This window comes from Periplaneta americana, chromosome 16, assembly GCF_040183065.1.
Source record: "Periplaneta americana isolate PAMFEO1 chromosome 16, P.americana_PAMFEO1_priV1, whole genome shotgun sequence".
Taxonomy (NCBI): domain Eukaryota; kingdom Metazoa; phylum Arthropoda; class Insecta; order Blattodea; family Blattidae; genus Periplaneta; species Periplaneta americana.
Window position 1 is genome coordinate 183,381,424 of NC_091132.1, and position 72,089 is coordinate 183,453,512.

Consider the following 72,089-nt stretch of genomic DNA (forward strand, 5'->3'; position numbering starts at 1 on the left):
ACCACGTTAAAGACATAATCAAGCTTAGTTACCGTTAGTTTGATATGAAACGAAAGAAAACTGTAGCAATTTGATACCGTAACTAAAGATGTTATACAGGGACATCATTTTATTTTTACTAACATTTTTAATAGTAACCTGGCCATACCTTTGGATCAATGATTGAGACCCGGAAACACCTTTTGCTACCTCCTTCCACGACTGGAATTCGATGATACTGGCGTAAAATACAAATAAATCACTTTACTAGGTACAGGAGGGAAGAAAAGTAGTTCATCCATTTACGTAAAGTAGGAAATATCGCGATTTTGAGTTTGATAATTTTCATTAGGTTTTGTTTAATCAAAATACAGTACAGTATTAACAATAAGTGTTTTTACTCACGAACTGAGTTATCCATGCGAACGTATACATTATGGAGTGTATATTATACTACCTACAGCACATTAGCGTAAGATATAGAGAATGAAGTTAAAATGAAAAATAATCATAATATGGATATTTAAACACATTTTTGAAAATGGTGGCCGTTCATTTCGATACAGGCTTCAGTTCTTTTGTGCCTATTATCGCACTATAGACTATTCCATCTAATTCCAATTACCAGTTTCGTCCTTCATACTTAGTAACTCATGTTGAAATAATTCTGTACCTACTCTATAAAAGAGTACCTTACGTACTGTAAATTCAATCTTCACTTCTGCCCGACCCGCACAGATAAAATTATTCAGGCATGCTATCTACTGTCCGTCCAAGTGGTTATGTCGCAGGGTCGTAGAAAGGGGGGGGGGAATCACGTGATAGTTAATTACTTAACGAGGCCCTTTTATTTAAGTTATTTTAAACAGTTGCATAACATTACGTAGACGTCCAATTAATTCCTAACAGAAATTAATGTTTTCAGAAAAGAGCTAAGAAAGCCCAGCCACTAGTCTTTACAGTGGAGCGAGCAGAAGCAGGTGGGGGAAATCGGGATGCGACGTAGGCAAACGGACGACAGTACCTGTGCGAAAATGTGATTCGATATTGGTAGTTTTCGTCACTGGAGAACGCGAACATATTTCTGAAACGTACTATAATCACAAACTCAGTACTGCGGCCTTGTTTCTGCGTGGAGAAGGGGGGGGAGTAGAAGGGGTGGGAGTGAAGTACATTAAAAAACTCAGGTACAATAAAAGTTGAAGTAAAAATAAAATGATGTCCCTGTATAGTTATTTGACAACATGTAGAGCGAACAGAAATACAAATGCATATTGTAGTAATAGTTCAGATGAAAAGAAAATTATTAGTATTAACTATTATAAACAAAACACTGCCTGCTGTGTAAGACGTTACATTAGGCCTACATTGTAAACACGTTTGCTTTGACATGAACGAGAAATGAACAATTATTAATTATTCGCTTCCATATCACATAATATGGGCCTAAACCTGTAAAATAGAAACACGTATAATGTTTCAGTTAGAAATATAAGTAGGCCTACCGTGCAATAGCTTATTATCACAGCTGTAGAATGAAATAAACGTCACATGCATGAATTACCTAGTCAATTAGTCATATAATAGAACTCAGGCATAGTGTACAGAACATCTTGGCTATTGATTCATTATTATTATTATTATTATTATTATTATTATTATTATTATTATTATTATTATTATTGACTCCGTTAAATATTGTCTTACAACATTTTTATGTAAAGTCGTGTTGTACTGGTAATCTGAATCTGTGTGCTAACATCTGCTCTTTATGTAGTACTTTTTTATTTGGTTATTTAATGACGCTGTATCAACTACTAGACTATTTAGCATCGATGGTATTGATGATAGCGAGATGATATTTGGCGAGACGAGGCCAAGGATCCGCCATAAATTACCTGACATTCACCTTACGGTTGAGGATATAAGAAAAAACTCAACCAGGAAATCAGCGGGAATCGAACCCGCGACCGAGCGCGACTCGGGACTGACAGTCCTTAGCCCACTGAGCTACGTCAGTAGATCTTTATGTACTTTTATGGTCAGTTTAACAAGTTTAAAATATGATTCTCGGGAGGAATCTGGGATCCATTTTCTAAAATATTTTCCTATAAGTGTAGAAAGATTGTACAAGTGTTCTACTTCTAGAGCACATTGTTTTCACACGATGTAAGAGCGGGTGGTAATATGCCATTGAACTGTCAACATCTGTATAATCGCTCTTTCACTTAAGCGGCATATTTCTATAATCTCAAGACTCCCATTATTCTTTCGTTAAAAAAAATAAAAGAGATTCTGTTTACTGATGGTAGGCTACGTAAATTGAGTCTTTAGATTTATTACACCATATTTTTATTAACGATTTAACAACTAAGCCAGCAATGAATACAATCACATTTTGGCAATATTGTGTCATTGAGAATGATGTAAGAATGAGGGAATTGCAATCAATGTCTGCAGTAGAAGAGTCATATCGCCTCTGATTCTCAAAACACTGAGGATTATTATTACAGTGTGTTAGGTGTTTGGAAAATACCATTGGGTATGTAGACATTTTTAGCGGACATCCCTCTCTTTGTAATATAATTTAAATAAATTATTTACGTATTTTCTAACGTATATAAAAAACACAAGTAAAAATATTCCATGTATTCGGTCATAGGAAATAGAAATACGCTAATGTCTATTTATGAGCAATATAAGGCGTTTATATTTAACACAATGCTTAGTTACAATATTTAGATTTACTTCTGTTATTTTATATTATACGTTAGAAAATACGTAAATAAGTGTAGTTATATTACAGTGAAGGAGAAATCCACTAAGAAAACGTCTATATACCCAATGGTATTTTCTAAACTCCGAATACTTATAGAAACAATCATTCGTGCTCCCCAAACATGGCTTCGCGCGAACCTGCGCGAGAGGTTTCAAATTTGTACACGACACCAGCGCCAATTGTGTGTCTATACTGTTTTCGCTGTAAGAAAAATCCTAATGTAAACATAAGCACGATACTATCATATCCCTGATTGGCTCCCAATCGAAACACTCACATTACGCAGGAGAATATAGTTCGTATTTGGAAACCATAATCTTATATTATGTGAAAATAAAACATTGAATTCTAGTTGTTAAATACGATGAAACATATAACCTCGCTCATATGTAAAACGCTATGTAAAAGAAACGCTACTTTTATATTTTGTTATGTGCTATGAACGCGGATGAATACCAACAGTAATACCGAGGTAGTCTGTTCCTGTAACAAGCTGGCATCACTTGAGCTCGTAGTTGTTCATGTAAGCACGTGGTACTGAAGTATGGCTTCTGCATCCTCGGTGTGTGTGGTTATTAATCATAAGTGTGGAAACCCTCTCAAAAGCAGACAAAAACAAAATAGTTTTAAGTGTATATATTAAGTTAAGTGAGTTTTAATTACAGTAATTATAAAAGTAAATGTTTCCTAAGCAAATGAATGCATAGTAGTGAGGTTAGGTCTACTTGACGGGTAACGGGAAATGTTTAACATGGAACAGAATGTACAACAGTAGGCGGGAACATGTACTGAGAATCTATGGCACCAAACAGTGGCCAATGAAGCCTCACTTCAGTCACGTGCTATTGTTTATATTAGGATTTTTCTTACAGCGAAAAGATTATAGATATATAACTACAATGTCTTTGGTTTATAGACACGTACCTACCTATAATATTTAGTTTAAATTAATAAATTCATATAGACATCAAGAAAACTTAGGGTCTATATATTATAAATGTATATAATTTTAATAGGTTTATTTTACGCCACTTTATAAACCGCTATGGTTATTTTTGAAGGTGATAATGCCAGCGAAATAGGCCCAGGGTGCAGCACCCAAAGTTACCCTGCATTTGGTATGAATGAGTTGAGGGATAATCCCAAAAAAAACAGTAACCAGATCCAGGTAACTTATCCCAACCAGGATTTGTACCCGGGACCGCTCGTTTCATAGTCAGACATGGTAACTGTTTCTCTATAATATTAGTACTAAAGATTTTGAAATGCTGGAGAAAGACTGTCGCTAAAAATTTGGTTACAACAAATAATTTAACTATGGATATAGGGTCCCAATGCTAGTAGTGAACATCAATTTAGTAGTGGACCTCTTCGAAACATATTTTATTATAACACCCACAAACAATGGTATTTCTCTTTACAGTTGCATTCGAGCTTTTAAACAGGTCATTTTTTGTAAGGTGGATTGCTATTGGCTTTTAGTTTGTGCCAATCACTGAGCCAGAGATAGCAAATACAACTGTATTTCGGAAATAGTTTCAGTTCCTTCTTCTTGGTAATAGTGGGTGCATGCTTTTGAATCGGTAAGCGTCTGCTAATTTATGTGATTTTATTAAGTTTAATACATATAATTTATGATGTTTTGTAGTAAGCTTTCATTTAGAACAATAATAAAAGTTATCTAAATACCGTATTGGTCCGAATATAAGCCGCACGTTTTATTCAAATTTCAAACTCGAAAAGTTGGGGTGCGGCTTATTTGCGCGGCCGATAAATTTAAACTTGAAATGTGGCTCATGTTGCTACCGGTAATTTTATCATTTTGAAATGGAGCAACAATGCCACGCGCTCGTGTTTTAAATTGTCAGCAGTCGTATGGTATATGACGCAACAATGTACCAGTCTTCATATTACAGTGATCGTACTCTTTTGTATGATAGAACAGATTAAAACAGTTTGTACGTAGCTACGGGTTCAGCCATGAGCGGAAACGTAGAAAGAAAAGCTTCAACAAGCTTGGGAATTTGGCGCAGTTATGACGCTAGTTTCAAACTTGCAGTTATTCGTCATGCTAGGAGTACGTCTAATAGAGAAGCCGGCAAAAAGTTTAGTGTGGATGAGTCTAATGTGCGGCGCTGGATCGCCTCGGAGGATAAACTGAAAAATGCCAATACAACCAGAAAATCTTTCAGAGGACCCAAGGCTGGGAAATACCCTGAACTAGAACGTAGGGTCCTTTCCTTTGTACAAGACAAAAGGAAAGAAGGGATGCCTATCTCTCGGCAAGTAATCCAGGTAAAATCGTTGGAAATAGCGAAGACCCTAAACATTCCACAGACAGAATTCCATGGGAGTATAGGTTGGTGCCGCAGGTTTATGCGTAGAAGTGGCCTTGTTCTCCGACGAAGCACTTCATTAGCACAGAGACTGCCAGAGGATTTTACTGAGAAACTCATCAACTTCCAGAGGCACGTCATTGAATTGCGTCAGCGCCACTCTTACCCATTACACCAGATCGGCAATGCCGACGAGACGCCCGTATTTTGGGACATGCCGAGCAATATGACAGTTGACAATAAAGAGGCGAAAAGCATATCATTGAGAACAACTGGAAATGAAAAACAAAGAATCACTGTGATGCTGGCGGTTATGGCAGATGGAGGAAAACTGCCTCCGTACGTTATTCTGAAGCGTAAAACTATGCCCAAGGAGAATTTACCTAAGGGATTAGTGATTCGTTGCCAAGAGAAAGGATGGATGACAACCGAACTAATGGTGGACTGGCCAGCTACGGTTTGGAATCGCAGACCAGGTGCGCTGCTCTGTAAGAGGGCTATGTTAGTATTGGATGCCTTTAAAGGTCACCTCACACCCGAAGTAAAGAAGAAAATTACTGCATTGAAGACAGACCTAGTCGTCATACCTGGAGGTATGACATCAAAATTGCAGGTGCTTGATGTCGTCGTGAACAAGCCTTTTAAAGACCATCTCCGAAAACAGTATTCGGATTGGCTTCTAGAAGGGGGTCATGCATTCACTCCGTCTGGGAAGATCAAGAAGCCATCTGTCAGCCTTATGTGTGAGTGGATTCTCTCTTCATGACACACGATATCACCAGATTCAATCATCAAAGGCTTCAAGAAATGCTGCGTGTCTAATACTCTGGATGGCAGTGAGGACGACGTACTTTGGGCGGAGAGTGATGAACAAAGTGACAGTGATGAAACAAATACCGGTACCGGTAGTAGTGAAGTCAGCAGTGACATTGGAGAAGACGGTGATTAGTTGTACCGGTATTTTTGGTGATTTACCCACGTAATACCGTAATTGAAGAAAAAGTGTTTAAATAGTGTAAACAGTTTTGTAACTGGATAATGTGACAGGTAAATTTCACTGCACTCAATTTTCCTTTTTTTCTCATTCTGCACTCAATTTTTCTCTTTTTTTCTCCTTTCCCCCTAAAATTAAGGGTGCGGCTTATACTCGGGTTCGGCTTACACTCGGGCCAATACGGTATATTTAGTGTGTATAGTAAGGGTGTCCAGTACTGAAGCATGCTTTTGTTAAATATTTTAGTACTGGGCACATGGGGGGGGTCCACTATTAAAATAACCTTTTTAATGGTGGACACACAGTATTTAATGATGGACATCTTAATATTTTCCAATGCAATTAGTTGATTTAACTCACTTCTTGGGTATTTTCATTTTCTGTTAGAGATGCTTCTTACTGTGTAGGCCTAAATAAGTTTCTGTATATTCTCATAGATTTGGTTTTTCAAATACAAGACTGTGACCTACATTAGTTTCAATGCCGAAGATCAAGGTGCTTAAACGTCCTATCCTCCAGTATCCTGAGGAGAAGATGACTGAAGCTGTAGCAGCAGTACGAAATAGTATGTCAAAGAAGGAAGCTGCGCGCACTTTCGCTGTGCCAAGATCAACACTAATCAGGAAGCTTAGTGGCACTATTCCTGAAGAAAGAAGAATGGGGCCAGCACGTACGTTGACAGCAGCTGAAGAAAACCTCCTTGCACAATGGGTTTTATCATTGGCTAGGAAGGGTTTTCCAATTACCAGGCACTTGTTATGCAATGCGGTGAAGAGGGTGCTTGATGTAGATAAACGACCCAAATCCTTCACCAATAACTTACGGGAATGACGTGGTTTCATGCATTTATGAAACGCAATCCTGTTATTTCCGAGAAACATGCAGAGAGTTTAACTCGATCACGTGCATCAGTGTCAAAGAAGAGCATCGAGAAGTGGTTTCAAGAAGTGGAATTAACTTTAACTGCAGATGGCTTCAGGGATGTTCTAAACCATCTAAGGCGGGTATTTAAAGCAGATGAGTCTGGCTTCTTGTTGTGCCCAAAAAGTGGTAAAGTCCTTGGACCACGGGGTAGAGGGGACTTTTATCACCAGGTACCCAACAACGAGAAGGAACAGTTAACAGTAATGGGTTGCTTCTCGGCAATTGGAGAAACTGTGCCACCTATGGTCAGTTTTCCGTACAAGAGATTGCCACGAGATGTTGCAGATTCTGTGCCAGATTCATGGACAATTGGTCTATCGGAGAGTGGTTGGATGAACAGCGAAGTGTTCTTCGAATACATTTCGAATCATTTCATGCAATTCTTGAAAAATGAAAACATTCCACGACCTGTGGTAATGTTTGTTGATGGCCACCGCTCCCATTTGACGCCCCACGTGAGCGACTTCTGCAGTTCAAATGACATCGTGCTGGTTGCGCTACATCCTAATAGCACACATCTCTTACAGCCAGCTGATGTTAGTGTTTTCAAGCCCCTAGAGGATGGCTGGAAAGATGTACGACAGTGGAAATTTGATAACTACCCAAAGGATGTAACGAGGAAAACATTTTATCCTCTCTTGCAATCTGTCTTTGCAACCAAAGCTACTGAAGAGGTAATAAAGAATGGGTTTCTGTGCACTGGGCTTTACCCATTCAACTGTCAAAATGTCAATTTTGACAAATGTATCCAGAGTAGAGAGCTGATTAATCCTCTGGAAGAGGAGCAGAAAGAAGAAGCTTCCGTATCCCAGACCAAGACCTTCATTGAAATGCTGGAGGAGAAAATTAATCCTGTCACTTTGGCAGCATTCAAGGAGGTTCGAGATGGGGAGCAGTGGTCAGGTAAGGAATCTGCTAAGGATTTGTTTCATCTTTGGCGTGACTGCAGAATTGGGGAAGTGGTGAACTCAATTGGGAACGAATCTCTAGAACAACAAACACCTGCATCCGAAACATCACCCACTAGGCCTACACCTGCAAGCAGCACTGCGCTGTTACCAGGTCCATCTCAAGTCACACCCAACTCCCCCCAACCTGGTTCATCTTGTTCATCTCCATCCTATCCCTCAAAGAAAGGGGGTACTGTTAGCAGCCCCTTTAAAAGATGTCTCTTTTATCCAAAGACCCCAGAAAAATAAAGTGGCCCAACATAGACAGGTATTCCCTGGGGTTGTCTTCTCCAAAAACTGGAAGCAGCATTTCATTTTGTCAGAAGAGAGAAAAAAAAAAGAAAAATATGCCAAAGAACAAAAGAAAATTAATCGAAAATCCCAACGACTGGCTTTGCAAGAAATGTGGTAAGAGTTTAAACCACTAGAAACTGAAGCGGACTTGGGTTGAATGTGACAAATGCAAAGATACATACCACTTTAAATGCAACCCAAAGTCACATGTAAATTCATTTGGCTTGGATGAAGAGGATATGGAGGAAGACTGCGTCACCTTTCACTGTCACAACTGTGCTACACTCAGTGAAGACGAAGATAGTTTTTCTGATTAAGTAGGCCTACCGGGGAGTCGTTTTCATACTGTGTAGAAGTTTTTTTTTAAATTAATACAAGTGAAAATAAGGCCTAGGCCTAGTGTGATTTTTTCTTGTTTGAATGTAATTTTTGTAAAATTTCAAGTTGTGTTTTCTAGATTTAAGGCTAGTGGTTAAGCAGTGTTAATTACCTACCGCATTATTTCCTTCATATATAACACACAAGGCTGTCTATTTACTGTTTACTGGTAGAGTACATTTTTTCAGCTCATTTGTTTATTTTGACTGGGTATCCACTACAGAATTTTTTTTATGTCCACTACTAAAATTTGAGTGTCCACTACTAAGATTTTATCTTCAATATACAAAAAGTGATATAAAATTTTGCCAGAAAAATTCAGCCAAAATCAAACATGTCTAACTGAATGTAGATGTGTTTAAATATATGATTCATATTTTGAAAAATAAATCACTTAAAACATCAACCATTCAGAATTTATTTAATTTAAAAAATGCTTAATTGTGTCCACTACTGGTATTGGGACCCTATAATAAAAATAGTAATATAATGTCTAATAGTAATAATGAAAAAGATTTTTGTCTTACCTTCTTTACTTTGGCGACAAGCTCTACGAGGACCGGAGCCGTGGAAGGTGTTCCCCTACTTCCGTCCGCCCCCTTGTCCAGGCAACACCCCCAGTTTTCTAGCTTGCCTCATGTACCTATTGTAATTTGTCCAGGTCTTGTCGGATTCCCAAATTTTGTACAGATCAAACAGTCGCTGTTGCTCCGGCGTCAGGCCTAAGTCAGAGTCGTCTCTGTCCGTACTGGACCGTCCAGCAGGCTGCGAGGCGCCCTCCGAGGGAGACCTCCCCGCACCCGCACCCTGCTGGCTGTCGAGTCTGTCCGTCCTGGACTTACGCTTCCGACTCGACTGGGGAGGACTATCGTCTGTACTCTGTGGGGGGCAGTGTCTGTGCCTTGGCCGCCCGCTGTAGAAGGTGACGCCTTCGCTTCCCCCTGAGGGTCCTCAGGAGGAAGGTCAAACGTCACCCTCGGGCGCGGACGGTCGGCCCCCTGTTCTTTCTGTGTACCCTTTTTGAGAATACCACGGGGGGGAGGCGGGGGTGGTGGCGGTATGGATGAAGATGGCGGTGGCTGTGAGGGGGGTGACTGTCGTATCACTGGTTGTGGGCGTATTGCTGTGGAGGGGGGAGCGTAAAAGTATTTAAATCTTGTGCAATACTGGGAGTGAGATGTGGATGACTGAGTAGGCAATGAAGGCGGAGCGACAGGTTCAGAGGGCGTGGAGGCATCATTTCTCTCCGCTGGACTACTGCTACTCCACAGGTAGTAGCCCCCCAACCCCACTGCCCCAACGATCCCCACAATTTGTACCAAATCTGGCCTCCCCAACGAAAACCGCGGTGCGCCTTCCCCAACCGCAGGTCCTCCCTTCGGAGGTCCTGCATGAAAGGCTCGTCCTCCGTTCCGAGCCTGTGCTGGTAGCCCTCCAGCACCCTTCCACGCTCCTGCCGCAAAGGCGGAGCCCCTAACCAACACTTTCATCGCAGTTTGAAACATCTTACATTCAGCCATAAGAGAACAAACCATAGTGTTTCCGAGGCAACGATCCCTCTTGTCGTGTCTGTCGGCCATTGTTGATGACGTCGACACAACAATACCCAAGCGCCAGAAATACCGATACAATAAAAGATGCGAACGTTTTCACATCTTCTGTCTTCGAGATATTATTATTCCCTTGATTTATATTTAGAAAAGGATATTAGACCTGCTATTTTATAGCTGGACTAGTATTAAATGCTGACACACAAACACATAGAAATTGAATAATTTATTAGAATTCAGTCTGCTTATTTTTTATTTTTATTTTATTGAGCTTCCTCAAATAGGGATATCCTGAACTAGCACCAACAGATAGCGCACGTGTACTATGAGGGATGCGCTTTGCACGTGCATTTGTTTTTCGGTATATAAACATTGAGGATATACGTAGTGTATTAGTATATTAAATACTCTTAAAAACAACTAAAAATGACAAATTTTTGTTATGTTCCTACATGTAAAACCAGGGAAAAATTTTTGTCTTCAATCAGGTCCCGAAATATTCTGAATATATGCTTTAAATGTTAAAAAATATAAGTAATAAAACTGGGCCTCGAAAGTGCTAGCTATTAAATAAAAGTAACTACTTCAAGTAAGGAATTGTTGACTATAGTTTCATTTTGGAAGAGGAAAAAGAAAAATTAATAAAAACATATGGAACCTCGACAGCGAGCTATGTTACTGCGATTCACCCCTTGAGGTTACTGAAGAAAAGGAATAGCGTGCATTGCTGCAATATTTCGTCTCCAGATCCTTCTGGGGTTTGGGATTATACCTGAAACTTAGCAACATTCATCCTACCGTGTTGCAAAGTGTCACTCTTCCCTTGTCTCTTTCAAGTCAGTCGTACTCTGTCGTTGACCGAGTAAGCTACTGAGCTATCTGCTTCAAAAACATTGCCCGCTGATATTATTGTGTGTGTAGTAGTGAGAGTGTAGCCTATATACATATATTATAGCGTTAAGAAAAACCATTGGAAGTGAATCGTTGTGGTTTAGTGAAATAGTGTAAGTGTACACATATATATAATATATTATAGCCTTAACACATAGACCTAATAATCTAGTGCAGTGTTTCAAAACATTCAATAGGTATATATTATTATAATGTACCGAAGTACATATGATATTTCCATGCAGATATTCTGCGTCATGAGACGATGAAAGAGTAATGGAACGGAGAAAAATTCTCTCCGGCGCCGGGATTTGAACCCGGGTTTTCAGCTCTACGTGCTGATGCTTTATCCACTAAGCCACACCGGATACAACTCCGACGCCGGTTAGAATCGTCTCAGATTAAGCTCCAACTCTTGGGTTCCCTCTAGTGGCCGCCCTCTGCACTACGTCATAGATGTCTATGAACGCAGGACCGAAGTCCACACATGTGCTGAGGTGCACTCGATATGAGTGACTATTTGGCCGGGATCCGACGGAATAAGCGCCGTCTTAAATCACGAAGTGATTTACGCATATCATATATATTATTATAATGTACCGAAGTACATATGATATTTCCATGCAGATATTCTGCGTCATCATAGACATCTATGACGTAGTGCAGAGGGCGGCCACTAGAGGGAACCCAAGAGTTGGAGCTTAATCTGAGACGATTCTAACCGGCGTCGGAGTTGTATCCGGTGTGGCTTAGTGGATAAAGCATCAGCACGTAGAGCTGAAAACCCGGGTTCAAATCCCGGCGCCGGAGAGAATTTTTCTCCGTTCCATTACTCTTTCATCGTCTGATGACGCAGAATATCTGCATGGAAATATCATATGTACTTCGGTACATTATAATAATATATATGATATGCGTAAATCACTTCGTGATTTAAGACGGCGCTTATTCCGTCGGATCCCGGCCAAATAGTCACTCATATCGAGTGCACCTCAGCACATGTGTGGACTTCGGTCCTGCGTTCATAGACATCTATGACGTAGTGCAGAGGACGGCCACTAGAGGGAACCCAAGAGTTGGAGCTTAATCTGAGACGATTCTAACCGGCGTCGGAGTTGTATCCGGTGTGGCTTAGTGGATAAAGCATCAGCACGTAGAGCTGAAAACCCGGGTTCAAATCCCGGCGCCGGAGAGAATTTTTCTCCGTTCCATTACTCTTTCATCATTCAATAGGTAGTTAACAACTTGTAAATATGGAGAAATCGCCTGAATGTTACAATAAGCTAAGTGTGAAATTAAGAGTACTGAATTCCAAAGAGAGAGGAATAGTGCTGAATGTATATAAGTACTTTAGGAACAGTGGCGCTTGTTCTGTGGCTCAGACTGCAGATGCTACCGGATTTTCGTACAAGCTAGTACTTGCGATAAAAAAAGAATTCCTTACAGCTGGAAAACTATCAACTCCAGTGAAGAAGACAAGCCCTGAAAATCAGAAGACTAGGCTGCAGTTACATGATTCATTGACTCAATCTGGTATTAGAAGGCAAGTTCATAGTTTCTATAGACAGAATAAGTTACCCACTTTAAAAAAGTTAAAATCTGTTCTCGACGCTGATCCTGATCTTCAAAACATATCATTATCTACACTGAGACGGCTTTTAATTGACATGGGTTTTGAATTTGTGAAAAGAGAGACTCATTATTGATAGACAGAGACGATATTATTGCTTGGCATCACCGCTATCTGCGATCTATCAAACGTCATAGAGCTGCGAACAGAAGTATTGTGTATACTGATGAAACCTGGATAAACGCAGGCTCCACTACTTCTAAATCTTGGATTGGTTTGGTTTATTATATATAATAGATCACAGACACATTACATACAACAATTTTACACAAAGATATATAATTATTTAAATACAATTTGTACGTTTTACCTATTAACATATTTGTTTTGTCTTGCACTAGCTTTCAGTTATTGTGCAAGACTCAACTCATTCTAGAATATTGGTACCATCAGTATTGGTTTACCTTCCTAAGATGTACTTCCCTCTTCACTCTGCAATGTGCAGCTAGCGTATCTAAATCATCTCTAATTCTAGTTTCTTCCATACCACTTTCCTTACAAAAGTATTTATACAGTTCATACAAGCTCTCTCTCGTAGGTAAGCCTTCATTCCTTAATTTTATTTCATAATATTCTTTTGACGTACCTTCAAAACTATTAAATTTAGAAATAAAAAAGATAGCCAAATAATTTCTAACTAAGTCAAATATGTTATTATCTGTGAGTCTAGACAAAGCGTACCTTCCAAACTTGAATTTATTAGTCAGCTCAGTAACTGTACTTTCCCTTAATGCTTCCTTCCTTCTATTTTTTAATTTTGCAATCTTCTCCGGTATTTTATTTTCCGTGTATTTGTTTATTATTAAGGGATGTTGACTTTCCTCGTATTTCTCCATACATCTACACTTGTTACTTTCTTCCATGCATAATTTTACATCTATAACAAGAAAAAGAAAGAACCATATATACACATACACATACACTACAATTGTTTCACTATTTATTTATATATTTCTTAATTACTTTCGTTCACATCTATTTCCTTTATTCTATCCATTCTAATTTTTTTAACCAAAAAAAGATATAAACCTAATTGCTTTTGCAATTTTAAAATCTTGGATTGACAAGACAATAACCTCAGCATTAGATGCAAGAAGGAAATTGCTTACAACAGGGAACAAGCTGCCATCAGGGAAAGGTGGACACATTATATTAGTTCACGCCGGTACCGAGAACGGCTTCATTCCAGGAGCCCAATTGGTGTACCACGGAAAAAAGGATGGAGATTACCATGATGAGATGGATGGTCCCATGTATGAGAAATATTTCAAAGAGATGCTTCTTCCGCACATTCCACCAAACAGTGTCATTGTATTGGACAACGCGACTATCCATTCTAGGAAAACTGAAAGACTTCCAACTAAAAACAATACTAAATTAGCAATTCAGTCTTGGCTGACAAGCAAGGGCGTACAATGGGATACTTCCATGCTTAAGACTGAATTGTTGAAACTAGTGGAATCTGTCCGTCCTCTCTATGAGCCCAAATTCATAATCGACGAAATGGCGAAGGAATATGGACATGAAATGCTGCGTTTACCCCCGTATCATTGCGAACTTAACCCAATAGAACAGACCTGGAGCCAGATTAAAAGAAAAGTTGCGGTAGAAAATAACACATTTAATTTAAATAGGGTGCAGGAGCTTGTGGAAGCCAGTGTAAACGATGTGACGCCCGAACAGTGGAGGAACTATGTCTCTCATATTAAAAGTATCGAGCAACACATGTGGGACACTGACTGTTTGCTGGACGTTATTCATGACAGCGTCATCATAAATTTAGAAGATTCTTCTGACGACGATAGCGACAACGATGACGTCGATTCTGACTCTGACTTGGGAGTTGCGGCGCTACCAGACTAATAATGCAGCTGGCAGGTGAGTTAAATATCTTGACAATACTCTGTTCTGAATGTTTTGTAAATACTGTACTGTACGTGATTAGACTTACAGTCGAAAAAAAGAGTCTAATGTGTTTCACGTACAGTGCATGAGGATTAAGTTGGCGTGATTTCTACTGTCCTTGTCTGAGGTCCTTGTCTACCGACTGCCACCAGATGTGACGGGCAAGAGGTTTCCTTTTGTACAATTCTTGGAATACCCTTTCTCCTCCCTTCTCCCTTCACACTTTTGCAAACCCAATTAGTGGATCTCTCAGTGGCGTCTCGGGGTTGTTCGAGTTCATTAGTTAGTAGTATTTTGTGAATAGTGAAGTGAGTTTGTATCTTTTTTTTTATTAGGTTATTTTACGACGCTGTATCAACATCTCAGGTTATTTAGCGTCTGAATGAAATGAAAGTGATAATGCTGGTGAAATGAGTCCGGGGTCCACCACCGAAAGTTACCAGCATTTGCTCGTATTGAGGGAAAACCTCGAAAAAAACCTCAACCAGGTAACTTACCCCAACCGGGATTCGAACCCGGGCCACCTGGTTTCGCAGCCAGACGCGCTGACCGTTACTCCACAGGTGTGGACGAGTTTGTATCTTGTTGTACCAATTTAATATAATATAATTCACAAATTAAAATGTTTTCGGAGATACATGGTTTCACTGTTACCTTAAATATTGTAATGAGTGTTGTGCTCTTGTATTTAATAATAATGGTAGGCAATATGGGAAAACGCGGGAAAGCCTTGAAGTCGGACGGTATGAACATGGTTATTAATGCACATAAATTCTTTACTGGAGAATATGCGGAAAACAAACAATATCTGTGCCGAGTTTTATCGAAAGTACTGCTGCAGCGACACATATATCATCTCGTGGTGTTAACAGGATTAAAAAAAAAAAAAAAAAAACCAAAAGGAAGCGCTAGAAAGCGGAGTAGAAGTGTGCTGCGAACTCCAGGAAAGAAACGCCCGAACAGAACTCTTAAAAAACGTGTGTAACAGGTAAAAATGAGCGCACTTGCAAAAGTGACGAAAGAAAATTGGAGGAAGGCCTGTGAACGCATAGAAAAAGTTGAAAAATTTTATTGGGCGAAGGATGGACTTGTAGATGGAAATTTATTATTCGTTCGTACTCAATTTGGACGACACGGACACGGACGAACTTTCTGGCGGAGTGGAGTCAGAATTTGAAGAGGAAGAGAATACCGCCACCGGTAACTCGTGGTCGTTTGAAGGAGTGTCGACCATCATAAATGAGGGTAGAGAGAGATGGTGAGCATTCTCTCTCTTTCTAAAAGGGACTAGACAAGTAAATCCTCATGGACTGTAAGTAGTAGTGCAGTCGCAGGCCGAGGTAACAAACCCTCCGCCCCTACATTCTGACCATCGTGGTCGTTGTCGCGGCAACGTCTTTAAAAGCGAAAGTGAGGGAAAGTGTGGGAACATCGTCTTCCCCATAAAGACCACAGTAACCTCAAGGGGTGAATCGCAGTAGCTTAGATTATATGCAGTAGTTGTAGGAGTCTCCGAAGTTTACGCCTGCAGTAAACTCTCGATAAACTGGGATGTTTATTATCCAGGACGATCCCTAGTGAAATCCCTTTCGTGAATAATGTTTTTAATGTACTGTACCCTAATTATTAAAACCATGTTTTAAGTTCAAATTTTCAGAATCATCCCACACAGTATTCAAAAATGTATGTTCTTAACCTACAAAATCGTTATACTATTGCGATCATATTATATCATCCTATTAAAAATTGCATTTGATCTTTCTGCAACTACAGAAAAAATACAAGGAATTCAATCTCGATAGTCTCTTCCCTATAAAAAAACACATTGGTGGCTGCATATCCTGTTTTTAGCGTACAGTTCTTAAATACTAATGATTAGAGAGAGCAATATTCACTTTCGACATATTTCCTATTTTTTTATTCGTGCATATTGTTCTCGAAGTTCTCGTTTAGGTTCATGAACATTCAATTTACTCGTATTTATATTCTGCATACTGCAGATTTCCCCACCCATCTCGGGGAATCGCTCAATATTATACAGGTATACGTTATTATTTATTGTAAATTAAATAAAATTATGTGGTAAGAAAATATTGAATTATACTAGGTTATACAAAATAATTGTAAATATAATTTTGACACGCACAGGAAACCAACAAGCGGGAAAACGTAATCAACTGTAGCATATGACATAACATAGCCCTACAACATGTTGCGCCGCATGGAACGCTCCTGTCATCTGACACCTTCTTTCCGTGTACCCTTTTTGAGAATACCACGGGGGGAGGGGGAGGCGGGAGTGGTGGCGGTATGGGTGAAGATGGCGGTGGCTGTGAGGGGGTGACTTTAAGAAATCGTGTGATAAACGATAATGTACATGTACACTTCCATCTCAGTCGTAATATGATTAAATGGCAATAATTGTTGGTATTTGGCGTGATCATCTAGGTAAATAATACTGTAGAAGGTGACGCCTTTGCTTCCCCCTGAGTGTCACTGGTTGTGGGCGTATTTCTGTGGAGGGGGGAGCGTAAAAGTATTTAACCCTTTCTAACCCAAATTAAATTTACAAGCAATCCATGTTGAAACAATTAGGACCAATTCAGTGACCAAGTTACGGGAGTGGCAACATTTGAAACAAAACTATATTGATGAAAATGTATTGAAATAGAAGTTATCCAGCAAACTTTACCTTCATATGTAACACACAAGTATATAAATGCTATAAAGTTAATTATTGCCATATGGTATCTATAGGTAAGAAAGGGTTAAATCTTGTGCAATACTGGGAGTGAGATGTGGATGACTGAGTAGGCGATGAAGGCGGAGCGACAGGTTCAGGGGGCGTGGAGGCATCATTTCTCTCCGCTGGACTACTGCTACTCCACAGGTAGTAGCCCCCCAACCCCACTGCCCCAACGATCCCCACAATTTGTACCAAATCTGGCCTCCCCAACGAAAACCGTGATGCACCTTCCTCAACCGCAGGTCCTCCCTTCCTGGGTCCTGCAGGATACGCTGGGCCTCGGCCCCCAGCACCTGCCAGGAATCCGCGTCCTAGCCGAGGTCCTGCGGGGTTGCAGCCCCTGGCCCCTGCCAGAAGGGCAGAGCCTCGGAGCATTAAATAATTATTCGCAGTTTGAAACATTCCATACATCTTGTAAAGAAACTTACAAACCATAGTGTTTCCAAGGCAACGATCCCTCTTGTCGTGTCTGTCGGCCATTGTTGATGACGTCGACACGACAATACCCAAGCGCGCTCATACGTTGAAATACCGATACAATAAAAGATGCGAACGTTTTCACATCTTCTGTCTTCGAGATATTATTCCGTACATTTAGATTTAGAAAAGGAGATTAGACCTGCTATTTTATAGCTAGACCAGTATTAAATGCTGACACACAAACACATAGAAATTGAATAATTTATTAGAATTCGGCCTGCTTATTTTTTTATTTTTATTTCATTGAGCTTCCTCAAATTAGAGGCTGCCTGCCATTAGACAAAGCATACAAAACAATACAAGAACAAATACTGGTGTTCATTTCAAAGTGTGTCATGACGGCGCTGTTGTTGGGTCACCGATTTGAAGCGAGTTTCAGCTTATATGTTAGTTGCCTATTATTTAAGGCGTTCTTCAATCTGAACTTGAGAACGTGTACGGTATAACTTGAACGTCGTAGCAACAGATGGCGGTCTGTACGGTCTGTGTGCTACCATAGCCTCTTTCGAACTGTGTTTTGCGCCGGCAAGTCGTACGCAGGGTATTTGTTATCATCGGTTGCGTACGGTAACATTCCACAACACAAATCAAATGCTCCGTGTCCATGTTGACCGTCGAAGTTAATGTCAACAAATACGTAAGTAATCGTCTTAACCCTCTCCCCATATCCCGACAGTACGTATTTCCAAACAGTTTACATTCCTGCCACTACCGGCGTTACCGTACGTATCGGTACATACTCTTCAGAATGAACGCCGTACTTGCTAGGCAACTTCTCTGCCTCATAGGTTATACACCTCTGTGGAAGTGTAGGAAGATTGAATTCTCTAGGCTCATCGCCTAGCCACATGACGGCCTACAGCGAGCCATGACACACTTTGAACTGAACACCCAGTATATGATGAAAGATAACAGAGTAAGGAAAAAAGAAAACAAATGCACAAACAAACAAACAATGGCAATTTACAGAATTAAAAAAAGTTACAAATAAAGAAGCAATGAAAGCTAATAAGAGAAAGAAAAAAGATAATGTTGCGTTAGTGATTTTATTAGTTATTTATAGTTATTTTCATTTGCAGAAGTTTTCAGTAGTAATATGGCAGTGAGCTCTGTATACTTGGCTCGGAAACATGACGGCCTCTCGGAATTGGTAATCCCTCATAAACCCCCATCCTCTACTCAACCCCTAGCCGCGTGGCAGAAATACAATAGATCCCAGCATTGCCAAATGTAGTAGTCATTGCCTCTACCTGTTGGCTTTCACCCATTCTCAGTGTCTTTTTCGACGTGTTTTTTTATACCGTTGTGCGCTTCAATATGTCTAATTTATTCCGGCCATAATTAATGAGTGTAGGAGCAGATGATCCGCAGCCAGGCCTCCTGATACACCTGAAGATCCAGGACCATCACGACAAGAACAACAAATAACACCGTCGAGAAAACAGAATATCTTATTTGCAGAGGAGCGTAGCTAAGAAAACAAAGTGTTAAAATTGTGTCTAACGTTAGAAATTCTATCTATCGAAAGTTCAGGCAGTTTAATAAGTATAAATCTTAATCACTTAACATCGGACGCAACCGGCGGAGTTGGATATATGGGCATAGACATTAAGAATTACGGTTCACCAACTAAAGAGAAAATAAACAAATTAAAACATAATTCGGTAAGATAGACGATTTTATACGTGATTTACTTCGCCGAACAGTATGTGAACAGTACGCGAAAGAGATATCGCCAACAGCAACACCGTCCTTAGCAACCTAAATAATGACATTATTCACAGCAGTGCTTAAAAGTTTTCTAACTTACAGCAGTGAATTAAATGTTTTTAAATCACTCTACATGACAACCAACATATTAGCAATAGTAAAATGAATATATATGAACTTCTTCGCCAACAACACAGTACAAAGAAAAGCCCTGCAATTTAAAATTAAATTTACATACCAGTAATGAATAAAATATTGTATAGCACACTAGAGTAAACAGACTTTATGCGTTCGTGGAAATTATCACCCAAGGCGAAGCTGATAAGTCTAACTTTACTCTTTTGTACTATAAATTATATAACTATTCAATGATCACAGTTTCAGAAAATTTTACCAGCGCAACATTCTTAATTAAGTATAAAATTCTGGAACTTCAATAACATGAGAATTTAACACTTATTATATAGAAGTCTGCATTTTTTGTTTATTTAGGCAAAACAAGTTAGTGAAAATATAAATATAAAGTGTTTTTAAAATATGTTTGTTCATTTTTATACCAATTTTGTTTTAGTAATTATAAATTAAGGTATATTTACAAAGATAATATAGTCTTTCTGAAAATCGCGGTTTCACGGAACACAGTTTGAAAAACGTTCGCAAATCACAATGACTTCAAGAATTGGCAACTCGGCTAAGGGTTTATACTTGGCTCGGAAACATAACGGCCTCTTTTCTTGGAACTGTTAAACTCTCATAAGCCCCCATCCACTCCTCAACCCCTAGCCGCGTGGCAGAAATACAATAGATCCCAGCATTGCCAAATCTAGCTGTCTTTGCCTCTAATACCTGGTGGCTTTTACCCACTTACAGTCAGTCCGTCGTTTCAGCTATTAGTCGAGGTCTTGTTTCATACTGTTGTGCGTTTCGATATGTCTGATTTTTTTTTCGGCCGTGGTTAACGAGTGGTGGAGTAGGTGATCCGCAGCCAGGGCCTTCTAATTCACCTGAAGATGCTGGACCATCTCAAGAACAAAGGACACCGTCCAAGAAAACAAAATATGTTATTGGCAGAGGAACGAAGCTAAGGAAACAAACTGTTAAAATTGTGAGTAATGTTAGGAATTTTATCCATAGGGTAATCGAAAGTGGAGGCAGTTTAATGAGCAGAAATCTTACTTACTTAACATCGGATGCAACTGGCGTTGGCATTACTACAGTAAAAAAAATATCGGGCATAGATATTCAAACTTACGGTACACCAACTAAAAAGAAAATAAGCAGAACTAAAACAGAATTCGATAAGGCAGACGATTTCACTCGTGATTTACTTCGTCGAACAGTATATGAACTTTACGCGAAAGGAATATCGCCAACAGCAAAGAATCTTACGGAAATAATGTGTGAGAAAACAGCAGGAAGTGATATTGAATTTCCTTATGGAGTTACAACAGTGAGAAAATTATTATGCAGCATGGGATTTTCGTATAAAACAGTTCCACGAAAAGTTCTTAAATCTGAAACCAACGAAATAGTTGTATGGAGATACAGATATTTACAAGATATTAAAAAGTATAGACAACAAGGATACAACGATGTGTATTTGGACGAAACATGGTTTGATTCTAATACATGTAAAATGAAGAGCTGGTTGGATGACACGGAGAACTGCATGGTGTCTGTTCCGAATCAGAAAGGCGACAGAATTGTAATTGTGCACTGTGGAGGACGTTCTGGATTCGTGGACGGAGCTCTCTTTGCGACTCGTCAGAAGATGGAAAATGCTCCTGCCGATTATCATGGCTCAATGAACTCTGAAATTTTTGAGGACTGGTTTGAAAACTGTGTGCTGAAAAGATTAGAAGAACCGTCGGTAATTGTGTGCGATAATGCAAGTTATCATAGTCGTGTGCTAAATCCAAAACCAAACACTTCTTGGAAAAAAGATTCAATCATAGAATTTATGAAATGTCATAATATTGCAGTGCCTGAGCCAGTACCCATAAAACCAGTTCTTCTCGAAATAATAGATAAACAATTACCGTTAAATGAAAAAAAGAAGAAATATGCAATTGATGAGATGGCCACTTTCTATGGACATGTGGTGCTAAGACTGCCACCATATCATTGCATACTTAATCCAATTGAAATGGTTTGGTCTCAGATCAAGAGGAAAGTGGCATCTCAAAATATTAAATCCAGAACACTAAATGAAATACACAATCTATTGAATAGTGCATGTGCTAGTGTAAGCGTTAATAACTGGAGAAACTATATAAATCATGTAGAGAAAATTGAAGAGAGCTACCGCAGTGTACAGTTTGTTTTCGACAATGGTCCATTTGTGATTGACGTGGATGCATCAACAGATGATGATTCGGACGAGGATTAGATTTGAGGTATGATCTGTTTTAGGCATTATTATTATTATTATTATTATTATTATTATTATTATTATTATTATTTATTTTTTAATTTTTATTAAATTTTATGTATGGTTAAGTATTCTTAGATACTTTAAAGGGGCATATACATTTTGAACACTAAAAATAATAATTTGCAATTCTTTTTTGTACACGTGACTTATATAGTGCTGCAAATTAATACTTTAACAACCTATTTTTACTATACTATGGCCATTTTCCATTTTCTAACATGAGTTTAGATTAATTGTGTAATGTTTCAAAATGGCTGCTATTTTCTATGTCACAAATTGATTATTTCCTTGTAACTCAAACAAATTTTAACTTTTTCGTGAGGCACCGACATAGCTCAGTCGGCTGAGGCGCTCGTTTACCGGTTCGGAGTTGCGCTCGGGCGTTGGTTCGATTCCCGATTGGGCTGATTACCTGGTTTGGTTTTTTGCGAGGTTTTCCCCAACCGTAAGGCGATTGTCAGGCAATACATGGAGAATCCTCGGCCTCATCTTGCCAAATACCATCTCGCTATCACGAATCCCATCGACGCTAAATGACCTAGTAGTTCATAGAACGTCGTTAAATATTTGTTTTTTGTGTGTTTGGAAGCTTAAAGATAGCTCCGCACATCTTCATGTTTCTAACGAAATTAATTATATTTTTAATTTATTTGTAATAAACTTTCAAGGTATTTTATAGGTTATTTTTTTAGACAAAATGTTATAAATGTAAATTTGATAGGTGCATGATTCTGGCCTGAATTGTACGTTGTGTTAAGAATGCAGAAAAATTTCATTCGGTTCCATCCAGTAGTTTCGGAATTATCAGAGAAACGGATTTCAGAAATATAGTTGTGATAAAAAAACTCATACCGTTTTCCACTTACATCTCTATAACCAATGCCGCACCTCACATTAAAAATCATAACTTCAGGTCTAATACAGCTTCTTTTACGAGAAGTTGGTGTAGAAATTTAAATGTTTTATTGTATTTTATATAACAGACTTTTAAGGTGTAAAAACTGTACATATTCTCTTAATTAATAAATAATTAATTCACATTTCGCATCTTATAACATTTCTTAGGCTTACAGAAAATTTGCATCGACATCAGGCAACTAAACTAGCAGAGAAATAAGTGTGTTATTTTGTGGTTTAGTATGATTTTTGTGTTATGAAAAAAAGGATGCACAAGGAATTTATTCACAACTGGTATCTAAACTGGTCTTTATTTCACCGTCCTTAGCAACCTAGCAATGACTTTATTCATAGCAATGACTTAAAAGTTAACTCATAGCATTGAATTAAATTTTTAAGTCACTCTCTCCATGGCAACCAATACACTAGCAACAACAGAATTTATATTCTTTAATTTATAGCTTCTTCACAAACGACACATCACAAAAAAATGACCTACAGTTTGAAATTAAATTTAGACATCAGTAATGGATAAAATATTGTATAGCACACGAGAGTAAACAGAACTATAAATTACTATTTTATGATCAAATTCTCCGAAAATTTTACCCGCGCAAAACCTTTAGTTAAATATGAAACTTGAGTAACATAAGCCTTTTACACATTATATAATTTTGAATATCTTTGTTTATTATTTGGGAAAAACATTAGTGGAAATATAAGTATACAGTGTTTTTGAAGTAAGTTTGTTAATTTTTATACCGATTTTGCTTTAGTAATTATAAATTAACGTATATTACAAAGATCATGGTATCGCTGAAAATCTGGGTTTCACGGAACACAGTTTGTAAAACTTTTGCATATGACAATGACTTCAAGAATTGGCAACTCAGCTAAGGGTTTATCCCTTGCGCGTGCCTGCAGTTAAAAGGTGAAGGGGATGAGGGAAGGTCGTCATGTTTTCGAGCCAAGTATACTCTCCACCCTCAGTTAAACTCAGACATTTTATGAAGACATTATCGACAGATTTGCGGCTTTAAAAGATAGAGGATAGATTTGGTATGCAATAAATTGGGTGAGTCCTGAAATAAATTAATTTTCTTGTTTGCATGTGTTCTAGAAGTATTAAAATTGTATGTAGTTTACGAATATTAGGCCTACTCATTATATTGGTAAAATTGTTCATGCATTTTCGTATGTGAACAGCACTTCACCTATATTTTTTACGACGAGCCGCTACTGACTGGAGGAGGTTTCGTCTTTAGTAAATAACCATGTGTAAGCTTGGTATGTCCAATACGTAGTCGGTTGATGAAAACTTGATTCCTGCGTGATAGATGTTTAGTTGGATAGGATAAATTGGAAGCAGTTCTAATTTCCCTGAGTTTGCTAGTAGATGTTTGAAGCCAATTGGAGTACCATAGATCATTTGACTTTGTTTTAAGGTGAGTGACTATATCACTATTCCAAGTGTCAATCTCCATATCCTGTATAGGAAGTCGGGTTGCTTCTTTTGCTGCCTTATCGGCCTGCCCATTTCCATGCAGACCTTGATGGGAAGGAATCCAGATTACGATAATTTGCTTTGATTGATTGTAGATCTCAGTGTAATAATGTTAAATTCCGTTGGTCAGTGGAGATTTAGAGGATGAGTTATGTAGGGCTTTTATGGCAGATTGAGAATCCGTGAAGAGCAGATACCGATCGCTATCAGGATGCTTTAGTACATTCTCAAAGGCCTTTTTAATTGCATATAGTTCAAAAGAGTAAACTGTATAAAATGTTGGTAAAGTATGCAGCATGATGTGGGTAGGATAAACTATTGCACATGCAGTGCCGTCTTCATTTTTGGAATCACCCATTTAAATATGAAGATAATTTGGATATTTTCCACAGATTTCGTTGAACAGTAGTTGATAAATGTTTTTATTCGATTGTTCTTTTAGATATTTGCATAATTCTGTATTTACATAAGGTACTTTGATCCTCCAAGGTGGTATATTTGTTTTTATTTCTCTAGAAGATATCCGAGGGTTGTTGTTGTTGTTATTATTATTATTATTATTATTATTATTATTATTTTACAAAGTGCAGCAGAGGACTCGGACGATTTTCAAATGCAAACAACTCAGTAGCTATGTCTACCAGAACAGATCTATTACTGCCAAAAAAAAAAAACTGGCTATGTATGCCACTTTGTTGACATTCATTTAGATTGTCTTGAAAATTATGTTCTTCAAATGATGTCCGTCTCTCTCTATGCACTCTTTAAGTCTCTCCCTGAAGTTGCGTGTCGCCCTTTCCAACATTTCGCCAACAATGTTGACGATTTCCTGGGCAGTGGCAATCTTCAGGTCGTCAGTTGTTTGGGGCCTGTTTACATAGGCCTACACTTTGGACTGCAGGTAACCCTACAGAAAGTAGTCTCAGACGGTAAAGTCAGGTGAGCGGGGAGACCAGGGAATGTCGCCACGTCGAGGAATGATGTGCCCTGGAAACATGCGGCACAGAACTGTCATTGAATTTTCTGACGTATGAGCCATGGCACCATCTTGCTGAAACCATACAATTTGTCTATCAATCCCACGTAGACGCCTACGCAGTTCTGGTTGAAGAAATGTCCTCAGCATTTCGATGTAGCGTTCACTATTCACTGTCACAGTGTTCGCGTTCTCCTCAAAAAAACAAAGTAGGGGCCTGTGACACAGTGCACGAAACTGTAACCTTCGCACAGTGTAGTTCGTTAGGATTTTCGGGGGCCCAGTATCTAAAGTTCTGCTTATTAACATAACCATTTAAATGGAAAGTGCATCGTCACTCATGAACATAACTTCGTCAACCACAATTTTCACCATTCTCTCGGCGAATGTCCTGCGTTGGACATAGTCTCCCTCATTCAATGCTGAACAATCATAAGTTTATATGGATGAAACGTAAGATCTGAATGCAATATTCGGCGCACAGAACGTTCTGAAAGTCGCAGTGCTATAGCCTGCCGTCCAGCTGATCGATGTGGTCTCCTCGTAACAGGCACTCTTAGGCCCAATTGTATAAAACTCCCTGACTAAAGATCAACTTTGATCGAAGATCGAAAAGTGAACCGAGTTCAGACACTTCTTCTATTGTATAAAACTTTTCTGCGATCAAATTACCTTGGTTCAAATGCAATCTAAGTTCACGTGAAAAGGATTTGGCAACATCGCATAAACATGTGAAATACGTGATGCGCGGACCATGTTATACAGGTTTGTTCAGTGTTGCCAATCTAGCGATTTTAACTCTTTTTCAACAACAATTTCTTTTAACTTTTATATTGCTTAAATAGGGATTTAGTGACCTTTTTAGCACCCCAATAGTGACAAAATTTGATCTTTCTTTGTTGATAATGAGAAATCTAGCGACTTTACAACTACCTTTTGGCGACTTTCCGTACACTCTGTTGGAGACACTGGTTTTTTTTTTTTGCAATGTAAATAATGGCGGACAATAAGAAGAAGGTTGACTGTTCTCCAAGTTGTTATCATGTTATGGTGTTTGATATTGCTAAACATAATAAAGCTTTATAAAACGACAATTTTCGTTTAGTAATACAGTTAATTGAACATTTATGAATGTACCTATCATATCCATTAATAATTAATGGTTGTTATAAACATAATATAATTATAGGTTATGTTATTTGATACTGCTGAACACGATAGAGCCTTATAAAATATAAGAATGTTTGTGTATTAAGGCAAGAAATTGAAAGAAATATATATAAATATACCTAACATATCTATTAATATTAATAATAATGGATATTTTATTTGCACAAACTGTCACTCGTATATTTCAAACAGAAAAGAAATAACTGAACTTGGATCATCTAACTTAATCGGAGAAATTTCTTCAGTCAAAGTTGACTTTAGTTTGAGACAAATTAATCTCGGATTAGACTTTATACAACACAAAATTCCAAGTTCAGCTGAAACAAGGATCAATTTAACCTCTGATCTAAGATTAAATGGTTTATACAATCGGGCCTTACTCGCTCAATGTTATTGTTGGTGACTGGTAAATCCGGCCCTATAACGAATTTCACCCACTCCACTTCTAACAGTCCGCACGCTGTCAACAAACACGTGACAAATAGAGGTAGATGGTAGAGGAGGGACTGCCCTGCTACTGCTACTATTGATAAAGAAAACATTTTACTCACCGGTGAATCATAATGGTGCATTAGCCTTAATTATATTAGCCTCAGAAACCGTTTTAGCTGTATTTGATAACAGCCATCCCATTAACTGAACACATTAACCTGTTCAAATATTTTATTTACTATTACATATTACTTGGTTATTTTCTGTTACAAAAAAAAGGGCGCTGTTTAAAAATACAGCCCTATACGAACGGTTGGATACACTTAGATAAATCACACGAGAAATGCCGAATTTCAAACATTAACCGAAATGACATAGGCTATTGCAAGCAAGAACGGACGAATTCACATTGCATATTTCTGACAACAAAATCAGAAGGGAAATAAGTTTGAAAAGATTTGTAAGACTCTTGGTAAATTACTACGTACATTAGTTCGCCGAAAATAACTATTTCATCAAACATTTGTGACGGATGGTAATTAAAACATTATTGGAAACTTTGACTGCAGTGTCCTAAATGTAATATATCAAATAGCAAATACATATTAAAGCGATCTGAGGGTATTCTGAAAATGACTATAACTACAGCTAAATAGTAAATACTAGTTCGCTATGATGTAGTTTAATTATCAACGGGAAAACGTTATGCCAATCCAATCGCAATCCTTTCAACAGCTGTAAATGAATTAACATACTTCTATAATAAATTGCGAGTTAATCACACTCATCAGTAATTTCAAAATTGTTTCGATAAGCTAACTGCAAATTAAGAGGAAGTGCCAGCCAGCACTTTGCTGTAAAAATAGAATAAAATAATACTTTTAAGAAGTCGCGTTGTGAAAGTAGCTAGCAATAAATGTTCACAAGAAAGAAGTGTAGGATCCGCAGTTACGACAGCGAGTGCTTCCCAGCTAGGCAGTCCGTAGTTCCATTCCTGACGTGGGGTGAAATTTATCTCTATGCCACAGGACTCTGTAGGTCTTGCACTTGTCCTGTAACGTCTCCACGATGGTCCTGTATTGTGAGAGATATGTCAGCCCCTACATCTCGTTGGTGAATTAGGGTTCTTTGCCGCGGATATTTAATAATAATAATAATAATAATAATAATAATAATAATAATAATAATAATACATCTCGTTGGCTTGTTGAGTCGGTTAAGGCGGAGATAAAACAAGACAAAGAAAGAAGTTGTGTACGAAGGATAGCGAGCGAGACTCCCTCGAATCATTAAGAAATGGACAAAGGCCTAAAGTAGCGAAGAAGTTCATTACGCGTCATCATCGGTAATTATCAAATCAGGCTTGGCATTGAAATCAGGTTCCCGCTTTCAAACTAGGCAGGGGGAGTCGGATGTTAGCCCGAATTTATTATAACTAAAAACTTGAAACAATTATAAAGAAGAACACACTAACTAAACTAAATTGTTATAACAAAAACTAAACTAAAGAGCTAGTAATATATTACAGAACGCGAAAGCGAAAGATCACCAGACCAAATGTTTTCAACACGTACAACACACAGGCAGGCAAGAAGGCAAGACTGAGGACCTGACCACCTGACAACCATAAACTGACTGACAGTGACAAACTCTCGCTACTGAAGCGTGTGGTGGGGGGGAGCAATTTTCACCCCTAACTTCTCCAAGTCCTATGCCCACGTGCATCAACGTCGGTTAGTGTAACCATCGGTTAAAATTGTGACCTAATCCCCGATTAAGCATTTTTACGGTGGATCGACCTCGGTTACGACTTAAATAGGAAGTAAACCACAGTAATCTCTAACCGGCCAAATATGAGCGGTTAAAGGAGATAACCAGCGATTAGTAGAGCAAGTAAAGCAAAATGGCGGCCATAACCACAGGTGATTATTTCTAAGACGATTATTATTGTGCAGTACTTGAATTACTTGGATAGAGCGTGAGCGTGAAGGTTCTTTAGTGGAAAGAGAGAATTCTTGCGAGCAATTAGGTGACAGAAAATTTCAGGAGGGATTTCGTTTATCAAAATCTACAAATGGATCAATTGAAATAACACAAGAACAATCATATTTCTCCAACGGATCGGCTGCTTATATTACGATTCTATGTAACTATTATTTTCTGTATTTTAAGAGGGAATACTCGAATACCAGTATCTCTTTCTCTATGTCACTGGCTGAACAAAGAGAGGTTATGGATGGATCTTAGGATAATGCACAATTCCCTGGTGTAGTCCAAGATCGTACACACATTCCTACCAATTTTCTGCATCCTTTTCCTTTATGGATATTCCATCTTTTTTATATAATAGGCCTACATTTAAATCTAATAATTAAGTCTATCGATACTTCAACCTAACATTGGGATATAATCATTTTTGGATTCAATTTTCCATTTTGTACGATTTTAACCTAAAAGTACTGAAAAACAAAGAAATGGAACCAACGAGCTAGATACTATAGAGAGGACAAAGATCTCAGAAAGTTGAAGACAATTGAACATTGGTCCACCATGTTTCGGTTAGTCAAAACAAAGGGGCGTGGCTCGGATGTTGTAGGAAATGACTGTGATGAAGTTAGTATTATTGTGAATTGAGTTACATATTAAGACTATGTTAATAAGTAAAAAGTAAAATACACACAAAACTTTACGTTTTATAACAGCTGTAGGCCTATGTTTTATTAGTTTCACTAAATATAGCCCAGATATTAAATGACAAGCTATACTCGATGCAACCAAAGCAAAGCACCTGAAGACGGATGAATTTAATCGGCAGAAGAAAAATAAATAATTTTTTGACTTCGTCACAAATTTAATTACCTTACAGCTAGTCTAACCTAATATGAAATCATGTAATTCAGTGCTCACCAGGTGATTTCAAGAGAGACGACGTATGTAACTAATAGGAGTAAAATATAGGAAAGGTAGTGGCGAAAATTTAAAAAAAATTATCCAGTAATTAAGTTATTGAGAAAAATTCATTTGAAATTGGAATTAACACAGAGAACTTTTGAAAACTGAAATTATTAAAACTACAAATAATCTCTTAGCATGCAACATAATAATTAAAGAATGACACTAATAGAAAGTGACTCATGATCATATCTCACCACATTTATTGAAACGATAAGATACTTACGATTAACATTGTTATCAGAAACAACAGGAGCCACAGCTAGGTACACTTCTTTTCGCGTGATGGAGACATCATGTAGTCTAATATAGTTTGAAACAAATATTGTCGCGTGATGGAGACATCGTGTAGTCTAATATAATTTGAAACAAATATTGTCGCGTGATGGAGACATCGTGTAGTCTAATATAATTTGAAACAAATATTGTCGCGTGATGGAGACATCGTGTAGTCTAATATAATTTGAAACAAATATTGTCGCGTGATGGACACATCGTGTAGTCTAATATAGTTTGAAACAAATATTGTCGCGTGATGGAGACATCGTGTAGTCTAATATAATTTGAAACAAATATTGTCGCGTGATGGACACATCGTGTAGTCTAATATAGTTTGAAACAAATATTGTCGCGTGATGGAGACATCGTGTAGTCTAATATAATTTGAAACAAATATTGTCGCGTGATGGACACATCGTGTAGTCTAATATAATTTGAAACAAATATTGTCGCGTGATGGAGACATCGTGTAGTCTAATATAATTTGAAACAAATATTGTCGCGTGATGGAGACATCGTGTAGTCTAATATAATTTGAAACAAATATTGTCGCGTGATGGAGACATCGTGTAGTCTAATATAATTTGAAACAAATATTGTCGCGTGATGGAGACATCGTGTAGTCTAATATAGTTTGAAACAAATATTGTCGCGTGATGGAGACATCGTGTAGTCTAATATAATTTGAAACAAATATTGTCGCGTGATGGAGACATCGTGTAGTCTAATATAATTTGAAACAAATATTGTCGCGTGATGGAGACATCGTGTAGTCTAATATAATTTGAAACAAATATTGTCGCGTGATGGAGACATCGTGTAGTCTAATATAGTTTGAAACAAATATTGTCGCGTGATGGAGACATCATGTAGTCTAATATAATTTGAAACAAATATTGTCGCGTGATGGAGACATCGTGTAGTCTAATATAATTTGAAACAAATATTGTCGCGTGATGGAGACATCATGTAGTCTAATATAATTTGAAACAAATATTGTCGCGTGATGGAGACATCGTGTAGTCTAATATAATTTGAAACAAGCATTGATCTCACACGTGTCTCGCAACTAAGCAGAGGCTTTTGCAGAATAAAACTGTTCTTACATTATTTTGAACAATAATGACAAATTGTGTGTGATGCAAGTGCTAACTTTCCTCTTTGGTAACAAAAAGAGCCCTACGCATTAATAAAAAGAAAATTGGAGTAGGCCCTATAAACACAATAAATACTAAACTCTTCATGGTACAAACTTATTAATACAGATATTTCGCTTATGCTCAGTCTGTCTTATCTTATAATTCTCTGCGGCAATGGTACCTGTATTGAGAGGGTTTAATTATCCAGCAACGAATATTATGATTTACGGTACATTTCATTTAAATCCGAGGGAATGAGACATTTTTGGAAATTTTAAAGTCTTAATTATTACTTTTTCATTTATAAATCAGCTTTTTACAAAACCTATAGCGAAATGTTTAAATTAAATATTGATGTATCTAAAAAATATAATACATGTACCAACTCGTTACAGTGTGCCTTTGATAAGCACTCCTTGCGGAGGCTGGCGGTACTATAGACGCCATGTTTTTTAGGGAACGATCCATAGTACTGTTGGCCTCCGCAGGGAGCGCTTATCAGAGGTCTTTAGCCTCTCTATAGTATCTAACTCGTTGAATGGAACTCACAAATATAACAGCGCCCAAAGGCAAACAAATGCAACGCGAAAATGTAGGATTCGTTCATTTCGATGTAGAACATAGTGAGCGCAGTCGTTTTTAGACGTTGACTATTATCTTTGCAGCGGTATGGATGCTTTCCTTTAGTCATTTTGTAGAAACAATGTACCATCATAGACTTTACTCTGGTTAAATGAGGTGTCAGCTAGCCAAGTTTTAGTAATCGGTGATTATGAATGGTGCACATAAATTACATTTTAACCACGGCTACTGTTTAACCATCGTTTCGTAATCTATGATTACTGCGTTTTTAATCAATGTTGATGCACTTCGCCACTAGAGTCGGATTTACCAGTCACTAACAGTATTTTTATACTTGGCGTTCGTAAACTTCGAACGTGTCCTGGTGATTTCTTCTTGCAAGCTGATGCTGATAATCGAAAGTTTTGTACCCATCTCAATATGGTATTGCTAGCAGAAACGGCTCCGTGGCAGCCAGCTTTAAATTGGAGAAGAAATCCAAGTTGAGTTTTCACAACTGAATCACCATTTTTGAAAAATGTCTCGATAACGAAAGCACGGTGCTCCGAGCTCCATACTTCCATGATTACACAAAATGGCATCAAAAATGCTAACAAACGACGGTCGATCGATATCCATAACCCCTCACGTTTCTCAGTAAACGGCCTTCTATAACCGTCCGATTCCTTTGCCGTATCTTGTACATATAATTTATTATTCTATAGGTTTTTATTTAAGTTGACTGTTTACGTATCTGGGTCATTTGCAAAAATTGTAAACAAATGGACGATTGAGAACGTCAAAATTAAAGTACTATTTAGAGCATATTCTGTTTGTATTAATATAGTGCAATATCTCTGCCATAGTAATCAATCACTGTACACTCACCTTGCTTTACAGCACTGTTTTGAGTGATGTAACAGACATGACGGAGTAACAGATCTGACAGGTAACAGACATGACAAAGCAAACAAGAATGTGCGAACCTAAAATGTTTTTGCTTAAAAACCTTCAAAATAGCAACTTAACTAGTGGACACGTGTACTATTATGTCCTCTTGATCTTCACTTTATATGTTGTTATTTGTGGAAAACGCAACACAAACACTTCTGACAGAGTAAAAATGCACGCTTAGACTAAAACACAAAACAAGATTTTGACACACAAACTCGCCAAATCAAAATGGGTGAACATAGCAGTGCAATCAAAATGAGTCTTTGTGCGTCATCTTGGCGTCTTGGGATTTCTTTTTCAGCTGTGTATCCATAGGAACAGAATGGTGTAACAGACCTGACTGACTTACTGGACTAGAGTAATTATGTAATCATATTTAAGGAAATATAAACTCAGACATAAATGAAGAAGTTTTCATAATACCAAATGTTTCTTTAATTTTTTTTCTCAATTACATTATTAAACAAACCTTCATCTGAACATAATCATGCTCAATTTTAAAAACTTAACTAGTATGGACACTGCATTTTAGCTGTCAGTATGAGAATTTTATTTTATTTTCGTGAAATATTTCACATGAAGGAACTAATTCTTGTGACGTTTACTATGTTAGTATTGAAACTACTCGCTGTTAGGAATTTGTAACTCTAACGTTATAAATGCAATAATGGGAAGGGTAAGAATTGATGAACATCATTTGTTATACAAATTCTGCAAATGACCCATCTATTTTGCACCATCATATTTTCTGCTGTATTTACAGCTATTGTTGTTAGGCCTTAAAAGTCAGAATTCCCACACAGAAACTTGTTGCTAGGGAAACTATTCTTCATAACATAAAACTATACTGTAATAGACCCATTACAGTGCACTTTCTGTTACATAGTTATCATTACAGTGCAGTTCTGCGAAGGCTTTGGAATACATACATACATACATACATACATACATACATACATACATACATACATGTTCTGCCCATGGAAAGTCTTTCACTGCAAATCCAACATTCTCCAATCTTTCCTATTTTCTGCCTTTCTCTTAGTCTCCGCATATGATACATATATATATCTTAATGTCGTTTATCATCTGATATCTTCTTCTGCCCCGAACTCTTGTCCTGTTCACCATTCCTTCCAGTGCATCCTTCAGTAGGCACTTTCTTCTCAGCCAGTGACCCAGCCAATTCCTTTTTCTCTTTCTGATCAGTTTCAGCATAATTCTTTCTTCGCCCACTATTTCCAACGCAGCTTCATTTTTTATTCTGTCTGTCCACTTCACACGCTCCATTCTTCTCTATATCCACATTTCAAATGCTTCTATTCCTTTCTCTTCATTTCGTCGTAATGTCCATGTTTCTGCCCCATACAATGCCAAACTCCACACAAAGCACTTCACTAGTGTCTTCCTTAGTTCTTCTTCCACAGATCCGCAGAAGATGCTCCTTTTTTCTATTTAAAAGCTTCCTTTGCCATTGCTGTCCTCTTTTTGACTGCCTGGCTGCATGTAATGTTACTGCATATAATACACCCCAAGTATTTGTAGCTGTCCACTTGCTATACTGCCTCATTTAGAATTCACAAGTTTACCTTCTTTATTTTTCTTCCTATGACCATGGTCTTGTCTTGTTTGCATTTATATTCATCCCATACCAGTAGTATATCCCTTAGTATCGTCTCTTCTGCTAACAACGCCATATCATCAGCAAATCTATGCACTTTATATATTGCTATAAATTTTCAATGCAAAATATAATGTATTTGAAATTTTAAAAATATGATCGTGCTAAAAATATTGTACAATACCCATTTCTGAAGTGCATTACAAAATCTCGGAAATTGAAAAACTCGCTCCGTTTGTTTTTCACACTTTTCCTCGATTCTGTAAAAAGCACTTCCCGATCTTGTATCATAATATACTGCTTCAGTGTTGTCAGATCTTGAAAAAATATTTCCGGAGGTCGTAATGAAAAAAATCCGGAGATTTGTCCACAATTTCCGGAGGCACTTTTGAAAATCACATAAAATATTATTATAACCTTCTAACTATTACAATACATGAACCTATAATAAAAAGATTTCTACTTTAATTTTTCTACTCACCAATTTGATTTAGTAGTCACCACCTTCCTCTCATAGATGTTTCTCCAGACCAAATATGTTCGTTTTTATGCGTGACATATTTTATATTTAGGGAAGCATTAGTAGTCAAGTTATAAAATATTAACAAAACTTTAACTATATAATGTTCATCTACCAGTTTTAATGTATGACAGAGATTGGTTTTTCTAAAAAAATAAATAATTTCCTACATTAAAAAATCCGGAGATTACAACTTTATTTCCTATTTTTCCGGGAAGTTAAAAAATTCCGAAGATTTCCGGAAATTTCCGGAGATCTGGCAACACTGTACTGCTTCAACATTTCCGTATTACAGGTTTAAGTTTTACTTTAATTCATAATTTCTACGCTAGATAGCCGAATTGCTATTGTCTCTCAGACTTGCTATTGCTCCTTGGTATGTGCTGCCCTCTTACAGAAATGTGGCAACTTCATTAGCCGATCTCTCTGACTCGATGAGAGTAACTGTCGATCAGTGTCATCCAAAAGTTTGTTTTTATTTATTAAGTACGAACTCTTGAACTCGTGAACTCTTGAATGAATTTTGTTATTGAGTATGTAGAGTTCAGCGGGAAAGAACCATATATGAAGTATTGAATTCTGTATTAATGCATAATTTTAGTAAAGAATTAATGCGTCATTATTTGTCATTAACGTCTCTGATCGGGTCAAAAACCCTGATATAACTGATATTTAACTCTTGCGGTGAATTTCGGTGAAGTCCGGAGGGCCTAATTAGTCAAATCCACTCTCCTCACCTCCACGCTGGGGCCCCCTGCGAAAGAGAGTGTGGTGTGCGGAAAGCAACGGGAAGCTACCGCTTTTATCTTTCCCAAGAAAAACAAAACTGATCAGGAAGAGGAATAGGAAATGGTTGGGTCACTGGCTGAGAAGAAACTGCCTACTGAAGGATGCACTGGAAGGAATGGTGAATAGTTCGGGGTATTCAATTCAATTCAATTTATTAAGCCATTAAACATACAGTGATAGGATTCGTCACAATATAGACGGGAGGAAAAAAAACATACATTTGAAAATATACATATAATTGAAAAAAGTAAACTTTAATCAGAATGAACACACAAAACATTTTGAAACTCTAAAATTAATGAAAACGCTTCACTCTTAATATAATATTTGTAACTAAATGTAAATAACTTTATTTATTAAAAAACAATTTCGTATGAATTTATGTTAAACTCATCTACAGAATAGAAAGGATTAATTAAAAGCCAATTATAAAATCTAGCTTTGAAACTATTGGTTGGTAACTTATAATATTGACTGGGAAGCTTATTATATAATTTCATCCCCATGACAGAAAAATTTGTACTAGTTTTATGTAATGTACAGTATGGGATATTAATTTGTTCACTATTTCTAATTTCATAATCATGTATATTGGCTCTTAATGAGTAATTGTCTATATTTTGTCGAGTGTAAAGGACTAGGTCGTGTATATATAAATTTATGACAGTTAATATTTGTGATTGTTTGAAAAGAGGTCGACAATGTTCAAGATAGTTTGATTGACATAGAATTCTAATGGCTTTCTTTTGCAAAATCAAGACACTCTCAATTTTGCTACCATTTCCCCAAAAAATTAAGGGATACTTAATTATCGACTGAAAGAACGAAAAGTAGGCACATCTTAAAGTCACTAATTTCTTTAATAAATATATAATTCTTGATAATTTTGTGCATATGTATTCGATATGTTTTTCCCATGGTAAACTGGTAGAGGAAGATATCAGATGATAGACGACATTAAGAAAATACAAGTATATGAATCATATGAGGAGACAAAGAGGAAGGCAGAAAATAGGAAAGACTGGAGAAAGCTGGCTTTGCAGTGAAAGACCTGCCCTTGGGCAAAACACTAAATGAAATTAACGTCACGCAGTGGCGATTTACTTCAAATCAATACCGACTATTTATTCCCTTATTCCTCCCCTTTTTAAGGGTAAAAAGTGAATAGTTCCCACACCTTTGTTATGCATATACAGCTCGATTCAGCGTTATTGGCCCTTGTCCTTGGTTGTTTGGCTAGTGAGTGAGCTGTGTGTTGCGTCATAAGAAAGAAATTTAATCACAAATGTGCATAGGAGGGGAGGAGGGAAGAGGAAGAATGAAAATAATATCTATGCTCGTAACTGAGGGACACTCATGTCAAGAAAATATAAGTCATCATGACATTGTTTAGTCAACAGACGTTGTGGTTAGTAACGGGACGTGTGGAAGAATATTGTGTTTTAAGACTGAGTGTACCGCGACATAAGTAGGAAGTGTTAGGTGTTATGACTGCGCGGCCTGACCTGTGTGACCCAGCCCGCCAGTAGTGAAGAGTTAAGCCTCGTTCACATTTTTTAAGTAACTTAAATTCAAGTCACGTGATTTTAAGTACTGAATTCAAGTCGCCGTTCAAACATATTCAAGTTATTTTGTTTTCAAGTAGGATAAAATGGCGTCCATGGATGTTGTGCAATTAGGAATTTCTGTAGTAGCAAGTCTCTGTGCCAGGGAAATGATAAATATATTGAAGAAATGGAAAACGCGTTGTTCAGGATGGATTAGGAATTAGATTAGTAAGAGAAATACACGACCACTGACTATTACAAATAGAATAAGTGAAATCTTCAAGCAGATTTAATAATTCTTATCGCAAATGTAATAAAACATAAGCGAGTCTGATTTACCATAATTGAAAATGATTATCTTGAAGCTGATACAGTTCCCTCACAAAAATCTATCAACCACATTGAACCATGCCAGTTTCGGCGATAAATGTCATCCCTTCAAGCAACGCTCTTCTCTTCTTAATCCCTCATATCTTCCTCACTTCTTCTCTATCTACAGTTTAATAGTTTTGTATTATTTTTCATAGGCTATCTCATCTGTGTCCACGTTAAAATCTCTGCTGTTCAGTTCTTCAATGAACTCTTCCTTTCTTTGCAGCTTCCTTTGCATTTCTATTACGAAACTTTGCAGTTTCTATAATCCGCAGGGCTTCGTGAATTTTATACAACTTCAGAAACTCAAATATTTGGTCATTATTTCACTTACTGCTGTTTCCTATTATTTTTACGTTCTCAGTAGAACTGAAAAACAATCAACTGTTAATTTAAAGCTCTTAAAATAGCTGTTAATTTAAATTCCCGCTCTTTTCTCCTTGAATTCAAGTTATCAAGTGACGTTCACACTTTTCAAGTCAAGTAAAAAGTAGAAAGGGGTCCAACTTCACTTGAAACTTGAATTCAAGCCGTTAATTGATTTCAAGTCAACTTGAAACATAGTTCACACTTTTCAAGTTCGTCTTTCAAGTGACTTGAAAAGTGTGAACGAGGCTTAACTCGCTTTTAGTCTATCTACTTACTATTTGCAGGGGCCAAAATCTCTGAATCAAGCTGTACAGGGTCAATCAGGACCTCTGCGATAAACCCCGGTGATCGATATATCTCGCAATGAGGATTATTTTTCGTGAAACAACCCATACTCTCCTATGCCTCGTTTAGGAACTACACGATATCGGAAAAAAGAGGGACAGGTTTTAGATACATTTACAGTTAATTATGAAATAAATCATCCATGTATTTCTTTAAGTACCCTTGCAGACAGTTTACACGCCATTAATTTTTACAGATGTTCAAACTGTCTGCCGTTCTGAGCAGCACACATCTGTACTCTCTTCTAACACTGTCATTGACTCCTAACACATCGGCGTGGTCAAGTGACTGGAAGGTCTCTCGGATTCGCTGTTCCATGTCATCTCTTGTTGTGGGATGATCTTGATAGACGACGTTTTCTAACCGCCCCCAAAGATAGAAATCCAAAGGATTGTGTAATTATCATGATTGCCAGCAGGAAGAGAATTCAGAGCAGCTTTGAAGTCTCTCACATAGGGATTAGTCCTGTGGAGCATGTTTTGTAAATCTGTAACTACATTTCGATTTAAATTCGAAATATGCGACAATCTGGTACTAACTTGAGTTTCATAGTCCGAAATGAAATATATCTGAAGAAATTTTGAAATTTTGTTTGCAAGAGGAATCAGAGAACCTATGCGATGGTACACTTGTCCTTGTATCTTGAAGGTTGGCATGAAATTACCTTCCGTTACTTCCTTTGCACCAAATGATGTGATTTGAGATGCGCTGTTATGGGACCTTATTGCACTGAGAAAATGTTTTGAGCTTGGGTGTTCTCCTGTAAGAAGTGATTTCACTGGTTCCGGTGATGGCTCTATCGGTTCCAAACGGACTTTCCCAGAAGAGCAGCACAGCCCTCTAGACTCCTTTTTCCATTTTAACGCGCAACAGAAAGTGCAGATCACATTCATTGACCCGATATTTGATTCCGTTGCATAGTTTATTGCGGGATCATATGAAAACCCACTACAGTGAAACTTCCCAATAGCGGACACCGACGGGGAAAAATTAAATGTCCGTTATTGAGAAGTGTCCGCTATTTAGAAAATCGTTAGTAGCCTATGTAAACAGTACATTAAAATTTCTCATATACATTCAACATTATATTTTACGCAAAACAGTTGTGTTACAATGAATCCCAGGACATTCTAATCTACATGAGAATGAACAGGCTGACACATTAGCTAAGAAGGGTGCCAATCTCAAAATAAACCCACGGAAACCTTTGTCATTTAGCTCAGTGAAACAATATATCAAGCAACTACAAAAAAAAAATAATCACCAACAAGAATTGGACATAAACATTTCGCAACAACGTAGGAAATTACTGGAGGATATACCTCCTGAACCCAGAAGACTTGCAGTTGCAAGCTTTCGTCTTAACACTTAACATGACATCCTGGGTAAACACCTCAATCGTCTTGGCATCCTTCCATCAGCATCCTGCATTTTGTGCCATCAACAGGAAGACATGGATAGAAAACATCTTGCAAAATGCCCTGCTCTGAAATCCTCCAAGGAAGTCGACCGCTACTAGGAAGCCAGAGCCCAAATGTTTTTAATTACTTAATCCGTAGTTTTGTTCACCACTTTCTTGTTTTTCGCTCAGTCAATGATAGTATATATGTAATGGCCATTAGACAAATAAATATTTTGCACTACTGTACAGTTGACAGTGAGATTGTTTACAGTATTCATCCAGAGAGAAATCGTACCAGTAAATGTTTTGTAATTGAAATAAACATCATTCACTGTATTTTACCACTTCATCTTACACAAAGAAATCTAGAATTGCATTCTCAGTGTATAATTTTAAAATAACACCCTTGTTTTTCAAAATTTCACTACCTGAGTTTTTCCCACATTAAACTTTGTGGCCAGCTCACGAACACTTAATTTCTCCTTCTCACTATGCTTTACAATATCCACTTTCCCTTTTAGTGACAAACGTTTAGGTTTTTGTGACATTTTAATGTGACTGTACTTCCAAACACTCAACTTGACAAACTAAGAAAGTACGGACTGCTCACGTACACTATCACAACTATAGTCGCGACACTGTTATTCCCGGCGTGACTCCTCCTCTTTGCTTACGTCTTAGGAAGTGAAGGCTCTATAAAGTCTAGGTAGGTAGTATCGTTCGCCATTTTTGTTCTTTCGTTGCCGAGCTGCCATACGAGGAATCTATTTGCCGCACCGTTAAACATTATCATGTCGTAGCTCCTATGATAATAAATCAAACGCCTGTAATTGAGCAAATAATTGAGCGGCAAATAACGTCTTCGTGTGCTTTCTGCGGACGCCAACGAAAAAGCCAAAATGGCGGGCGATTATATTAAGTATTTATCGAGCCTTAAGAAATGAATAACGTCTTCATAAGCGAATCACAAGACGCACACGTTTAAATGTAGCCGACCTGCAACGCGATTGTCTGCCGGAAGTTAGAGCGACGGGACTATAACTGTGCTGCTTGCCTTCAATAAAGTACAAAAACGTTCAGATGCACGATAATGATTGTTGCAAAGAATTCCATTAGAATTCCGTTATTATTACGTTTAACTTACAACCGTCTAGCCACCGCGGTGCACCGGCGTGGCTCAGTCGGTTAAGGCGCTTGCCTGCCGTTCTGAAGTTGCGTCCGGGCGCGAGTTCGATCCCCGCTTGGGCTGATTACCTGGTTGGGTTTTTTCCGAGGTTTTCCCCAACCGTAATGTGAATGGAAGGTACAGTAATCTATGGCGAATCCTCGGCCTCAACTCGCCAAATATCTCGCTTTCACCAATCCCATCGACGTTAAATAGCCTAGTAGTTGATACAGCGTCGTTAAATAACCAACTAAAATTAAAAAATACAACCGTCTTTTTCTTTTTTCTTTTTCTTTCACGCTGTCCGTTATTTGGAAGTTTTAATTGTTGCTGGGAGATACATTTCAGTGTCCGCGTCCGTTATTGAGAATGTCCTCCATTTGGAAGAATTTTATCATAAGGGCCAATGTTATTTTGCAGGGGAATTTTAAAATGTCCGCTATTGAGAGGAGACCGCTATAGGGAAGTGTCCGTTAAGGGAAGTTTCACTATATTATGTTTCCTATTCCATCTCAGTGCAGCCTCAGTTGTCTCACGGCAACATATAACTCAAATTGTCTTTTTATAACATATCGAGATCCCTCCAACGTCAACCGTTCTTCATATTCTTGTGTTGATAGATTTTCACGAAGTAACTCGACACGTTGTCGATTAACAGCAAGATTATGAACTTCGTCCTGGCTGTTCTGATCGTATCTGAGACGACTGTAAGCAAGACGCTCCGAATACTGAGATTGACTGTCATTAAAGCGTCCTCGAAAATGACGCTTTTTTTGAGCATTCACTCGGACTTCACGTTCGGTCACAGATTCTAATGAACGTGATAGAGCGTTACGTTCAGCATTGAGTGTCAGGCGTTCTTGGCTTTCATCGTCATTTTCAAATGCTCGCGCATGCGCATGACGTGTAGCATCTACTATAAGCCGTTCTTGGCGTTCATAGTCATTTTCAAATGCACGCGCATGCGCATGACGTGTAGCATCTACTATAAGCCGTTCTTTGCGTTCGTCGTCATTTTCAAATGCTCGCGCATGCGCATGACGTGTAGCATCTACTATAAGCCGTTCTTGGCGTTCATCGTCATTTTCAAATGCTCGCGCATGCGCATGACGTGTAGCATCTACTATAAGCCGTTCTTTGCGTTCGTCGTCATTTTGAAATGCTCGCGCATGCGCATGACGTGTAGCATCTACTATAAGCCGTTGTTTGCGTTCGTCGTCATTTTCAAATTCTCGCGCATGCGCATGACGTGTGGCATCTACTATAAGCAATTCTTCGCGTTCATTGTCATTTTCAAATGCTCGCGCATGCGCATGACGTGTAGCATCTACTATAAGCCGTTCTTGGCGCTCATCGTCATTTTCAAATGCTCGCGCATGCGTATGACGTTTAGTATCGACTATAAGCCGTTTTTTGCGTTCATCGTCATTTTCAAATGCTCGCGCATGCGCATGACGTGTAGCATCTACTATAAGCCGTTCTTTGCGTTTATCGTCATTTTCAAATGCTCGCGCATGCGTATGACGTTTAGTATCGACTATAAGCCGTTTTTTGCGTTCATCGTCATTTTCAAATGCTCGCGCATGCGTATGACGTGTAGCATCTACTATAAGCCGTTCTTTGCGTTCATCATTATTTTCAAATGCTCGCGCATGCGCATGACGTGTAGCATCGACTATAAGCCGCTCTTGGCATTCATCGTCATTTTCAAATGCTCGCGCATGCGCATGACGCGTAGCATCTACTATAAGCCGTTCTTGGCGTTCATCGTCATTTTCAAATGCTCGCGCATGCACATGACGCGTAGCATCTACTATAAGCCGTTCTTTGCGTTCATCGTCATTTCCAAATGCTCGCGCATGCGCATGACGTGTAGCATCTACTATAAGCCGTTGGTGTTCATCGTCATTTTCAATTGCTCGCGCATGCGCATGACGTGTAGCATCTACTATAAGCCGTTCTTTGCGTTTATCTTTTGTTTCAATTTCTCTCGCACGAACTCTACGATCCGCATTCAGTGCCTGGCGTCTTTTCCGTTGAGAATTTGATTCGGCAGACTTAGCTTCTCCTAGCCTTATAGCTTGTCCGCTGAGTCGAAATTCTCTCTCCGACTGACTTTCAGATTCCCGAGCTAGTTTAGCCCTTTTCGCTCTTGACGATATAGAAGAAAAATTGGATTTCTTCCTCCGTGGCATGCTGAGACGACGTACATGTAGATTAAACACCAAATTAAATGAACTCTAAAATGATAATAAAAGTTTATTAAAACAGTAAATGGTATAACCGATGAAACTTGAAACTTAGCTTGTCAAAAATAGGATGTACAGTAGTGGCAAAAAAACCGGACCGAAAATTGTAGCTGATTTCAGAGTCACAGATGCAAATTATGCTAGTCACAAAACATATCCACCTTGTATAATTAATTGTAACAATGAAATTTATTGCATTTGTTCGATTCTTACCGTCTTTTGTTTCTTTCAGTGCCTCAAACTTACAGACGAGAAAACTTTGAGAGTTTTATTTTCACCTGGCATCAATATTACATTTCTACCTCTATTCGGCAAAGATAACTGCGTATTTTTACATTAAATAGCAGTACATACCTCTGCAGTGGTAGAAATGACAGTCACATTATTTCCAATATACTCTTTCTTATGGCGGGCTGTTCATTATCCAGATATAAAACTTACGTACGGGTGTTACTTCAGGACGCTTTTATTCCTTTTCATCTAAGTGATTAAATTATTATCATTGTATGAATAGAGCTTGTGTTCGGAAAAAAATTGTTAATATTATTGTGTTTTTTTACTTTGTAGGTACTTCGTTCAAACTGTTATGTAAAGACGAAAAATTAATAAAATAAGGATTACAATATAGTGATATACCGAATTTACGCGAATATAATGCGCATTCAAAATTTGAAACTTAAAATCATGAAAAAGAAGTTTGTTTTGAATGTAATACGCATCAATGGCAGGATATACAGTATTTATTTAAATTTATATGTAATACAACAATGGGTCTCTACGTAAACTATCAGAACACGGAATTTATACAATATTGGACATTTGACTCACCGCTATTCACTAATGATTTCATCACTGGAATCCTCGGAGATGTCTACGTCAGTGGATTCATTTCCTCTTTCCCCGTCATCCTCGTCGTTCCAGAGCATGTCATCTTCGCTGCAACCCAAAGCATTTTAAATGCAGCATTTCTTGAATGCTTTTACAATCATTAGTGCGTCGATGCTTTTCCATGCTGCAACGGTGTGTGGTGCAGCACACTTAATTTTTTCAGTCGGGTCAATTCACAGTTTGGTTGACAATAGTAATATGCGTTACAAGAGCGGTATGTTGTTTTCATGTTCGAGGAAAAGATTGAAAAAGCGAAACGTAGTTGAGCTTTTTTAATTTCCGAGAACATGAAAACAAACATACCGCTCGTGTATCGTACATTATTTTGTGCGAAGATCGTTTATTACATACCTGAAAGAGGAATTTCTAATTAGTTGCAATGAAATCTCCATCTTGGTTTCTGTTCAATGACGGCAACTTTGGAAAATAAATATATCTATCTTCAACATTGTTCCTATAAAATATTTTCTGTATTTACTATACTCCAGCAGGCCGTGATATACGTCTGTCTTTTTTTTTTTTCCCCCAGTCTATAAATGCGAACTTAAAACAAACGGTAAGGTTATGTAATGATTTATTTTTCATTTTAATACTTTAAGAAAAATATTTATTTCTGCACATTGAAATTATAACAAAATTATTTATTTCTGCACATTAAAATTAATTGTCACATTTGTGCAGTTATTCAGAGTCGCTGGATCACCACCACCAATTTTTTCTATTGTTAAACTTTTTTGCATTAATATTGATTTTCCTGTTTCCGTCGAAGTTGAAGCATTAGCACTATAGATGGCAGCATTTGATAAACCCTCCTTCTGGCAGGAAGTCGATGCACTGGAGACTGTGGTTGCAGTTTTGTGGTGTTGTAGAGTTTACTTAATTCTTGCAAATATTTAAAAACAATAATTAACAGTGCAATTTAGGTGAAATTGCAGTGATAAGTTTCCAATTTATAAATATTACTATATTGAACGTCTTTAAAAATAATATGTTAAAAGCCTAAAGCAGTAAAATTAATATGACGCTTAAGCGGTAAGAATAGGGAAATTGTTATGTGTGTTACGTTGGGAATACTGAATGTGGTATTTCACACTTGCCACGTATTGGTTTTGTGCGGAAAGCAAGCAAATACGCAAGATCTCGCACAAAAGCATTTTTCGTATTCCTCCTCAACATAGCCCTTGAAAGGTTTATTTATATTAACGTCCAGGGGCTGTAACACTGACGTCATCCCTCCAGGAATAACAATGAACAACAAATTTTTACTTTTTGACTTGCTCCAAACTAAAAATAGGTGAATATTACTAATATCTGTGCCCCAAATATGAATTTAAAATCCAAGTTGCCCCATCACGTACCATTTTCCGGAGAAATTGAACTGAATTTTTTTACGAAAAACTTGGATTAATATTAACGTTTTCGATACTCAGTGTGTATCATCTTCAGATATTGGGGTGTATGTCAATATGTGTTGTAAAGACCTAGCCTCTTATTATGTTGTGGGTTGTCCACTTGCGTATGACCTTTCATGATTTCTTAATTTAGCTAAAATTACTATAAATGCAGTGTGTGGTTGCTTGTTATGATTCTGTTAAAATTCTTTCTTTTGAAAACCCATATAGGTCAATAGGAAATTATGTTAAAACCAATATTATGACACATAAATGTAAACAAGTAAAATATACACTATAAAAACACTGTAAAACACTGTAAACACTATATCACTTTTATCACATTTATGGTTGGCTGTGGTAGCCTGTTATATCGTAAAATTGGGTTGTTTTTACTGTTCTTGGTAAAAACTGTCTTTTTGACGCACTTTCACTGATTTTCCACTGTTGCTGATAAAATTACAACACTTCTCTTTTTTATTTTTCACTGTTACTGATAAAATTACAACACAAGTATTTTTAATACTTGAAAAATGTGTACTGGATGCAAAAATGATGTTACATAGTTCTAACACAAAATAATAAAGAGAAAGAGCACCCAATGGGTATTTAGTTATTTAGTCTTTGCTATATTCTGTCAAAGTCTTCTTCCTTTTCTCACATCGAAGGATATGGTATCGTTCACACATTTTTGCACATAACGAACACACACAGTTGTCGCTGGGGTCGTGGTATCGATTGTTGCTGCAGATCTCGTTGTGGAAGCCGTGTACCGCTAGTCTCTCGTCACTAGATGGCGGAGCTCGAAGTTTGGTCCCTTCCAGTCATTGTTGGTTACTGCATCTGTGGTGAAGAATTCTTCCCATATCTGCTTCCCTTTTTCTTTTCTCTCGTCGATGGCTGCCTTCAGCTGGGCTGTCATTTGTATCGCTAGTTGTAGCCTGATTTCCTCAAGTAGAAAGGTTTCCTTCGCCATGACGTACACTATAGTAGAGAGCAAAGATATTGGCGGGTCGTACTTAGCACATTTTTGCACGTACCACCCCCTCTCTTCTGACCTGTCCATTGGGATGACTGACTGGCAGTGTGTCGATGCGTTCGGGTGTATTTGCTTGCAAGCCAATCATTGGGTATTGAGAGAATAGTCATCGTAGCTGTTTGTTCACTGTTCACGTATTCAAACAGTAATTTTCAATACTCTGTGCCTAGTCGAGCGACATGTCTAGAAAGGGAGCGGATACGCGGAGCCAAACGAAAGGAATTATTTTTGGTGTTTACGAATACTTAAAAAAAAACTTTAATTAATACAACAAATTAAAATTTTCGTAATATGATTGAAATTCTGGTTATTAAGAGAATGAAGAAAACAGGAATTAGGTCACTATAAGTTTAAGTGAAATATTTTAAGATCTGATAGTATATTGGCAATATACTCATTGTAAATCGTTAAAAACCATTGTGTTATTATTATTATTATTATTATTATTATTATTATTATTATTATTATTATTATTATTATTATTATTATTATTAAATTTGCACTGATGGATTTCATTTAATATAGTATTACTAGCCATTGTTAAGTCAATTATATTACATAAAATAAAACCTGGGTACCGATACAATACTATTTACAAATTATTTACATCGTCAACACCAGTGATTTTACTCACAGGACTGGCTTCATCTTTTCTTGCAACCCTTGTCTTGTTCAAAAGGTCTCTGGTCACTGCTGTCAGTTGGCCACCTGCTGTGATTCTTCCTGCCGGAAGTTCCCTGTTGACTTTCTTTGTCGCAATCCCAGGACCGCTGCCATCATTTTTGGCCTTATTTCTGAACAGCTGGAGCCATTCATCACGACTTCTACTCTTCGTGAAGCGGATGACAATAGGACGCGTCTTCCCTGGCCTGGATGGTATGCGATGTGCTATGCTTACATCATGTTGCACCAATTCACTACCGCCTATGACTTCCGATATTTGGTCAATCGATCATCGATCTCCGGAACTCCAAATAGCATTATATTGTCTCTGCTGCAGATCACTCACTTCCTGTTTGAGATGGTTATTTTCTTGCACTAGCCTCTTCATCCCCTCCTGCGTGGAGTTGAGTTCATGTCTTGTGTGCGCCAATTCCTCTCTAAGACTGTCGAACTTGGAAGATATGAATTCAACTGATTTTCTTAGTTCATTCACCTCAAAATACAAATGCTATTCGATATCAGTATAGTAGTTATAAAATCATGTCGCATATTGTATGCCAGTAGTTTGTATTATAACAAATGAAGTGTTCACATGTGCTGTTGTTTAATGAAATAATTAAAATGCTGCGCACAGAAATTACACTAAATAACGACACACAGACAGTGTTTATATGTAAACACTATTTCGATGTTACAGACTTTAGGTTACGTAGCGAGGAGTGAAAGATGGTTCGGAAGCGACGCTTCGAAGAAAGTATACAGCTAAAGTAGGGGTGGAACGTGGGTTGGGTTAATATGAAGGGGTACACCTCCATCCGCCAATATTCCTGCTCCCTACTATAATCTCGAGGCGGTGTATTTTGAGAGCCTAATGGCAAAGTGCATCAACATCGGTTAAAAACGCAGTAATCATAGATTACGAAACGACAGTTAAACAGTAACCATGGTTAAAATGTAATTTCTGTTCGCCATTCACAATCACCGATTACTTAAACATGGCTAGCTGACACCTCATTTAACCAGAGTAAAGTCTATGATGGTACACTGTTTCTACAAAATGACTAAAGGAAAGCATCCATGCCGCTGCGAAGACAGTAGTCAACGTCTAAAAACGACTGCGCTCACTCCATTCTACATCGAAATGAACGTGTCCTACATTTTCGCGTTGCATTTGTTTGCCTTTCGGCACTGTTATATTTACGTGTTGCATTTCTTTGTTTTTCAGTGTTGTTAGGTTAAAATCGTACAAAATGGAAAATTGGATGCAAAAATGATTATATCCCAATGTGTGGTTGAAGTAGTGATAGACTTACTTACTAGATGTACTAGATATATTATATAAAAAAGAAATAATATCCATAAAGGAAAAGGATGCAAAAGATGAGTAGGAATGTGTGTACGATCCAGGACCCCATTTACACCAGGGAACCGTTCATTATCCTAAGATCCATCCATAACCTCTCTTTCTTCAGCCAGTGACATAGAGAAAGAGATATTCGAGTATTCCCTCTTAAAATACAGAAAATAATAGTTACATAAAATCATAATATAAGCAGCCGATCCATAGTAGAAATATGACTGTTTTTGTGTTATATCAAGTGATCCATTTGTATATTTTGATAAACGAAATCCCTCCTGAAATTTTCTGTCACCTAACTCCCCGTAAGAGTCCTCTCTTTCCACTAAAGAAACTTCACGCTCACGCTCCATTCAAATAATTCAAGTACTGTACAATAATAATCGTCTTCAAAATAAACATCTGTGGCTCTGGCCGCCATTTTGTTTTACTTGGTCTACTAATCACTGGTTATCTCCTTTAACCGCTCGAATATGGCCGGTTAGAGATTACTATGGTTAACCTCCTATTTAAGTTGTAACCGAGGTCGATCCACTGTAAAAATGCTTAACCTCGGGTTAGGTGACAATTTTAACCAGTGGTTACACTAACAGACGTTGATGCACGTGGGCATAAGTACTCTTTTCAGGTACGTCGCTTTAATGTTCTCTATGTCTGCACACTGCTTTTTCGTTAGGTATTCCGCTGTCAGTTCTAGCCCGTATGTTATTACGGGAAGTACCTACTTTGGCCGTGTCGAGGGACATTAGGCGGATCTTTTTTATGTCGTGCATAGATCTTATTGCTGCTGCCGTTCTTTCTGCTATGTGGGAGGTAAAGGTCTTCCCTGTGGTCTGGAGTGTAATCCCAAGGTATCTGAACGAGTTTGACAGTCGTAGCTTTTCCCCATTGAGTGTTATTATGTCGTCTTTTCCTATTCTTCCTCCTTTCCGAAAGATTACAAGTTCAAACACAAAAGCACAACAATAAAAATATTTAATGCGTATAATGAAAAAAATCTCGGAATTTGAACTTAGCATTTAAAAGAATTTTCTGGATGACTTCCGTTTATAATTAGATCCTGGAATATCTTTTACAAGGATCCAAAAATAGTCTGTAAGCATGCTGTATGATGATCTTCCTTTATACCGTCTTTCCATTTCAGATATTTCTTGATGAAATCTTTCCCCATTCTCGTCGCTTACCGCTACAAGATGAGTAGGAAAGAAATCCAAATGAGAACGTAAAAGTGTATTTTGAGTGACATATTACACCCCATTTTCTCATATACACTAAACATGGTTTCGATGTAGTTGTCTGCCTTAGAATTTCCAAGGAAATTTGAGCAAAGATCTTTGAAAGCACGACATGCCATTTTTTCTGCAATGGAAATTTTTTCCTCAAACAAAGAGTCAGCATAACTTTGTGAATTTGTGGACCGATGAAAATGCTCTCTTTTAATTTGGCTTCACTCAAACTGGTAAACTTTTCTTTTAAATACTGAAAACCATGCCCTTGTTTATCAATTTCATGTTGTAGTATGCCGATAAGCTGTTAATATTTGACTATAATTATTTATTTACTGTGCCACCTTTGCTTATCTTAAAAGTTAATAATTCACATTAACGTTTTCGATACATTTGTATCATCTTCAGATGTAGAGTATTAATTGAACATTTATATTGAAAACCTTGCCTTATGGTATGGAACTTATTATGATGGTTTTCGGATCATGTTATTGTGAATTACTCTAACTTAACTTAGGTTGGTCTATGATACACGTGTTATATTAAGTTAAGATCACTTGCAGTGCATGTAGTACAATTAAAAGATTTAAAATTATTTAAAGTTATATAAAACTATAAATGTGATCAGAGAAACGTGAAAATTGTAAAAACACTTTTAAAAACACTGTAAACACTTAAAACTATAAATGTGAAACATTGTAAAAACACTTTTAAAAACACTGTAAACACTTGTTGGCTGTGTTAGCCAGTTTTTGACTTCGTTAGATGGGGCTGCTTCTGTTGATCTTGATATTTAACAACGAACTAAAACACAGCATCAATTTTATCACTAACATGTCTATATTATTAAATGTGTATTGTTAAAGCATTTCATTTGGTTTTGGTCGATAAATTGATGTGAAAATCATAGAAACCCCAAGCAGTTTCAACCAAAATTAAAACAACATCAGCCAAATTCCAGTTCAATTTATTAATATTTATGCATATTGTTACAGACACGCAAGGCTGTATTAAACTCATGGACTCGACAACATCCATCTTTTACCAGTAGCATATATCTATGATTTTCACATCAATTTATCGACCAAAACCAAATGAAATGCTTTAACAATACACATTTAATAATATAGACATGTTAGTGATAAAATTGATACTGTGTTTTAGTTCGTTGTTAAATATCAAGATCAACAGAAGGAGCCCCATCTAACGAAGTCTAAAACTGGCTAACACAGCCGACAAGTGTTTACAGTGTTTTTAAAAGTGTTTTTACAATGTTTCACATTTCTCTGATAACATTTATAGTTTTAAGTGTTTACAGTGTTTTTAAAAGTGGTTTTACAATTTTCACATTTCTCTGATCACATTTATAGTTTTATATAACTTTAAATAATTTTAAATCTTTTAATTGTACTACATGCACTGCAAGTGATCTTAACTTAATATAATACGTGTACCATAGACCAACCTAAGTTAAGTTAGAGCAATTCACACTAACATGATCCGAAAACCATCATAATAAGTTCCATACCATAAGGCAAGGTTTTCAACATAAATGTTCATTTAATATTCTACATCTGAAGATGATACAAATGTATCGAAAACGTTAATGTGAATTATTAACTTTTAAGATAAGCAAAGGTGGCACAGTAAATAAATAATTATAGTCAAATGTTCTTGTTTGTTCATTGCGTAGACGTCACTTTGAACTGTTATGAAATTTAATGAATAGAAGTGACAAAAATCTGTTTATTTATTAGTAGTACAAAAGAACATGCCAACAATCATAAGAAACCGGGAATAGGTCATAATCTCATAAAATGCATTAGCTTTTCTTATGATTTACAACCCCCATCTCGCGCCAGATGATTCCTGGGGGAGCGTTCATCGAAAAGTGAAATCGTGTTATATTTTAAAAACTTTACGTGATACGAAGAAAAGAAATGCATTTTCGGATTCAGCGCACACAAAACCATAAGGCATACATTGTTTGAAGTCGGAGCAAAATTCTTGTCGTTCAGTGTAATCACAAGGTCACTACCTATGGTCTGTCCAAAACAACTTCCGACTTGACAAATGGCGCCTTTAGCATGTTACCATGGTAACCGTTCAAATCAACCAATCACGAGAGAGGCGTAACCATGGTAACGGGACGGTGTTGCCGTGTCTATGTTTACAAGTTGCACGTGAATACCACGGCCTAGAGGTGAATACAGTGCCCGGAATGACTTTGAGTTGGCTGGTTAGCGCGTACTTTGTGTGAATTAAAAATATTATTTAGTTGTATTATTGTTCTAGTGTACCGGTATCGATAATTATTCTGTTTCAATTATATTACACTATTATCTTCGTTGTCATTGGTGAGTGTATGGCTAATGTGTGTTTTCTAGTTTCTGCGAGAGTTCCTAAACAGGTGACTTGTGCAATGTCGGAAGGAAGGAAAGGCAGGCGGAGAACAAAGAATATTGTACAAGGTGCCCCGTTAAAGAGTCAAGCGCGAGATGGTGTGTAATGTAAGAGAGTATTTTGAGAGGGAAAAAGATAATGACGGGGCTCTTTTACCTTTGGCGCAAGTCGTAATGAGAACTGCTGCTTGTGTTAAAATTAATAAGAGCACTGTTATCGATATTGGAAAAGAAAAAGGCCGTGCAGATTTTTAATCGTAAATAATTTTACAGTTTACAATTTTTTGAACGCCTTTCTAACAATATTACATTGAAGAATACCGACACTCATAAAAGTAGACGCTTCGTATTAAATTTGAACCTGTTTTTACTACTGGTAATAATAATAATAGTAATAATAATAGACTAATAAAAGTAATAATGTATACAAATTTTAATGCGTAGTGTTCAACAAATTGGTTAGAAATGTATGTGTTCATATCAGCCGTTCATTACTGCACTCTATCGGCAGCGCGCTCACTTACACGAAAGATGGGAAACATGACAACACTGCACCCCCTTCTCTGTAAACTGTCAAGTCGGAAGTAGTTTTGGTCAAGGTATAGGCTGTGTACCTTCTTTTTTACGTCATCAGTAAGATGACCACGAAATGCATCCAGATAAAGAATTGATGGTGGATTGGAAAGCCACCGGGACGGCGTTCCCACACATTTCTGGGCCAGTCAAGCAATAATGATTCAGTCGTCCACCCCTTCACTTGGTTTCGAACAATGACGTCATCAGGTTCATTTTTAGGGTTTTTGGGGCACGTTTTCCTCTTGAAGATTAAAAAAGGGGGAAGTTTACACCCATCTGTTGTGATTGTGCTGTTTCTTACACCCTGATATTTTTATGGTAACTTCATTTGTCTCAGTAATGGTGTCAACGCATGTCATTCGCATCGAACGGTGGAAGGAGGAACTAAGACTTTTAAATATTCTTTTGTCTTCTACAACATAAAAAAATACATATTTATATTATTAGTAGAATGTTTTTTGCTTCTCCTTAAGAGTTGTGAAAAGTGACTTAGTTCCTTTTAGCTCCTACTGATTCAATTGGAAAATTCTGCTAATCATCTTGGATTTAAGGCTGATGTTGCAAATTGATTTTTAGATGATGTGATATGGAACACTTTAATATTATTGTTGTCCTTATATTCCTGGTATCTTCGCACAATATTCTTTGGTTTGTATATTATTTATTTTCAATAAATTTTTATCGTTTTGATAGCTACCACATCTTGTCGCAGAATATTATTTTTTTTTAAATTTCATTATGTATTTTTCTAACATTAATTTACATTTTCTTTTTTGTTAATTTGAATTGATTAGGATGCCGATATTTTAAATCCAAGATTTGGACGGCTATCATTTCGATATACTACTACTCCTGCTGACTGGTTGCCGAACCATTTGATCTCCCGTTTAAGACCCGTAACACACTTGAAGAGTTTTCGCTAGCGAGAAATGTGTTGCGAGAAAGAGGCGAAGAGCCTTCCTCCACACACTTGGCGAGTCCTCGCTATCACAGATCACACCTCGCTATGATCATCTGTGCACTGCCTTCATGCAGAAAACATTTATCTGATTATAGTAATCACTCGTTGGGGGAAATATTATAGGTTATGTATTTACGTATATTGTCGTACTTAAATATATAACCTGTAAGTATATTGTCGTACTTTACGAATTACGCACGAACGCTATGTTGAATCTGAGTATTCAGATGATGAGGAAATGGAGTTGCATGAACATATTTTGTTAATGAAAAGAAAAAGTAGGCCTAAAATTAAAGCCAGAAATATCTGAAAATCACATTGTATCTTACGAAAATAAGGGCGAGTTTTGGACACTGGTTTCGATTTGAATGATGGTACGTTTAGGCGTTATTTCAGGTTGAATGGACCTCAGCTTTTTGCCATTCATGATATGATAGAGGATTCTTTGCTATGTTCTGATTAAAATTACGTAAACTGTTAAGACATATAGATACATTTCAAATGTTTAATTAATACTATTAAATCTCATCAAAATAAAATATAGCCCTATTTATTTTCAGATAATCTGATATTTGTCTCCAGATTTCTTCTTTAAGTTTCGTGTTTTTATAGTTTTCATCCCGTGTATCATATAAATAGGCCTACGGGTGACATCGTACAAGTTCGATAAGTTTCTGACTGCAATTATCAGCCATCTTTCCTCATTTTCAAATAAAAACAATACAATTCATCGCCACCTGTGATATCTTTTTCTATATTCAATCGTCATAAAGAGTATAAATGTCAAACATCTTCGATAAATGTGTCAAGAAAATTCGCTGAGTTACCGATTCCAGCGAGAAACTCGCGCGAGGTTTTTGCCTTGAGCGAGAATCTCTTCCAGAGTGTGGACGTCCATTTGAGTCCATGTTATCAATCTTTGAATTTTCTCGCAACACATTTCTCGCTAGCGAAAACTCTTCAAGTGTGTTATAGGCCTAAAGCTGGGTAATCACGTTCTCAGTATCATACTGTTCTCTTTCTAAATTTTCTAGAAATCGCCATATCCCTACATGGTGTGCAGAAACCATTCTCTGGAATTTCGAGCGAAATCCTTCAATAGTATTGTTAATTCTGTGTAACTCATGCAAGCTTTTTTGATACATATTCCACTGACCCGGAGGGAACCGAGGTGGAACAGCTCTACGCCTACATCTTGCTTGTCGTCCTCTTATGTACACGGTCTCAATATATTCAGCCAATTCCAGAAGGTCATTATGGAGATTGTTGTATAATTCGTCGTAAGTAATTTCAATATCCTGCAATGGTATGAACTGTAATGCCATGAGTTCTTGCATTTGCTGCTTCATTTCTGGTTCATTAACTTCCACATACATTTCCTTTAGGCCCAGACTAGAATTTTTCGGTATACTGATTGTGTGAAGTGGAATAAACAAGCTTTAATATCTGTATTTGAAAAATTCCTGTGCTGCAGTCATATTACTAAGTTCGAAGTCCATCATTGTGGACGTTGGTGACAGTTCTCGTCCTTGAGTCTGTACCTTCATTTTTAAGATGTTGTAAGTTTGGTAACAAGAATTTTCTGTTTTCCTTATCATTAGGCAAAATATTAAAGGAAATACCCGTTCATGAATCATGCCATGTACTGAAAACAGTTGCACGAATTGATGTGGCACTGTCTTGAATGTGGCATCAGTAAACAAATAGATGCACAAAGGAATTCAATATTTCTGTTTGTGCCCAACATTATTATTCTTTCAGGATCATCTACACTATCATAATGCAATAAAAATATCTCTTCTAAGTGTGTGTATAAGGATGTACTATAGTGATATCTTGCAAGCGATTTAAATTTTGTGGCCGATGACGATTTTGCTCTCACCTTCATTCTGTTCGTTAATTGTTTCACTTGTACTTCGGCTTCATCAGGAGCATGAAAGTGCTTTGAATCTCCATCACGTATAATGTCCAAATTTGTTTTTGTAATGCACCGTGCATTGCAACCTTTTCTATCACGACACCTCCAATATAATTTGGTTTTATTCCTACTTCGTGAGTGGAAATGATATGTGTAGTCATTACTTATTAGAAAATTATTTCCTTTTTGTGAATTTATAACTTGCGTCGTAATAATAATAATAATAATAATAATAATAATAATAATAATAATAATAATAATAATAATAATAATAAATTTAGCTTACCTTATGAAAAATTGCCACATTTGACAAAGCATATTACATATAATTTGGAAACACACCTAAAAGGTAAAATGATTTACATTTGAAACGGTTAGGGAATCGAATATACAAAATGTCAGAAAAATTTACACCTAATTAGCGTTTGTACTCATTTACAGTTAAGAAAAGGGGGAAAAAATATCATCAGATAGGTTAGAATGATTCGAATGCCATATACCGCGAGAAAAATAATAGTACGGATTTATTAGCATTGATATGTAAACCAATCAACAGCCATCGGTTAAGATAACTTGAAATTTCCATTATCACTCCCATACAAGTGATTTCTCAATATATGAACCGATCCTTTGATGGCAGTAATGGCTATTTCCTTCACAGTGCTGTGTGTTAGCCCCAGGTGTTACATTTGTTGGCAAAGAAGGAGGGTATGGTACCTCGTGCTCCCACCATCAGACCTATTACATCAATATGGGACAGGCTATATTTATCTTTATAGAACGGGATTGTTGGTTCATAGATCCGTTTCTTTTCACTGTCCACCTCATGCGGTTGATCTGCATGTGTCTCAAATCTGATGGTGGGATCGAGAATGTATGCCGAGTTGTTCTTAATGGCAATGATATCAATTCGCATACACATACCAAAATTTTACGGATTACATTGATTTGCAACAGTAACATTCAAGCTCATTCTTGCTTCATTGAATACACACTTATTCTGCTGCGCATTTTTTTATATAACTATTAAATCATTGGACCTTAAAGCGTGGACATATTTGTAGTTGACCTTAAAGTGTGGACATCATTGCTATTGACATTTTATCCTGGAACCGCAATGGATTGTTATGATTAGGTGTTCTCTTATTATCAGTTGTGCCAACTATACAATCTTCATTGAACTCTATGGACGATTACTAGTCACGAAGACTTTGTTAATTCACTTTAATTTTAATTAAAACAGTTGCATTACACTTCAATTATTTGGGAAATCTCAGACCTCGAGTGACATTTATTAGAACTATTCCGTGAATAAAATAAAAATGTAAATATTATATCCCTAAAATTCGCTTACAAAATGTTAATAATTGTATATTTATAAATACTTACCTATTCAGACATAGTGAAGTTGAAATAGATGAATATCGACTACCGCAATAAATAAATTGGATGCACTGTCACCTTTACTTTTTAACTTTGCTCTAGAATATGCCATTAGGAAAGTCCAGGATAACAGAGAGGGTTTGGAATTGAACGGGTTACATCAACGTCTTGTCTAAGCGGATGACATGAATATGTTAGGAGAAAATCCACAAATGATTAGGGAAAACGCGGAAATTCTACTTGAAGCAAGTAAAGCGATAGGGTTGGAAGTAAATCCCGAAAAGACTAAGTATATGATTATGTCTCGTGACCAGAATATTGTACGAAATGGAACTATAAAAATTGGAGATTTATCCTTCTGTCGTACGCCGGTCTCCGTGGTCGTTCCTCTCCGACGTGTTGTCGAGGTGGGGAGGGGAAACGGGAGTGACGTGACAAGATGGCTGTCGCTTGTGGGTGGGGTGATAATAAGGAACTGTGGTGAAGTTTAAAGGAAAGACTGTTTTAAAGTAACATTTGTTTATTACAGAAATAGCTAACAAAGAAAGTATAACTGTGGTTCCCTCCTAGTCCTGTGGTAGGGGTAACGGGAGAGTCGTGATAGATGTGGATAGTTTAGAAATTCGTCCTGAGGCTTCGATGCGAGGAGAGTTATGAGGGGTGATAGTAAAGTACGACTTGGATGAGAGGGAGGTAGGGGTAACGTGAGTGCCTGGGGAAAATCGGCTTGCTCTCAGGTGTGTTGTGGGGGTAGGATAACGAGAGAGATGGAATGAGGTAGAAGGTTAGTTCTCTAGTTCGAAGGATCAACACAGCATGCTGTGCGACTTACCGACTTCGAGAACAAGCTCCTGGCATCGGAGGATCAACATAGCGTACTGTGAGACTTACCGACTTCGAGAACAAGCTCCTGGCATCGGAGGATCAACACAGCATGCTGTGCGACTTACCGACTTCGAGAACAAGCTCCTGGCATCGGAGGATCAACACAGCGTGCTGTGCGACTTACCGACTTCGAGAACAAGCTCCTGGCATCGGAGGATCAACACAGCGTACTGTGAGACTTACCGACTTCGAGAACAAGCTCCTGGCATCGGAGGATCAACACAGCATGCTGTGCGACTTACCGACTTCGAGAACAAGCTCCTGGCATCGGAGGATCAACACAGCGTACTGTGAGACTTACCGACTTCGAGAACAAGCTCCTGGCATCGGAGGATCAACACAGCGTACTGTCCGACTTACCGACTTCGAGAACAAGCTCCTGGCATCGGAGGATCAACACAGCGTACTGTGAGACTTACCGACTTCGAGAACAAGCTCCTGGCATCGGAGGATCAACACAGCGTACTGTGCGACTTACCGACTTCGAGAACAAGCTCCTGGCATCGGAGGATCAACACAGCGTACTGTGAGACTTACCGACTTCGAGAACAAGCTCCTGGCATCGGAGGATCAACACAGCGTACTGTCCGACTTACCGACTTCGAGAACAAGCTCCTGGCATCGGAGGATCAACACAGCGTACTGTGCGACTTACCGACTTCAGGAGCGGGAAAGGGGACCTCTATCATCGATGGATCAACAGCGCGCACTCGCGACTTACCGACTCTAGAGGGGGGGCTGAGGAGATGGTTGTGTTTACTCGAACAAGCCGGGATAAGAGCTGGGAGTCGAAGTCAGGATGGTGAGAGATAAGGGTGATCAGGGGAGAGAAGTGTGCGGGTTGGAGGTGGTGATGAGGCTTGTAGCGAGACTAGAATAAAATAAGTTTAGAATACGTAAGAAGTGAGGCTAGTGTAGGAAAGAATACAGGAGACAGGGGCGCAGCTTGGCTCCCTTTTCCCGGAGTGGTGGCCGTGTGCAGACACGTCCGAACAAAAGACAACCATAGCGTAAGCCTGGTTGGGAGACTGCTGCCAGTGACAGAGGTCGCGCTAGAGCTACCTCTTTGCCATCTGACGAACGAGTGGCCTGGCCTCGAAAAATCGAAGGAGAATTGGGAGGAAAATTTAAAAGGTACGCAAAACGCGTCCTTGCAATGGGTTGGGGGCTGTACAAAACTAAATATGTCAGCTCCAAGCCTGTTGGCCACTAGTCTCACTCCGGGATACGCTGCTCCCCTGAGGGAGCTCTAGAAAATTTTGAAGGGGAAGCCGAAATTGGACGTAACCTCTTAGGTACCACATACGCGGGGGGGGGGGCTGACTTTGATCAATTGATCACGGAACGGGGCGAGGAGGAGTTGGCTGGTGTTTGCCGTTAGAATAGCAAGACGCCGTCATCTGTTGTTCGATGACAAAGCACGTGAAGGCCGTCGGAAGAAGCGCCGTGAAATCTAATCTGCAATTTGAGAGTTCCCTGTCCTTTCAATTTGCGACTTATTGAGTTACCTCGTATATTTAATAGACTATTTATATTATCTGAACTAGGGCATACATCGTTTATAATAAGGGTGGAATATATATGGGGAAGGGCATATAGGTCCGTGGCCCATTTCTTATAGGGCTCATCCCGACATTTGTCTCACGCCTGAGGAAAACCACGGAATACCTTAGGCGAGATGAGTTGTCTCATGTATAAGAGACTAGCCAATTTGGCTATTATGTAGGAGGTGATTGTTGTCATGAGCCTTGTTGAATCGTCTCAATTTTGAGACAAGCCATTTGGCTATATGATGGCTCAATTACGAAGAGGGGGAGAGATGTAATTATTTAATTAATTTAAAGTAATTAGGGAGATTAATGGGGATATGAGTGCAGGTCCGTGGCCCATTTCTTTTAGGGCTCATCCCGACATTTGTCTTAGCGCCTTAGGAAAACCACGGAAAAACCTAGGCAGGATGAGTTGTCTCAATATCAGAGACTAGCCAGTTGGCTCTTAGGTTAAATGACTCTATGAATCGATGGATATATACTAGCCAATTGGCTCTATGATAGTTCCATCGATCGACAAAAGTAGATATTGTTAGGGAGGGATTTTGTTTAGCCCAGTTAAGACAAGGTCATTTTACAGCGGTTGCACTATCCAAGGAGTCTTATGGAGTTGAGTCGTGGCTACCAAAACCTGGGAGTAACGCCAGCCTCCCTGTCCTCCTGTCTCAATAGTATAGCTAATGGACCTGTCTGGTGTCTACGCCGTAACCTAGGATCATACTGGCCGAGGCCAGATATGAGCGGGTTGGTGTTAGCACGAGCTTCCGCATACAGGTTCCTAGCCAGTCGAGCAATGAACTCGTCTATGGTTGTCAACTCTAGTTCATCATGGAACTTTCTTCTCGAGGCGACTCGGGGGAGATGGGTAATGAGTCGAATCACCTGTTTTTGGACAACTTGGAGTTTACGGAGATGGGACACTGCCGCAAACCCCCATGCGGGTGCGGCATAGGTAATGTCAGAGCGAATGAGGGCCTTATACATGGTAAGTCCTACCCTCAGGTTGTCAGGAGTTAAGGCCGCCAGAATGGGATAGTGTCTAACTATCAGCCCGTTGGCCTTACGAAGAAGGGATTGGATGTGATCTCGGAAGTTGAGATGAGAGTCCATAATGATCCCTAAATATTTAATTTGGTTCATCCACGGCATTTCTCGTCCGAAAAGTGTGGGTGGTGGTGGTATGACTTCGAGCCTCGCTCTTAGTAAAAGAGTATGGCCTGACATTTCTCTACATTGACCTTTATTCTCCAGTCGTGGAACCACGGCTGGAGGTGATCTAAGATCGACTGGAATCTACGGGACGCTAATCTATAGGTTTTGCCCATCGCCAAGAGGGCAGTGTCGTCTGCATAGATATACAGATGACTACTTCTGCCGTGGATATAGCGAAACGGGAGGTCATTAATGAATATATTGAAAAGTATGGGCCCGATAATGGAACCCTGTGGGACTCCTGCGTGAATTTCACGGGGGGTGGAGAAACTAGTGCCTACACGGGTTTTGAATGTACGGCCTCGGAGGTAGTTAGAAATGAGGCGTATCATTCCATCTGGGACTCCCATGCCCAGTAACTTAACGAGGAGTCCCTCATGCCAGACATTGTCGAATGCTCGCTCGATGTCCAGGTAAGCTGCAGCTACTACACGCTTCGTGCTCATAGCCCAGGTAATGTCCTCCGTCATGCGGAGTGCCTGGAGTGTAGTGGAACGACCAGGGTGGAAACCGAACTGCTCGTTCCTGATTTGGGGCAACACTACTTCAGTGAGGCGTCTATGTATGACCCGCTCCGCCAGTTTGCTGAGACAACTGAGGAGACTAATAGGCCTATAGTTGCTTGGATTCGTCTTATCCTTTCCGGGCTTTGGAAAGAGAACTACTTGAGCTTCTTTCCAGGGAATGGGATAGTGACCGGAAGCCAAGATGTTATTAATTATCTCTGCTATGCGCTTCATAGCTGACCTTGGGAGATGCTGCAATATAATTCCTTGGATACCGTCGGCTCCTGCGGCCTTATGAGGGCCGAGGCGACGAATGAAATGGGCGACCTCGTGGGTGTTCGTAGGTCGTATCCCATTTTCCGGCTCCCTGCTAAGGAGGTCTCGAACCGATTCCTCAACAGCTCTGATATGGGGCAAGTTTAAATTTTGTTCCACGGGTTGAAAAGTGGTCTCTAAAACGTCTGCCAGTGCGGTAGCCTTCTCCTCAGGAGTAAAGGCCGTGACATCTGGACCGACTACTAATGGGTGAATAGATTGAGACGGATTGGACAGAGCTCGAGATACACGCCAGACATCTGACATGTTTCTGCTGTCCATCGTCTCAACCTTGGATTTCCAAGCATCCACGACCGTTTCGTGGACCGCCTCACTGATCCACCTGCGCAAGCGGTTCATTTCCATTCTATGTTCATCTAACCTAGTACGCTTCCATAATGTTCTTGCTCTATTGCGGGCGATCTTTAGGTCTCTAATATAGGCTGGGAGCTGCGTCCGTCCCGGTTGTGAAGACCGTTTCGGTATTGCAGCAACCATTGCCTTCTTTATGCACTTCGTCAGGTCACTAACTGACCTATCTATCCCTGCCGGAGTGACTTCAGGGGGGAGTGGTGGAAGCGTAGCGGCTACCTGATCTTGGAAGAACACCCAGTCTGCCGCCTTGTAGTTGAATTTCTCTGCGGTTGGGGAGAGTTCGACTGGGTGCATGATCTCCATTATCACCGGTAGGTGGTCGGACGGAAGATCATCCAGGGTTGTTAGTCTCGCTCTGGTTGTGAGACCTTTCGCCAGAGCAATGTCTAATATGTCAGGCAGTTGATTTACAGCAGCCGGTACGTGTGTGGGTTCCCTAGGGGCCATCACGACGTATCCGTTTCCTGTAGAATTTAGAAAAAGCCTATCGCCCTGCCGATTGTGGCGTTGACAGTTCCAGCTAGCGTGCTTCGCATTGAGGTCTACGAATCTATCGGATAGACTTGTCACTATATCTAAATCGCGTTCATTTAGTGTGCCCGGAGGACTGTAGGCAGCCATAAGCAGAAAGGGGAGTCTGCCTATGTAGGCTCTAATAGCCACTGCCTCTAATGCCGCTAGCTGGGGAAGGAGATACTCACAGTGCGCGATCGAAGAACGAACGAACACCGCTACACCTCCGCCTCTTCTACCCGCTCTATCTTGTCTATAGACTTTAAACCCCGCGCATCTTAAATTTACTTGGGGTGTCAGGAACGTTTCTGTTATAAATGCTACGTCTATATTATTAGCGTCTAGGAAGGCCCTGAACTCATGTCTATCATGTCTAAGGCCCCTGGCGTTCCATATACACATCCTAGCAACTCCGTCACTTCGTCTGGCCATTGAGAGAAACGAGGGAGGTTAGCTTAAATATCTCCGGGAGGCCAGACATAGGATTCTCCATTAGGAGAACTATCACTCTGGTTAATCCTTCTAGTATTGGGGCGAGCGGGAGGTTGGGGTTTGCTAATTGCAACGCCTCGGCAAAGTGCTGGACTTGGTCCAAGGCAGCGCCTTGACCGGTCGGGCCTTTGGAGGTGCTTGCAATAGCTTCCTGCTGGGCCGGTGGGACAGGGGCGGAGATGGGCTCTACCTTGGTAGCCTTGGTGGCTTTTCTGCTGCCCCTGTTGCGCTTAGGGCGCTGAGAAAGGGGTCCTACTTTATTGGCAGCAGTTTGGGGGGCTGTCGCTGCCACGGTGGACCACAGAGGCGCGGGAACGGGCACATCCAGAAGCGAAGGGATGTCCGCCTGCTGCTGCTGCGTTTGCTGCTGCTGTTGGCGGACCGGCCCGAGTTCCGTGCGTCGCTCCGCACGGGGCCCCTGCACAGGGGCGCGAGCCTGTGGCTGCGGCTGCTGTTCTCGGAACAGCTGCTGCTGCCTCGCAGCTCGCTCCACCCACTGCTGCCGGAGCCACTCGTATTGGAGCGTCCGCTGTTCCTCGAGCTCTGCCCTCCTCCGTCGGGCAGCCCTGCTCGTTCCTTACGTGGCATCTCTAACCTGTAGTGCTACGGGACAACCTCCGTAATTGGCGGTGTGAGCGCCATTACAGAGTGCGCATGTAGCGGGGACATCGTGCGGCTTGCGACAATCTTTAGTCCTATGGGGGCGGGCGCAAGCTCGGCACATAGGCTGCGCTTTGCAGCTAGCCTGCGTGTGGTAGTACCACTGGCAGTTGCTGCACTGAGGCGGGCGCTTGCTGGGGACGTAGTCCTCAACTGTAACCCTCATCAGGCAGCACTGGCGCAAGGCTTTCATCCTATCCCGGGTTTCGGGGGAATTCTCCACATCGACAATGACCATTGGGAGTTTGGCCTTTGTCCTTGATGAGTGCATCCTCGTCACTCGCCGGACGATTATGCTTTGGAATTCCAGGTCGCCCTGGATGTCCTCCTCATCTGTGTGAATATCTATTCCTCTTAGAACGAATCGCAGAGGCTTGTCGTTCTTGGGGCGCAGCAAGTTGTACGCTGCTCCCCGTTCGGTCAGGAACCTGCAAAGATTTGCGTAGTCCCTTTCGCAAACAGTTTTCACGGCCGTCCCGCCGCGCGCCCTGTACGAGCATAAGCCCAACGGTTCGTATTCGGCCTTGAACTCTAAGTTCAGTCGGCCCAGCGAGCCAGTGAAGGCTGGCGTAATAATAACGGGTGGGATATCACCACGTCGCCTAGTGAGGGCAGTCTCAACATCATCTTCCTCGTCCTCACTCTCCGACACGTGAGTACGAGCTGAGGAAGGGTGGCGGGGAACAGCCTGATCTACCTCAGGGGCAGCAGCCGTCTCCTGTGGGGCCTCAGGTTCGGCGGGGGGTGCTGCCTCCTCGGTCACGACTTCAAGAGTCGCCGCCTCTAACTGCTCCAAGGTAGAGAGAGCCGATCTCTCTTCCTTCTTGAGCTCACTAGCGGTAGAAATGCCGCCTTGCTCAGTCTTAGCTGAGCCCTTCTTCTTCTTCTTTTTGGCCCTAATGACCTGAAGTGCGCCGGACCCAGATGGAATCGGCGGCACTTCATCAGCTAAGACTGTAACACCATGGCTATTCAGTCCGCTAGGACCGGGCAAGTCAATACGTGTCACCTCTGTGACCTTGGGAGCTACCTTGGGAGGGGTGGGCTTTCGTGGCAGTCCTGAAGGGACTGGGATGGTGGTAGGGGGACGAAGCTCAAGGATCTCCGCACCGGGAACCGGGATAGGCGGTGTCCGTATAGGACCAGCCGATCGCAGATCCATGTAATTCCCAGTACAACGTTAAAATATATATTCAGCAGATAGTGTGACTTTAAGTATTGCAACATGGTATTAAATCAAAGTATCTTTGCATGCAATCCACTAAACAATGCAACATGAGATGTGGCAACAACTCACTGCTGTACAGTATCTGTGCTATCAGGATTCTTGTTGGCAGTGTTCAGGAATCCTCGACATGTAGCATTTTCACCCGCTATTTAGCATTTTCACCCGCTATTTAGCATTTTCACCATATTTTACAGTAGATTCCAATGCCATCTGATTTTATGTTCCCTTCTTGTTAAGCCTAAGACATAACGGCACGTCATCCAAGTCTAATGACGATAGGGATGACATGGATGATGAAGATCTAGTCTCCTCATCGTCTTCTTCACTACTGTCGGACATTCTAGTGAAGGTTTCTCCTTCAATGTTAATTTTATATTTCAGTCCGGGAAGCTTCAGAAAACCTGGGATGATATTAAACTTGTTTTCCACAAGTCCAGTTCTCGTCCATATAAGACCCAGTTCCCTCATCTCCTCTAGAAGATTGTAAGATGTGGCAGCAGGACGGACAGGAGGCAATGCAGAACATGAAGGCAGCGAAGCAGGGTCTGGGAGGAACCGGAACACACTGGGCCCCGACCCAGTCTTTGTAACGCCCTTGTTCAATTCATTTCGGGGAAGCACCTCCAAAGAATTTGCAGACGTGGCTGCAACTGGGGCTGGACTCGATGGTGAGGAAGATGATGACGACAGCATGGGAGGTTCTGGAAGGAACCGGAACAAACTTGGCCCCGACCCAGTCTTTGTAACGCCCTTGTTCAATTCATTTCGGGGAAGCACTTCCAAAGAATTTGCAGACGTGGCTGCAACTGGGGCTGGACTCGATGGTGAGGAAGATGATGACGACAGCATGGGAGGTTCTGGAAGGAACCGGAACAAACTTGGCCCCGACCCAGTCTTTGTAACGCCCTTGTTCAATTCATTTCGGGGAAGCACCTCCAAAGAATTTGCAGACGTGGCTGCAACTGGGGCTGGACTCGATGGTGAGGAAGATGATGACGACAGCATGGGAGGTTCTGGAAGGAACCGGAACAAACTTGGCCCCGACCCAGTCTTTGTAACGCCCTTGTTCAATTCATTTCGGGGAAGCACCTCCAAAGAATTTGCAGACGTGGCTGCAACTGGGGCTGGACTCGATGGTGAGGAAGATGATGACGACAGCATGGGAGGTTCTGGAAGGAACCGGAACAAACTTGGCCCCGACCCAGTCTTTGTAACGCCCTTGTTCAATTCATTTCGGGGAAGCACTTCCAAAGAATTTGCAAACGTCGCTGCAACTGGGGCTGGACTCGATGGTGAGGAAGATGATGACGACAGCATGGGAGGTTCTGGAAGGAACCGGAACGAACTTGGCCCCGACCCAGTCTTTGTAACGCCCTTGTTCAATTCATTTCGGGGAAGCACCTCCAAAAAATTTGCACACGTGGCTGCAACTGGGGCTGGACTCGATGGTGAGGAAGATGATGACGACAGCATGGGAGGTTCTGGAAGGAACCGGAACAAACTTGGCCCCGACCCAGTCTTTGTAACGCCCTTGTTCAATTCATTTCGGGGAAGCACCTCCAAAAAATTTGCACACGTGGCTGCAACTGGGGCTGGACTCGATGGTGAGGAAGATGATGACGACAGCATGGGAGGTTCTGGGAGGAACCGGAACAAACTTGGCCCCGACCCAGTCTTTGTAACGCCCTTGTTCAATTCATTTCGGGGAAGCACTTCCAAAGAATTTGCAGACGTGGCTGCAACTGGGGCTGGACTCGATGGTGAGGAAGATGATGACGACAGCATGGGATGTTCTGGAAGGAACCGGAACAAACTTGGCCCCGACCCAGTCTTTGTAACGCCCTTTTTCAATTCATTTCGGGGAAGCACCTCCAAAGAATTTGCAGACGTGGCTGCAACTGGGGCTGGACTCGATGGTGAGGAAGATGATGACGACAGCATGGGAGGTTCTGGAAGGAACCGGAACAAACTTGGCCCCGACCCAGTCTTTGTAACGCCCTTGTTCAATTCATTTCGGGGAAGCACCTCCAAAGAATTTGCACACGTGGCTGCAACTGGTTCTGGACTCGATGGTGAGGAAGATGATAACAGCATGGGAGGTTCTGGGAGGAACCGGAACAAACTTGGCCCCGACCCAGTCTTTGTAACGCCCTTGTTCAATTCATTTCGGGGAAGCACTTCCAAAGAATTTGCAGACGTGGCTGCAACTGGGGCTGGACTCGATGGTGGGGAAGATGATGACGACAGCATGGGAGGTTCTAGGAGGAACCGGAACAAACTTGGCCCCGACCCAGTCTTTGTAACGCCCTTGTTCAATTCATTTCGGGGAAGCACTTCCAAAGAATTTGCAGACGTGGCTGTAACTGGGGCTGGACTCGATGGTGAGGAAGATGATGACGACAGCATGGGAGGTTCTGCAAGGAGACCCCTCCGTATTTTTGCTGGCGGCTGGGTCTCCTCGTTTAACAGGGCCCTCTTCATGGAACGAGTCTGAACACCACAGCCTCGCAAGATTGCAGTCTTCCACAATTGAAGGACATTCCTCCAATCTGGAGGAATGCCCTCTGCAAACCTGTGTTGGACCCATTGGGGCATGTCTGTTGGGTGGGAAGGTTTTCCCACCAGAACATACTGTGCCCCATTGGGTTGCCTGAGGCTGTGGTGATTCACTCGTTTAGCCTTTTGGATGTGTTTTGACAGCAACTTTGCTGAGTTCTGTCGCCCTGTTAAGAAAAACTTCCCTCTGGCTCTATTATATTCCACCGACCAGTTCGGAAAGTGTTGCCTGTCAACTGCAACCAGTACCTCCTCCTCCTCCTCCACCTGTACAGAGGTGGCCTCAATCTCTTCCTGCTCCAATGGAGCTTCACACGAGGCCTCAACCTCTTCCTGCTCCGTTGGAGCTTCACACGAGGCCTCAACCTCTTCCTGCTCCAATGGAGCTTCACACAAGGCCTCAACCTCTTCCTGCTCCATTGGAGCTTCACACGAGGCCTCAACCTCTTCCTGCTCCAATGGAGCTTCACACGAGGCCTCAACCTCTTCCTGCTCCAATGGAGCTTCACACGAGGCCTCAACCTCTTCCTGCTCCATTGGAGCTTCACACGAGGCCCCAACCTCTTCCTGCTCCAATGGAGCTTCACACGAGGCCTCAACCTCTTCCTGCTCCATTGGAGCTTCACACGAGGCCTCAACCTCTTCCTGCTCCAATGGAGCTTCACACGAGGCCTCAACCTCTTCCTGCTCCATTGGAGCTTCACACGAGGCCTCAACCTCTTCCTGCTCCAATGGAGCTTCACACGAGGCCTCAACCTCTTCCTGCTCCAATGGAGCTTCACACGAGGCCTCAACCTCTTCCTGCTCCATTGGAGCTTCACACGAGGCCCCAACCTCTTCCTGCTCCAATGGAGCTTCACACGAGGCCTCAACCTCTTCCTGCTCCATTGGAGCTTCACACGAGGCCTCAACCTCTTCCTGCTCCAATGGAGCTTCACACGAGGCCTCAACCTCTTCCTGCTCCAATGGAGCTTCACACGAGGCCTCAACCTCTTCCTGCTCCATTGGAGCTTCACACGAGGCCTCAACCTTCAGTTGTTCCCGGAGGAACTTCACTTCTTCTTTTAATTCCTTGACCATCTCGACAAGGGGGAGGAGCAGACGAATCTGCTCCTCCAACACCTTTAGCCGTTCTCCATGTTTGCTTTTTGTTCTCGCCATCGCAGTCTTCTCCTCAGCCGAATTTCGAAAATAAAAAAAAGAAGGCACTATTCTATCAAAACGATTGACGACTCCACAGCACAGAACCTCTACAGTGACTGTGGCCTGGCCTTGTGTCCAAGCCATATTTATACCCCTCGGAACAATGGTGGTTGAGGACGCCGTTGACGTCACAGTGCCTGGGGGTATCTATACAGCCAACGTGACTCGTCGCCGCGCAATCTTTGCTTTCTCCCTCACAAGAGGGAAAAAAGCGAGCCAACCTGCTTTCTGAGAGAGAGAAGCAGCGACTCTCATTTGCGCGGGTAGGTTTGAACCCTTTAAAGTAGGACGCACGGGCATCGAGAATTGATATACACAACACTTCGAAGAGGTGGAAAAATTCAAATACCTGGGAGCAACAGTAACAAATATAAATAACATTTGGGAGGAAATTAAACGCAGAATAAATATGGGAAATGCCTGTTATTATTTGGTTGAGAAGCTTTTGTCATCTAGTCTGCTGTCAAAAAATCTGAAAGTTAGAATTTATAAAGCAGTTATATTACCGGTTGTTCTTTATGGTTGTGAAACTTAGACTCTCACTTTGAAAGAGGAACAGAGATTAAGGGTGTTTGAGAATAAGGATCTTAGGAAAATATTTGGGGCTAAGAGGGATGAAGTTACAGGAGAATGGAGAAAGTTACACAACGCAGAGCTGCACGCATTGTATTCTTCACCTGACGTAATTAGGAACATTAAATCCAGACGTTTGAGATGGGCAGGGCATGTAGCACGTATGGACGAACCCAGAAATGCATACAGAGTGTTAGTTGGGAGACCGGAGGGAAAAAAGACCTTTGGGGAGGCGGAGACGTAGATGGGAGGATAATATTAAAATGGATTTGAGGGAGGTGGGATATGATAGTAGAGACTGGATTAATCTTGCTCAGGATAGGGACCAATGGCGGGCTTATGTGAGGGCGGCAATGAACCTCCGGGTTCCTTAAAAGCCAGTAAGTAGTAGTAGTAGTAGTAGTAGTAGTAGTAGTAGTAGTAGCTATTCAGTAATGCCAATTGAGAAAAGCGAAATACCAGTTTAACAATGTTGATTATATGTACTGCGCTTTTCTCTTATTATAACAAATACATTTCCATTATCTACTGAAATCATAATTTAATTTAAACATTTTATAATAAATTACGAATAACCTGATTAATACATTAATTAAATGAACAGTTGTTGAAAATGCAGTTATCAAATCTGAATGGAGTGTCATTTTCTTTAGATATAATGGACATGGAATTAGATGAAGATGTAGATGTGAAAGTATGATTTCGCACTTTATTTAGTACTTCCGGGTGATGTTTTTGGTTAATCTGTAGATAAGGCTTAAGTGCAGATGCGTTGGTATGTCCCGTGAATTTGATTAGCTCTTGTTCTTGGATTCCTGCTTGTGCCATTTGCGATATGAGCGTCAATCGGCTGGAGTGTTTGGTTATTTTTCTTCTTTATGTATCCAGGCCAGTTCTCTATGCAGATCGTTTGATCCATTGACTGAATTCTCTGATGCCAAATGGACAGCTCTTATACCATAACCCATTTTTTCTCGTAAGAAGGATTGGGAGTGATACATTTGCGTTACGTTTTTCCATCATCAGTTTGTAGTAGTAGTAATAGTAATTTATTCACCATAAAGATTTTTACAAATCATGGCTTCGTCAATCTTATTTCTAGGTCTTAATCTAGTTTCTGATTATACTATAGACATATTTATGAATTTGATTTAAGAAGAACTGTATCTAAGATAGTATAATAATAATAATAATAATAATAATAATAATAATAATAATAATAATAATAATAATAATAATAGAAATGTTCTTAACAGCAATAACGACTTATATGCCTTCACAATTACACATTAGTAGGCACTTTCATGCAAGGTCTAAAGACATAAATTCCTCTACAGTATATGGCATATGATGCAGCAGCAACCTGTTGACTATGCTTTTAAACTTATTTTGTTTACTACTTATCATGGAACTTGGAATTTTATTATACATGTTTATACCTCCATGTAAAATACTTCTAAGACTTGTGGTAATTCTATGAGTGGACAGATGGACATGACTTGATGTTCTTGTTTGATACATGTGGTAGTCTGAATTCAATTTGAATTTTGCTTCGTTTTTATGAATGAAATACACTGTTTCTAAAATGTATATATAAGGCACTGGCAGAATTTTGAGTTCCCTAAACTTTCTTTACTTTGCGACCTTATAGGTGCTTGTTTCATAATTTTTATAATTTTCTTCTGTAGTTTAAACATTTCCGTAATTTTGCTTGTTGCGCCCCATAATGGTATGCCATGGAATGTATATAGTCAAAATACATAGATCTGAGAACTTCATTAGAGGTTGTTTTACTTAAAATTCTGAAAGCATATATATAGCGGTTCAATTTTTCTATAGTTTTCTCAACATGATAGTTCCAGGTTAAAGCAGAGTCAATCCAGATGCCTAGAAATGTTGTATTTTTAACTTCCATTATGTCTTCAAAATTTATTTTGATAGGAGTAGGATTTTTGATCGCTGCTATTGTTAAAGAGTATGTAAATAGTCTTACTAATATTCAGTTGTAACTTATTTTGCTGAAGCCAATTTTGTAGGTAACCATTGCTCTGATTGATTGTACTTAGCAACTCATTTTATCGTTAGAATTAAATAACATATTTGTATCAACAGCAAACAAAACTGTCTTAGCAAAAGGTATATGATCTGGGAGATCATTGATATATAATAAAAAAGTACTGGTCCAAGAACTGAGCCCTGCGGAACACCGTGCTTAGCCTGATAGGACATTTGTCTGGATTTTCTGAATTTGTTGTGAGCCATTTTCTATTAGCTAACTTATGAACACCACCTTGACACGTTTTGGAAAATATGGGATTATATGTTTTTCTTCCCGTTGGAGTTCCATCATTTTCAAGTTCATGTTGGAAATGGTGTGTCAGACAATTCAGCCCTTCACCACGCCAACCTAGTTCTAACGAAGCAATATGGAAAAATTTCATCTGCAAACCTGTCGGGGTTTTTTCGTCTCATGTATCAATCTTTGCATAATATTCGTGTGGTTTCAAAGCAACAGAACTAACCTTTCTTTTTTCCGGTAACTGTTGTAGCTGTTTCCTCTTTGCATTTCTAGCTTCCCTGCAGTGGCGGCTCGTGACATAAAAGGTGTGTGAAGCAGTGTTAGGTCGACTTCTAATTTTAAAACAAAAATCATGTATAGGCTTATGTATATTAAATACCGGTATAATTAAAATAACAACATTAACAAATATAAATGACACTCGGGAGGAAATTAAACGCAGAATAAATATGGGAAATGCGTGTTATTATTCGGTTGAGAAGCTCTTATCATCCAGTCTGCTGTCCAAAAATCTGGAAGTTGGAATTTATAAAACAGTTATATTACCGGTTGTTCTGTATGGTTGTGAAACTTGGACTCTCACTCTGAGAGAGGAACATAGGTTAAGGGTGTTTGAGAATAAGATGCTTAGGAAAATATTTGGGGCTAAGCTGGATTAATTACAGGAGAATGGAGAAAGTTACACAACACAGAAC